This window comes from Anolis carolinensis, chromosome 5 (assembly GCF_035594765.1).
Source record: "Anolis carolinensis isolate JA03-04 chromosome 5, rAnoCar3.1.pri, whole genome shotgun sequence".
In the NCBI taxonomy this organism is placed as follows: domain Eukaryota; kingdom Metazoa; phylum Chordata; class Lepidosauria; order Squamata; family Dactyloidae; genus Anolis; species Anolis carolinensis.
Window position 1 is genome coordinate 81,482,998 of NC_085845.1, and position 71,701 is coordinate 81,554,698.

At 41.0% G+C, this 71,701-nt stretch overlaps 2 protein-coding genes across 2 annotated transcripts; one reads left to right on the plus strand and one right to left on the minus strand.

Moving 5' to 3' along the window:
- Positions 1-22,412: 22,412 nt before the first annotated feature.
- tprkb (TP53RK binding protein) lies at positions 22,413-29,730 on the minus strand. The gene is made up of 5 exons (XM_003221467.4): positions 29,587-29,730; positions 26,786-26,969; positions 25,454-25,576; positions 23,365-23,541; positions 22,413-22,735 (listed from the first exon to the last, which is right to left on the minus strand). The coding sequence occupies exons 2-5, from the start codon at positions 26,927-26,929 to the stop codon at positions 22,649-22,651; spliced, it is 531 nt and encodes a 176-aa protein (XP_003221515.2). The 5' UTR covers positions 26,930-26,969; positions 29,587-29,730; the 3' UTR covers positions 22,413-22,648.
- Positions 29,731-29,821: 91 nt separating this feature from the next.
- alg10 (ALG10 alpha-1,2-glucosyltransferase) lies at positions 29,822-47,152 on the plus strand. The gene is made up of 3 exons (XM_003221465.4): positions 29,822-29,986; positions 35,879-36,073; positions 38,013-47,152. Exons 1-3 carry the CDS (start codon positions 29,822-29,824, stop codon positions 39,066-39,068), a joined length of 1,416 nt encoding a protein of 471 aa, XP_003221513.1. The 3' UTR covers positions 39,069-47,152.
- Positions 47,153-71,701: the final 24,549 nt, after the last annotated feature.

Genomic DNA, 71,701 nt, shown 5'->3' on the forward strand with positions numbered 1-71,701 from the left:
ACCCGAGTATAAGTTGAGCGGGGCTTTTTCAATCTTAAAAAGGGCTGAAAAACTAGGCTTATACTTGAGTATATACAGTATGTTTTTCCATTATACCTTCATCAGATACACCCCCAGAATTTATTTTCCGCCAGTTGTCCTTAGATTGTGGAACGACTTGCCAGAAGAGATTCAACAGCTGAATATTCTCTTTGAATTTACAACTGAATTCAGTCATCTTATCTACATGATTTTTAATTATGCATCCCAAATTTAAAATATATACAGATATCTGTTGATTATATATAAAATTGATGTTTTAACTGGTTTATTGGGGGGGTTAACTGATGGTGTATGTTGTGCTTTAATTTATGGTTGTTCCTCATCTTGATCCATGAAGAAAGGTGAATATGATAAGAGGAGATGATGATATTTGGTGTTCTTCCAGCCTCCTTTGAAGCAGCTTGGAATTTTATCTCATTTTAGCCTCATAAAATCCTTTCCCCCCGGTGTTTTCATAAACACAGAAGATTAGTATTATTATCACCATCATCATCCCAAAATTACAAATGGTCTAAACTAATGAGTTTACAGCTCAGTGGAGATTTGAACCAGAGAACCAATCTGTATTTTAGCCACTAGGTTTATAAACCGCAATCACTATAATCCAGAATAAAAATTACAATATTTGTGGTGGGTCACTGATGCTGCAGTGTACTGTGTTTTATATTATACGTTGCCTTGAGGAGTAATATGTGCAGAGCAGCTTTCATGAATAGCACATTGGTTTCCTTTTGGGATTTCTCAGCTCCATTCCAAGTAATATTCTGTAGTTTCTTCATGCAATTAAAATGTCTCTTTTTGCACTCATGACTGTCAGGGAAGAGGCACAGAAGATGGATTGCTTTAATGAAAGTTTTCCATGGCTTCATCTATGTGGGGTTTAATATACTAGTGCTTTTATATCTTGTGTTATCAATTTATCATTTACCCCCGATTACAGTTCTCCTTTCTCAGATTTTGTATTATGCTGAGGTCTGCTTCTTCATTCTTAATATTGTACTGGCAGAACAATTTTCCCCTCCAAAGAATGAGAACTATATTGCTTTTTGGAATGCATCTGGCCTGCTGCTTCATATTTGTATGAGTAAAAAAGGATTGTTCCCAATGTAGGAGATTGTCAATTTTAACTCCCTATATTCCAGTTACAAACAGATCCATTCCTGGATTGCTATTTTCAGGTGTGAGAATATCCCAGTACTGGCTCAAAAATGCAGATCTTCAAATGTCTGTATGTCCCAGCATTAGGAAAATACAGGATTTTTTATCTGGGTTTGTTCCCAGGTTTTTGGTTCCTGATTGGCGATATGCTAAAAAGAAGGTGACAGTTGAGTAGAAGGCAAAAACTTTGTTCTGGGAAGAGGAACTTTGTCCTTCAGCCGTTTAATGAAGTTTGTGGCAGAAAAATGAAGTTCCTGGGTGCAACAAGTGCTTTCAGAGTAAGGACTATACAACGAAACACTTTAAAATCAGAAGCAGCATGTCATTATTACTATAATTATTCAGACCTTGTTGTATGGTGATCTGTCCAGACAGGTTTTTGCTGTAGTTGTGCAAGACAGCCTCTATAACCCAGAAACGTAATTTATACAATGATTCGGATATTTGCATATTCACATCTTAATTTTGTGACAGAATGAAAAATCAAAATGTGTAGTCTACGTTTGATCAGCCCACACTGCCTTGCCAGAGAAAGAAAATATGTGCCAAGCAGGTGAACTATAAAGAACAAGTGGTTTATTCTTCTTAAATCCAGAAGAACATATGTACAATGTGATCAGTTGCATCAACTCGCATAATGTCCTTTCACGAGTAGACTTCATATCAGGGGAAAACCTTAATGAGAGACGTTGTGTCACTATACATTTCCTTATTACCATTTGTGTATGTTTTCATAACTCTAATAAAAGGTTGGTTTAATCCCAGGTTTGCCAGTAAAACTGAATTACTCCCAATATGTCTGACCAAGAGTTTTGAAATGCTGCATGTCTAAATAATGTGTCACCAACACAAAATGTTTGGAAAGCTTTGCTCTAGGCATTGCCTCGGTCCTCTGGCATGACTCTGTGGCACCTTCTACACTGCCATATAAAATCCAGATTATCTGCTTTGAACTGGATTATATGGCTGTGTAGACTCATACAATCCAGTTCAAAGCAGACAATGTGGGTTATCTGATTTGATAATCTGGCATGCTCCTGCCGAAAGTCATTAGCTCATCACTAGAGGTTTTCCACGGTTTTGCATTTCCACACAAAGTCCTGGAATGTATCCCCTGCAGGTATAGAAGTCATATATACATTACTGCACTTCCAAGTATATTGTCTCCTGGCCTTCCAATGTGAAAGCAACCTTAACTACATCTTAGAGTAGATGGATAGCTCAGCAAGAACAGCATTGGCCACATGAAGTATATAGCCTTCTTGTTGCTGGACTGCAGTGTTTCCTTCCTTGCTCTGCCTAACAATAAGACCATACCCATCTCCCTCTTTCTGTCTGATACCTTCTAAGGCTGGATCGACACTGCCCTATATCCCAGGATTTGGTCCCAGATTATCTGCTTATCCCAGATGGCAGTGAAGACTCATATAATCCAGTTCAAAGCAGATAATCTAGTAGGAACAGATCCTGGGGCATAGGGCAGTGTAGATCCAGTCTAAAACCAAGCAATCAGATTTTTTTTCCTGTTCTCCTGTGTGGAATTGAAATAGAATGGGTTGTGTTGGCAATTGTATTTCGGATCCAAAACGATCCCCAGTCCTTGTGCTCCTCCTTTTTGTAAACATTCATGCTTCAAATGGGGAAGACTTCTTTTACCGCTCCACATTTGGCAAGGGCTTCGCTGCTTCTGTTTATAAAGGTCTGAGCAGCCCGCAAGGAAAGAAGAAACACAGTTTGTTCTGTTACTTCTGGAGCGTTTCCCAAGGTTCTAAATTGTCAATTTCTCTATTCTGCTAAGTAGGATTGTTGCCATCAAGCAGGAGTTTTCTGGTCGCCAACTGACAAGCCATTGGCTTTGGGTCAAAAGGTACAAGAGCAAATCACAAGAGAGAATGAATGTCTCCAGGAGGTAAGTAAAATATGAAAACATAACATCCGTAGGAGAGCACATTCTCTTACTATGCTTTCCATTTTTGTGGACAAATTTTATGCTAGATTGGTTATGCAGCTATGGCACTAGTGTACAGTATTGAGAGATTCAGCAGGGGATCTGGTATGTGAATAGTTATATTGTCGACACAGAAGTCTTCCCACACAGCTGTATAAAATCCACACTGAACTGGATTATATGGCAGATAACCCAGTTCAAAGCAGATATTGTGGATTATCTACTTTGTTATTCTGGGTTATATGACTGTGTGGAAGGACCCACAGTGCTAAGAAATCAGAAGTTAGAGAGAGCCTTCAACACATCTTCTGTCAATTTAAATCAGGCGCCCTACAATGTGTTTGAGTGTTGCTCCCATAATCCCTGGCTATTGGCTAGAGCTATTGGGAAATGTTTCTACATTTTAGTATACAGATGCAGGATGGTATTAAGTCCTAAAGTAGGGAAATTTGTTCTTTCCACCAATGCTAATTGTACATGTAGATCAGCACCTTTGAGGTTATATTGTACAGCAGTCTTGTTTATCCAACCTTCACTCATCCAACATTCTGTATTATCCAATGCAGTCTGCCTTTTAGAAGTCAATTTTTTTGTAGTCAATGTTTACAATACATTGTGATACTTTGGTGCTAAATTCGTAAATACAGTAATTACTACATAATGTTACCGTGCATTGAACTGCTTTTTCTGTCAATTTGTTGTAAAACATGATGTTTTGGTGCTTAATTTGTAAAATCATAACGTAATTTGACATTTAGCAAGCTTTACCTTAATCTCTCCTTATTACCCAACATTTTCACTTATCCAACATTGTGCCGGCCCATTTATGTTGGATAAGCGAGACTATACTGTAATATGTATAGATGCTGATAATGCAAGGTATAAAATAGGACAAAATGTCTTATAGCTGATTTTTATTTCCCCTGGAAAATGAAGGTAATAAAAATACAGGGTGTTTGAAAAAGAACTCCCTAATTTTAAGTATAATTACATTAAAACTAGTGAGTTCTTTTTCAAACACCCTGTAGTGCAACAAATACTCAGGTCTGATTCATGGCTACTTGTCAAAATGCCCTGTTCATCAGTTCTGAGTAACCGTCAACTATACACCCCATTCAGATTATTTTGGACCCTTCCACACAGCCATATAACCCAGAATATCAAGGCAGAAAATCCCACGTCTGCTTTGAACTGGGTTGTCTGAGTCCACACTGCCATATATTCCAGTTCAAAGCAGATAATGTGGGATTTTCTGCCCTGATATTCTGAGTTATACGGCTGTGTGGAATGTCCCTTTGATTTAAATGGCTAGAAGGTGAGAGAGTTCTAGCATCTCTTTACTCAGTGGTTTGTTTCATTGAGTTCAATGAGTCTTACTCCCAAGAGTCAGGATGATAGATACACGATTGTACCCTTGGATGGGTTCTCCAGATAAGATTAGCTCCCATTGTATGTCACTAACTCACTTTTAAACAAAAGGGTAGAAGAAGAGAACAATTGATTAAGATCTGCAAAGCCATCAACATGATTTGCCAATTGCATGAAAAAAGCAACTCAGCACTGTACATTGCTGGATTAGGTACAAGGCATATTTACGAGTCAAACATTTCACATTTTCACTAAGAAGATTCCCAGGCTATCCTGATGCAATTTGAGAAGAGCTTCACAAGTTTAGGGTGATGTATTCCAGATCCTCTTGAAAGCAATGTGCTAAACCTGTGTGTATTTTTTTCTTTTGGCAGAATACACTGTCTTCGAGCTCACAGGCCCAAACCTTTTGCAAGCACCGGAGAAAACGTACAGAATTTGTGCGGATATAAAGAATTGTGTGAGAGCGAGCGAACGACAATACAGACACTCTATACACTGATTGCCATGGTCATCTTTATTGCGATTTGGGGAGTATGGGCGAGGAAAGACACTTAAGCCTACATAAAATATTTTCTGCATTCATAGCTCAGATTCCAGGCCCTGAGGACAAAAGGACAAAGCTTTTGGCCTATAAACACTGGAGCCCTTCTTGAATTTGAGAATGGAATTATATTGATGGATTCAACCCATTTTTAAAAAATGCAAATCATGGAATACAACGAGAATGTAAAATATAGATGTTTTATATCATTTTGTATTATAATATCACAGCATTCTAAAGTCAAATGTAAAATATTTAAAATATAAGTATAATAAAGATACATGTTTCAAAAAGTCTGCGTCAAAAGCAGCAGCTGATCGCGATTTACTTTTGAGTGCAATACTTGTTGTGGATTTTAGGTTCCATAGCTCACAACTATAGATTGGAAATCAATTAAAAAAAGCGGAGGTGGTGTGGTTGGTCACACAGCTGGGTCTCAAAAGATTTGGTTAAATATCACTTGCACTGCTTAGGCTGCAATCTCTCTTAGGGTGCATCTACACTGTAGAATAAATGCAGTTTGACACTTTTTTCATGTCAAGAGCGACTTGAGAAACTGCAAGTCGCTTCTGGTGTGAGAGAATTGGCTGTCTGCAAGGACGTTGCCCAGAGGACGTCCAGATGTTTTGATGTTTTTGTGGGAGGCTTCTCTCATGTCCCCGCATGGAGCTAGAGCTGATAGAGGGAGCTCATCCACGCTCTCCCCAGATTGGATTCAAACCGGCAACCTTCAGGTCAGCAACCCAACCTTCAAGTCATCAGTCCGACCGCCAAAAGAGGTAAACAACTGCGCCATCAAGGGCTCCATAGTTTGAACTAACTGCTATAGCTCAATGCCATGGAATTTTGGGAGTTATAGTGAGACATCAACACTCTTTGGAAAAGAAACCTACAAATCTTCTAGAAATTACAACTACCATAATTCCATAGCAAAGCTAAGTGCAAATGTCAGGAGGGACAGTGTTAGTTTCTTCAATGTTGTCAAATGTTTCAAGGGATTCTGGTGCACAGTGCAAGTGAACATGCTATGCATAATGTCATACCCTGCCAGAGCTTGGGAACATTACATTTGACATACAGCAAATCATTCAGATGCCTACAAGTAGACCCAAATCTACCTCCAGGCCCATACATGAAGTACAGAATGCGTTATCTTATAATATCCATAAAGCAACAAAGGACTTCAGCAATACCCTGAGCTGTTGTAAACTTGTGTGTTGCAGGCTATTGCTAGTCCTATAAAATAATAATATGTTCAGATTAGTCAGCCAATCTGCAACATAATCTTAGTTTTAGAAAGTTAGTTTTTAGATTGGAATTGTCAGAACTCTTCACCAAATTTAGCCAGTACCGATTCTCCTAGCTAAGGAATTTCTGGGAGTTGTATAATATAAACTCATTTTATAAGCAAAACAACCTCCTGGCTATGCAGCAATTTTTATGTTGCCAAACAGTGTGTGTGTGAGGGAAATCAATAAGGATGGGTCCAGCTACTTTCCTGCCATTGACATCATCAGGGGCCCTTCCAGACATGGAAGAAACCGGGAAGAAGCGGGTTAAAATAACCCGCTTACTCCCAGGTTTCTGTCCCCAGCCCCAACCCAAACCATGGGTTTTCCCTTGAGGAGTGACCAGGGGCCCTTCCACAGAGCCATATAACCCAGAATATCAAGGCAGATAAGCCACAATATCTGTTTTGAACTGGATTATCTGAGTCCACACTGCCACACTGCCATGTAATCCAGTTCAATGTGGATTTTATACAGCTTTGGAAGGGACCTAGAAGGACCAAGAGACATCTGTTTCTGGCCATAGGTATGATAGAGCTCTGCTTGACATTCCTAGGTATGATGGAGCTATGCTACTTCTTCTTGTCTATTTCCATGGCCAGGGCAATGTCAGATGGGATGGAGGGAGGGCAGAACATCTGCTTCTGTCCCCCCTGGCTCGACAGCAACTTGTGTGAAATTGATCTTGGAGTCCTTGTGGACAACAAGTTAAACATGAGCCTACAATGGGATTTTGGCCTGCATAAATAGGAGTATAGTGTCTAGACCCAGGGAAGTCATGCTACCCCTCTATTCTGCTTTGGTCAGGCCACACCTGGAATACTGTGTCCAATTCTGGGCACCGCAATTTAAGGGAGATGTTGACAAGCTAGAAAGTGTCCAGAGGAGGGCAAATAAAATGATCAAGGGTCTGAAGAACAAGCCCTATGAGGAGCAGCTTAAAGAGATGGGCATGTTTAGCCTGCAGAAGAGAAGGCTGAGAGGAGACATGATAGCCATGTACAAATATGTGAGGGGAAATCATACTGGGGAGGGAGCAAGCTTGTTTTCTGCTGCCCTGGAGACTAGGACGCGGAACAATGGCTTCGAACTGCAGGAAAGGAGATTCCACCTGAACATGAGGAAGAACTTCCTCACTGTGAGGGCTGTTTGGCAGTGGAACTCTCTCCCCTGGACTGTGGTGGAGGCTCCTTCTTTGGAGGCTTTTAAGCAGAGGCTGGATGGCTATCTGTCGGGGGTGCTTTGAATGTGATTTTCCTGCTTCTTGGCAGGGTGTTGGGCTAGATGGCCCATGAGGTCTCTTCCAACTCTATGATTCTATGATTCTTGACCTAGGCATGATGGAGCTATCCTACTTCTTCTTGTCTACCTCCATGGCCAGGGCAGTTTCACTTGGGATTCAGGGATGATCCTTTCATCTGCTTTTGAACTTAGTTATGATACAGTGTTCCTCCATCTTCCTCCCTCTCACCAAGGTCAGGCCAGCAGCAGTTGCGATGGATGGAGAATCTTTAATTTGCATCACAGGAGTTGACGTCTATTAAGACTTTAACATTATCTTTAAAACAAAGTTGTTTGAAGAACAGTTTGTACCCATCTCTGCCTACTTGAACTTTGAGTTCTGCTACAGTTGCCTTGCTGATTTCATCACTACTAAAAGCAGATAGGAGACTTGTGGGAAGTGGCCTCATATTTGAAGACCTTTCCTTCCTGTGCTTATCCAAGCAAGCTCTTGTGACCACTTTTTTCTGTGCATTTAGAGGTTAACTCACCGCTTCCTCTTGTTATCTGACTTTGACATTTGTATCTGTATAGATTTCTTTCAAATGTCAGTAATTTTTGCTGCAACTATACTATGTTAGTATTTTTAGTTTGACTGTATCTGCAGATAAGAACATTGCAGAGTGCTGCTTTTCAAGAATTAATTTTGAAATGATGTTCAATTATTTTGAATAATGTCCTACAAACTTGAGTTTAAATCAAGTGAAGTAATTATCTAAGGGTCCTTCCACACAGCTGTATAAAATCCACATTGAACTGGATTATATGGCAGTGTGGACTCAGATATTCCAGTTCAAAGCAGATATTGTGGATGATCTGCCTTGATATTCTGGATTATATGGCTGTGTGGAAGGGCCCTTTGTGTTGATGACATCATTTTTCAAATGACAAACACCAGGCCACATGAAACACATTTAAGATGTGTTTCAGGAAATCTTACATTCCTTAGAGATTCTTGCACATATATGTCTGTGCAATTTGTAAGCATCTGGAAACATTTGTCATGGGCTACAAGAAGGCTGGCCCAAGACATTTTGTTGCCTGGGGCAAAGGACAAGATAGCACACCTACACAATTCATGCAGTGGAGTAAATTGTGTTTCAAATTGAATATTATTTTAACATTACATCTTGGAACAGATGACATGTTATAGGACAGGCCAGGATTCTCAAGATTCCATATCATTGAGCCAACATAGTTAAAGTCGTATCAAACTGCATTAATTTTATGCTGTAGGTGTACCCTAAGGGCCCATCCAGACAGTACCTTTATCCCAGGAGCTCCCGCAGCAATCAAGACGGTGGCCAGATGCCGTTCCCTGTAAACCCAGAAGCAATTGCTACAAAAGGCAAAAAAAGCGAGATTTCTAGGTGCGGGAATATCCAGATGTCTGTATGTCCCTGCAATTGGAAATCACAGAATTTTTTATCTGGGTTTCTTTCTGGGTTTTAGATGTTTGTCGCTGATTGGTCAGTTCCTAAAAAGAAGGTGACACTTCAGTAGAAGGCAAAAACTTTGTCCTGGGAAGAGGAACTTTGTCCTTTATGTGTTTAATGTAATGTGTGGCAGAAAAATGAAGTTCCTGGGGTGCAATAACTACTTTCACAGTAAGTAGTACACAATGAAACAGGAACAGACACTTTCAAACCAGGAACAGAATACCATCATTACTATAATTACTTAGACCTTGTTGTATGACCATCTGTGCAGACAGGTTTCGTGGTGTACTTGTGCCAGGGAACAACAGGATGATGTTGCCGGGTTATACATGTTGGTTTCTCATTATGTGTATGCTGAAAACATGGGTACAGTTTAGTAAATGGCAAAAACTTACTACTGGTTGTTGGGACATGGACGTGCTGGAGAGGAATGTGATTACTGGGAGCCAAGGTCATGCAGGTGGCTAATAGGAAATGCCATGTATAACCCAAGAACAGCACCTTGTTGTTCTATTCCTGGCTTGAAAGTGTGTGTTCCTGTTTCATTGTGTACTACTGACTTGGGCAGAAGTGACCCTATCCCATTAGATCTGTTTTTGTGGCAGATACGTCATGAAATGTCTGGAGGCCACAGCTTCTCTGGCCAGGACAAAGAACGGAACTTTTGCAGAGACTGCATATCCAAATCTCCGCATATTCGCATATCTGCATCTTGCAATTTTTTTAAAAAAAAAACTGCCAAGGTTTCCAGTGGAAGTCCTATGGCAGCCATCTTGGGAGCCTCTAAATCTCAGAACAAAGCAGCAAGTCTGGAGAATGGAAGCAGAAATCCCAGGACTAACAGGTCTGTATGTGGACCTCTTCTGAAATCCTGGGATTTTTGCCCCTGTTTAAAACCCGTGATTTAGTGCTGTCTGGAAGAGCCCTTAGTGCTGATTTACGGCCCTACCACACAGCCATATAATCCATAATATCAAAGCAGATAATCCACAATATCTGCTTTTAACTTGGTTATCTGAGTCCACACTGCCATATAATCCAGCTCAATGTGGATTTTATACAGATGTGTGGAAGGGGCCTTAGGGCCCTTCCACACTGCCATATAAAATCCAGATTATCTGCTTTGGACTGGATATATGGAAGTATAGACTCGTATAATCCAGTTCAAAGCAGATAATGTGAATTATCTGCCTTGATAATCTGGATTATATGGGAATGTAGAAGGGGCCCCAGATTCTATGTTGCTTATACATAGGCTGTCATTGAAAGCTTAAGTTGTGAAAGCTATCATAACAGATGCTACTGTGTCAGCTTTCTTTCTTTTTCTCTCTCCTTCTCTCTCCCTCCAGCTCAAAGGAAACACTATGTACCTCCTAATCTAGGAGGCATATGAGAAAGGATAGCTAGAACATTAGTCGGAGGGCTAATTTGTACAAAAACATTCACACAAATCCTGCAATGTTGTTTATGCATGTTACCTCTAGAGGCTCAAGTGACGAAAGTGGGGAAGCGCAAGCTGAACTTGTGCGTATCGCTGTTGGGGCAGTGATGATTTTATGAGCCCCACTGTTTATGTTAGTTGGACTCCAGTGATTTTTCACACATGTTCAAAAAAGGATATGACTTCAACGTACCTGCTTGCCTTTAGTCCAAACTACCAAAAATAGCCCCTGCATCTCAGCCAGCTAGTTGGATGATATACTCCATGTGCCATTTGCTTTGTCAGGCAATGAAAACAAGCTTTTAATTTTCCATGATTATACTGCTAGGGCTGTTCTGTTTCAGAAACGTTTGACCCGTCCATATAGCGGCTCAAGATATTATCTTATTGCTCTATTTAAACTTACTTTTAAAAAGACATATTGTACTTTTTTGGGGGGAGGGCGGGGGGGACAACAGCAACAATCCAAGTATTGGGATTTCCCTTTTTTCCTATTTTGTTTCACAGAAAACCTTGGGTATACCACAACTTTGGGCACATGGTTCTAGTTGCAAGAATACTTTTTCTTATTATGTACGAGCAGCAGAGTAGCAAAGCGCAAGGTCAAATGTCTTCAGTGTATCTGGTTATGATCTCCAGGTTGTACCAGTCAGCTTTCGTATGATATTATTTCTAGCGCCCACCTTTTGCTTGGTAGTAAATCAGTGCTTATTGTAAGTCAGAGCACGGTCCAGAATAACTCCCAGGTATTTTGGTGTGCTGCAATGCTCCAGTGGTTTTCCTTCCCAGAGCTTGAGATGCTTGAAGGAATGAATGAAGCTTTATTTATATCCCGCCCCATCTTCCAAAGGGACTCAGAGTGGCTTACAACAAAACAATACCATAAATAATAATAAAGCACATAACAAGACAAACAATTTAAATCACCAGAAATAAAACGAGTCAGAATAAATAAGACATAATATAACTTAAGAATTTCACAAATTAATATAAAACTATGTGAAAATTAATCATATAAAACATAAAACATGTAGACATTAAAACTAATAAAATCAGGTGACCTGCTCTTGCTAGTTTGAGAATTAGGGTGGATTAAAATTCAGTTTAATATTTATAATATCATGTTTGTCTGTTCTTAAGATGAAAAGCACATGTCTGCATTTTAGATGGATTAGGAATCAGGTGGTTTTCCCTGTAATAGGCAGTAAGAGCACCTAAAGCTTCAGAGAGCTTCTGTTCAACCATTTCAAAACTCCCTGCTTGAGTGGTGACGGCACGATTATCAACATAGATGAAACTCTCTGTCCCTTCTGGCAGTGGCTGATCAATTGTGTAAATGGTAAACATTGATAATAATAATAATAATAAAACTTTATTTATACCCTGCCACTATCTCCCCAATGGGGACTCGGGGCGGCTTACATGGGGCCATGCCCGGGAAAAATACAATATAACACAATATAAAAACAACATATCATAATACAATTACAACAATACAATAAATAATCATATACAGTACAACACAAAATCCAAAGAGCAATATAACAGGGCAGGCCGCACGAATACTCAGTTAAAACTCGGGGTGAGAAAAGGATAAGAATAAAGGATAAGAATAAAACCACAGGGAACTAAGGAAAAGATAGCAGACAGTCTAGAGGATAAATAATGGGGGGCGTAACAAAAAGCATGTAACAGTTACTCTCCGAAAGCACATCGGAAGAGCCATGTTTTTAGATCTTTCCTAAAGTCTGAAAGAGTGGAGGCTTGCCTGATTTCAATGGGCAATGAGTTCCATAAACGGGGGGCCACAGCAGAAAAGGCCCTCTCTTGTTCCTACAAGGCGGGTCTGGGATAAAGGCAGTGGCAACAGGAGAGCCTCCCCTGACGATCGCAGAGATCGGGCAGGTTTATGGTAGGAGATACGGTCACGAAGGTAGGTGGGTCCCAAACCATTTAGGGCTTTATATATGATGGTCTGCACCTTGAATTGGGATCGGAAAATGAACGGAAGCCAGTGGAGCTCCTTAAACAGGGGAGTAGATCTCTCCCTGTAATTCGCCCCAGTTATTAATCTGGCAGCCGAGCGTTGGACCAGTTGTAATTTCCGAGCCGTCTTCAAGGGAAGCCCCACATAGAGCGCATTACAGTAGTCCAGTCTAGAGGTAACTAAGGCATGCACCACCGTGGTCAAGTCAGACTTCACGAGGTATGGTCGCAGTTGGCGCACAAGTTTGAGTTGTGCAAAAGCCCTCCCGGCCACCGCCGACACCTGAGCCTCAAGCGTCAACGCTGAATCCAGGAGGACCCCCAAACTGCGGACCTGTGACTTCAGGGGGAGTGCGACCCCGTCCAGCACAGGTTGCCACCCAATGCCCCGATCCGACGAGCGACTGACCAGGAGGGCCTCTGTCTTGTCAGGATTGATCCTCAGCTTGTTCCTCCTCATCCAGTCCGCCACAGCGGCCAGGCACTGGTTCAGCATCCGAGGGGCTTCCTTGGAATCAGATGGGAACGAGTAGTGGATTTGCGTGTCATCTGCGTAGAGATGGCAACACCCTCCAAAACTCCGGATGACCTCTCCCAGTGGTTTCATGTAGATGTTAAATAGCATGGGGGATAGAATAGACCCTTGCGGGACCCCACAGGTCAATGGCCAGGGGTCCGAGCAGGTTTCCCCCAGCTTCACCATCTGGGAACAGCCCTCCAGGAAGGACCGAAGCCACAGCAGAACTGTGCCACCGATTCCCATCCCGGCGAGCCTCCCCAGAAGGATACCATGGTCGATGGTATCGAAAGCCGCTGAGATGTCCAAGAGAACCAGCAGGGTCACACTCCCCCTGTCCAGCTCCCTGCGGAGGTCATCCACCAGGGCGACCAAAGCCGTCTCGGTGCTGTGTCCAGGCCTGAAGCCAGACTGCGAGCGGTCCAGAAAATCGGTGTCATCGAGGAACTCCTGGAGCTGCGTAGCAACCACCCGCTCCAGAACCTTGCCCAGAAATGGGAGGTTGGAAATTGGCCTGTAGTTGTTACATACAGATGGGTCTAACGAGGTCTTTTTTAATAATGGTTTTACTACCGCCTGCTTAAAGCAGGATGGAACTGACCCTTGAACCAGGGAGGCATTTATAATAGCCACAAACCAATCCAACAACCCATCTTTGGCCAGCTTCACCAGCCAAGAAGGACAAGGATCCAGAGCGCAGGTGGTCGCCCTCACAGACCCAAGAATCCCCTCCACGTCATCAGGAAGGACAAGCCGGAAAGAATCCCATAAGATCGCACAGACAGGTACCTCGGTTACCTCCGCTGGGACCACAGTTAAGCTGGAGTCCAACTCACGGCGTATCGGAGCAACTTTGCCTGCAAAATGGTGCGCGAAATCGCTGCACCGAGTTGCCAAGTCATCAGGAAACCCCTGGGCCTCGGGAGGCCGCAGGAGCTCCCCAACAACTCGGAACAACTCCGATGGCCTGTTGGCTGCAGACGCTATGCGGGCAGTCGTGAAAACTTTCCTGGCTGCTCGCAGAGCCACGGAGTAAGCCTTAATAGCGGCTTTAGCCCGTGCTTGGTCGGACACGTCCTGAGATTTCCTCCAGATGCACTCTAGTCCCCTCCTCCTACGTTTCATCACAGCCAGCTCCTCGGTGAACCAAGGAGTCGACGCGATTCTACGCAGTGAGAGGGGACGTTCGGGAGCGATCGTGTCCAATGCCCTTGATAGCTCACTGTTATAGCGATCAGCCAGGACATCGACAGGATCGCCAGTCTCCAGGACAGGAAGATCCCCAAGAGACCTCAGAAGTCCATCCGGATCCATCAGTCTCCTGGGGCGGACCATCTTAATGGGTCCACCACCCCTGCGGAGGTTAGAAGGCACGGCGATACTTAAACAGATCAGATGATGGTCAGACCATGACAATGGAAGAATGTTTTGCTCTTCCACTCTGACTGTCCCACCGTCCACAATAAAAACAAGGTCCAAGGTGTGTCCTGCCTGATGTGTGGAGCAAGCACGCTCCCCCAAGGGAGGCCGTTCTTCTGTTTTCACCATCTGCTTCTCTGAACCTGGAACTCAACAAAAAAGCTCCTGTTTTGTAGCAGATTTCCTATGAAACAGGGAAGGTGGTAATCCTTTGTGATATTATAAATTTTTCTCAGGAGAAGATGAAGATTTATAGTATCACTAACTGTGCCCGGCCACGCGTTGCTGTGGTGAGGTATGGTGGTATGGGAAATAAAGTATTGAGGAATTGTTGGTAGTTAAGGTAAAGGGTAGTCCAGTCGTGTCTCACTCTGGGGGTTGGTGCGTATCTCCATTTCTAAGCCGAAGAGCTGGCATTGTCCATAGACTCCTCCAAGGTCATGTGGCATGACTGCATGGAGTGCCGTTACCTTCCTGCCATAGCAGTACCTATTGATCTACTCCCCTGCCCCATCAGGGGATATTATTTCCTAAAGCTTGTGAATATTCAATATTTCTGATTGTTGAAGTGTGAATGATGTTGTATGTTTGTTGGTTTGGGGAATTGGTTTTTCTGCGGATATCTTGGCTGGGTGTCTGCTTTTTGTGTATTTGGTGTTGTTGTTGTGCATGTGTTTGTGTTCTTTTGCCCTGTGGTCATGGTTGTTTTTGTAGCTATGCATGTGTCCTGGCTATAGTGGTCATGGGAGGTAGGGATTGCATCGGTGTGTGGATAGTGTGTTGTGTGCAGTTGTGTTGTGTCTGGTTTTAAGTGGTGAGGCAACACTGGGTGTCGGAGTTTAGCAATGTTGAAGTTTGTTGTGGTGAGGCTGGATGGGTTTCTGTAACGTATGGTTTGGAGGTGTAGTGAATGGTTGAGGGGTGGGACTGCATGGTGATCTGTCCACTGTATGATGTTATTGGTGTGATATTGGTATTATTTTCTTCTTCCTGGTCAATGTTGTGGTTGGTGGGTATGTGTATGTGTAGTTGTGGAAATGCGTGGTTGGTAACTGGTGGTTGGGCTGTGGTATTGAATGGGGGTGTTTTATTGTTAGTATAGCTGCTGTTGTTACAGTTTGTCGAGAAGTTATAGCCCTCTTTGTCATTTAGCCGTTGGCCTCCCCTTGGCCTTGGAGCTTTGAGGCCTTGGGCTGAGTGGGTTGCTAGGAGAACAAGTGGGCGGAACTTAGCCTTCTAGCTGGCAGCAATTGGATAAAAACAATTATTCATCTCCCTCTAATTAGGACTTTATTTTTATTTTCTTTTTGTTGTCGGAACCTAGAGGCAAGGATGGTGGGTTGTGTTGCCAAGTTTCATGGTTCTGGGATGTGTAGTTTTGTTGCTTACTTCACAGCCCCCAGTTTTTTACTCTTTTATATATATAGACTAGCTGTGCCCGGCCACGCGTTGCTGTGGCTTAGTCTGGTGGTGTTGGTCAGTCTACATTAGGTTGTATTTATGCTGTGACCTCCACCCTTCTTTATACTCACATTAGTAGTAGTATTTGAAGTCTGTTACCTTCTTCAGTTTTTGTGTTGATTGATAATTGCTTGAGATCCCTGTTGTCTTTGGTTTGTTGTTAGTTGTAATGTCTGATTCTGCTGAGTGCGGTTTATATTTTTATTGTGGTACAATCGTCTTTTTTTTTGTTTTGCCTGTGTAGCTGTTTATTATTATTGTTGTTGTAGTGGTCATGAAGGTTGGATAAGTTAGATGCTACTGTATTGTTTTTTGGAGGCCCAGTGTAGAACTGACTGGCCTCTCAGCCTCAGTGCCTGGCTGTTTCTTGCCTGTGATGGTGTTGATTCTTATTGTTGTTGTTGTTGTCATTGTTATTATTGTAATTGTTTTTTTGGAGGCCAAGTGTGAATGTAGGGATTGGGGAGGTGGATGAGTTGTGTTGTCAAATTTTGTATTTGTTATAGTCACAATGCGTTGTTGTGAGTTTTGTGGGTCCGGATTGTGGTTTTGTGGTGTGGTTGTGTTGTTACAACTGGGAGGCAAGGCTTTTGCATTGTTTTGCCAAGTTTTGTATTTCTGGGGCGTTTAGTTGTGTTGTTATAGTCATGATGCGTTGTTGTGAGTTTTGTGGGTCCGGATTGTGGTTTTGTGTTGTGGTTGTGTTCTTACAACTGGGAGGCAAGGCTTTTGCGTTGTTTTGTCAAATTTTGTATTTCTGGGGCGTTTAGTTGTGTTATAGTCACGATGCGTTGTTGCGAGTTTTGTGGGTCCGGATTGTGGTTTTGTGGTGTAGTTGTGTTGTTACAACCGGGAGAAAAGGCTTTTGTGTTGTGTTGTCAAGTTTTGTATTTCTAGGGCGTTTAGTTGTGTTGTTATAGTCACGATGCATTGTTGTGAGTTTTGTGGGTCCAGATTGTGGTTTTGTGGTGTGGTTGTATTGTTACAACTGGGAGGCAAAGTTTTTACATTGTGTTGTCAAGTTTTATATTTCTGGGGTGTTTAGTTGTGTGCCAAGTTTCGTATTTCTGGGGCAATTAGTTGTGTTGTTATAGTCACGATGTGTTGTTGTGAGTTTTATGGGTCCGGATTGTGGTTTTGTGGTGTGGTTGTGTTGTTACAACCTGGAGTGAAGGCTTTTGCGTTGTGTTGCCAAGTTTCGTATTTCTGGGGCGTTTAGTTGTGTTGTTATAGTCACAATGCGTTGTTGTGAGTTTTGTGGGTCCTGTGTGGTTTTGTGGTGTGGTTGTGTTGTTACAACTGGGAGGCAAGGCTTTTGCATTGTGTTGCCAAGTTTTGTATTTCTGGGGCGTTTAGTTGTGTTGTTATCGCATGATGCGCTGTTGTGAGTTTTGTGGGTCTGGATTGTGGTTTTGTGGTGTGGTTGTGTTGTTGTAACCTGGAGGCAAGCCTTTTGCATTGTGTTGCCAAATTTCGTATTTCTGGGATGTTTAGTTTTGTTGTTATAGTCACTGCGCAAACAACTTTATCATTTTATATATATAGATAAGCTGCTGACAGGTCTATGTAGACAGTTTCTGTAATCTGCTGCCTTTCAAAACCACCTTCTTTGGGCTGAATCATGTTCAATACTTGTGCTGTGCAGCTTTTCCCTTTCTTGAAACCAGCTTGCTGTGGAATCATACATAGGTCTATTTTTCTATAATTCTATGTAGAATAAGTCTCTCTGGTCAAAATATAAACTGGAAACATATAAACCAATGGTTCCCAAACTTATTTGGCCTACCGCCTCCTTTCCAGAACAAGTATTAGTCAGCGCCACCTGGAAATTATATTTTTTAAAATTTTAATAGCAATTAAACAGAAAGATATATGTATTAATGCATATGGCAAATGCACCTGTGGCCATCACCGCCCCCCTGGATCACTGCAGCACCCACCAGGGGGCAGTAGCACCCACTTTGGGAATCACTGATATAAACAATACTTCTTTGTCTTCTGCCTTTCATCTACAATTAGAAAATGTATTCCAAATTTATAGCACAGCCCAAGAAAAGAACAATTATACTGACCTTTTATGAAAAGAACTTTTAAAATATCAGAGAACAGTTTGCTTTACATATAATATGACTTTAATATGACATATAGTATGTGTAATCTATGGAATGTTTTTAAATCATTGTGTTTTGATTATGTGTTTTAGTAATGTTGTAACCCACCTCGAGCAGTGAGGAGAGGTGGGTAAAAATATTATTATTATTATTATTATTATTATTATTATTATTATTATTATTATTATTATTATTGAAGCATCTGACTTTGCACTATGGATGGGAGTGCGATTGTTTGACCTCTGTGCGTGCCAAGGCTTATTACATGCAGGGTGTTCTTATATAATGACTTTCACGAATGGAAACTGCTGTTTTTTTTTCTATCCCTAGGTTTTTTTTTCTGGATATCTCTAGTTTTCCTCAATACCGCAAAACAATTACATTGCCATTAAAGGTTTAGCTTGAATTTAACATTGCCTTTTTGTAGGCAATATGGAGCATGTTTGTGGGTTTCCCTACAGCATTTAGCTTGGTATATTTTTTACATGCCTTCCTCAGAAATTATTTTGCATTACACATTTTTCCTCCTCCTTTCATATCAGACAGTATGTTCTGAAATTCATGTTTCGATCAGGAAAGAATCAGGCTTGAAGGATAGCACGGTTTTGGCTCGGAGCATATGGGTTTTAACCAGGAGGCCCTTTTCTAGCTTTTTGACATTTTCAGAGAAAAAGCATCTGGAGTTCTGATTTTGCCAGGATTTGTGTGAGCATGTGACTTTTGTTGCCCACATGGGTGCCTTTCAGAGTGCAAAAGAATAATGCTTCCCAGGAATACGATATGTGTATCTTTTCTCTCTTAGCCAAACCACAAGTAATGTATACATTATGCAGTTCAGGATTTACTTTATAGGTCTCTGGGTCATGTTGTTGATGTCAGTGTGAAGTAGCTGTCCACTATCTTTAATCACCTTTTAATTTGATTTTGAGGCAAATTTGACAGGAGGACAAAACAGCAGCATGAGAGACTCCTTCTGTTGAAAGCACGTGTACAGATCTGCTTACTTTCTCAAGCAGCCACAGGATATGAAGTCAAATCTATGCACTTACTAATTCACAGACTGAGTTGCATGTTTGAGCCATGCTCCATCTCTATAAACCTTTAAAGTTGAAATATCATAGAATCATAGAATAATAGAGTTGGAAGAGCCCATGTAATGGATTAGACTACCTTACAAAGTCGGTATACAGGTAGCTTAATGCCTTGCTTGCAAAAGCTAAGCAGATTGCGGGGGAGGAGCGATCAGGCAGCCATTGCTAGAAGTGCTGTCTGATTGGCTGATGTAAATGGGGAGAGTTGCTTAGCAACTGGAGATGGGTGGAGCCAAAGTGACAGTTGGAGCTATGCAGCCAAAGAATTATTATTTTTTAGTTAGGGGTTTTTTTTGGATGATGTCATGGAGATAGTTTTGGAAACTGTTATTAGAGAGAGATCTCTTTGAAGAATATAGTTAAGAGCCTTCAGGGAAGAAGGGCTGAGAACTATATTGAGACTCTATAGAGTGCTGGTGTTAAATCCCAAGAGAAGTGGATTTAAAGATTTAAATTGTCCTGTTTGTATTTCCTGTGTGAAGGAACATACTTGCACAGAATTCAAGTTATTAAACCATCCTTTGTAAGAGAAAAGCCTAACTTGTTATTGAAACTGCTATACATCTTTACTGTTTAAGAACAAATAAACAACTTGTTTTTCATCACATAAAGCGTCTTGTGTGACTCTCTAAATATCCTAACATAGAGGAGGCTCTTGAATATAACATTGGTGGCAGTGTTAGTAGTGGTAATGAATTCGTTATATATATCCTCCATATATTGGTGTCAGTGGGTGGCGATCTGTCTAACACACGAGTCCTCCATATTTTTGGTGGCAGCTGAAAGCAAACCTCTGCAGACCACATGGGACATCTAGTCTAACTCCCTGCCATACAGGAAAAGCACAAAGTAGCCCTGACAGATGGCCTTTGCTTAGAACACGACAGTATATCTTTGTATTATTTATGTTCAAGGATCAAGCCTTCTAAAATCACAAATACTAAGGGAAATTTAGTTGACATGGTACTTTGGGGGTAAAATCTTGGTTCTTTTCTTTTAGAGGTCAGCCTGATCTCAGTCCAGTCCAGAGAAGTATGGTATTTTCTTGTTATTAGTTGCCTTCATATCAGTTTTGTTTAACGTTAATGAGAGATCTCCAAGTCATCTTATTCTTAACAGCCCTGCTCAGGTCTTGTAGAAGAACATTTTATTGATTAGCCCTTAGACCATATCAAAGTACCAAGCCAAACATCCAGGCTTGAAAAGACTGATTACATTCTATACTAAAATTAGATAAAACACTTGTATCAATACAATAAACAAATATGATAAAACTGAATGTATACATCATATTTCATTGTCACCCCTACAATTTACCCCAGGTTTTGTAGATTCAGGGCCATGGCTTCTTAGGCGTAGTCTATCTGTAATGTTGGCTTCTCTTTTTCTTACTGACGTTTACCTTACCAAGCGTGATCATTTTTTTAATGAGTCGTGTATTCTCATGACATGGTCAACGTGCGACAGCCTCCATTTAGTCATCTTACCTAATGCTAATCCACATGCTAATCCACCTGACATCCGCTGGGAAGTAGCAGCCTGCAATGAAAGGGCCAAGGCATCCTCTGTTCGGATATCAGCCAGAAAATCAACGCCTTAAATCAAGAAATAGCTTCTTAAGATCTACAGAGATACTCGCAGAAACACCTCAGCAAACGAGAGTCCAAAAGTGGCAGGCCAAAACCTGGAACCTCAATCAGTGGCTGATACTAGATGAGAAACTCCCCCCTGGGCACACAGAAGACTGGAAGGCGCTGAATGGATTGTGCTCTGGGACCACAAGATGCAGAGCCAACCTTAAGAAATGGGGCTACAAAGTGGAGTCCACAAAATGCGAGCATGGAGAAGAGCAAACCACAGACCACTTACTACAATGCAGTCTGAGCCCCGCCACATGCACAATAGAAGACCTCCTTACAGTGACACCAGAGACACTCAAAGTGGCCAGCTTCTGGTCAAAGGAAATTTAGTATAATGCTAAGTTTTTAACTTTCTTTGTGGTTGTTCTATACATAATAACTGTATTCTCAATTTGCTTCTGACACGATGAATAAATAAATAAAATATGCTAATCAAAATATGAGAAGGCCAAGGGTAGATATTGCCCAAAACATTTAGGGTAAAGATGAAGGTGTTTAAGATCAATTCAGTGGGTGAAGTGGTTTTAAACTTGGAATTTGTTCTAATGGGTTCAAACTAGGATTTTTGAAATGCTGTTTATATTTAATCCTGTTTTAATGTTCGTATATTTGTATATTTTGAATGGTTATTATGATGCTTTTATGTTAAGCTGCTTTGAGTCCCCTTTGCGGGAGATAAAGCTGAGTATAAATGAATATAATAATAATAAATGATGGACAAAACATAACTCATATTTATGCACACAAACATCTTTCACATTTTGGTTGTGCACAGAGTATCCAACTAGTTCCCTTTAATACAAAGACGACACAAAGCATGCACTTCTTTTTTAAAGCAGAATACAAACTAAAGCATGACTGAACTTGAAAACAAAATCTGCATTCCCTTTGTTCCTTATTTTTTAAAGTAAACTGAAGGCATGTTTTTGGGTTTTTTTTCTGCAGATCATAGAATCATAGAATTGAAAGAGACCTCATGAGTCATGTAGTCCAAGCCCCTGCCATACAGGGAAAGTACAATCAAAGCGCTCCTGAAAGATGGCCATCCAACATTTGTTTAAAAGCCTCCAAAGGAGCTTCCACCACACTTTGAGGCAGTGGGTTCCACTGTTGAACACCTCTTATGGCCAGACATAGCAACAACTTTAGGAGCAGGGTATGGCAGGCTGGCACTGATCACTCCACAGAGCTGTCCATTGTAACTTAGAATGTCTTTATAAGGGACTCAAAACTGAAATGGGAGACAAGCTGGAGGATTTCCAGGAACTAAAGGGTTTTTATAGAAAGTGAGTATAAAGCTTTCACGGGAAGGAGACTTGGGGGATGTGGAGCTCATGCTCTCTCTAGTTAACTCTATGCTCTCCCCATTCCTCTCTATGAGAAGCCTTTCCCCCTCTCCATATACATTTTGATTTTGATTTTAAATATGTGCATGTTACAATATTGTACATAAGGCCCCTAGAACCATAAGAAACGCAAAAAAAAAAAAATCACTAACAACTGGTTTGCTGTGTGTTTTCAGGGCTGCACTGCCATGTTCCAGAAGCATTATCTCCTGATGTTTCACCCACATCTATGGCAGGCATCCTCTGTTGTGAAATATTATGGAACAACTACTCTATCATGTGATCTGAAAGCTTGTGTGCGTACACAGGGGAGAATCAACATATCAAGCGATTAAAGAGTAACAAAGGAATTATGAATTTTATTATTATGTTGGCAGTATTTTAAAATGTGGGCCAGTTTGTATACAATTAGTATACAAATAAAATGAATAAAAACATTATTTAAAATATCATGCCACCCCTACAATAATGTCGAATTTCAGAGCACTGCCCCAAGCAAACAGACATATGAAAAGAAACATTTGTTCATAAATAGTCTCTATTTTTTTCTGATGTTCTTGTATTTGTTCATGAAACATCTTTGGTTGCCATTCTACAAATAATACCATCTAGTAGCGTCCCGGTTTTTTCTTCTTGTTGAGTAAGCTTGAACATCTGCAAGGATAATGCAATAGTGACTTTGAGGATAATATCATTCTGAGATTTAAAAAATGACCACAATGCCTTATATTTACTCCCTTACCAGGTATATTTTAACAAGTTAATTGTGTTCAATATTGATTAAGAAAGAATTAGAAGACAGAAAAAGGTTAAGCTAATTCATGTTTATGGGTGCAATTCTAAGTACACTTGCCTGGGAATAAATCACACTGAATTTCACACTGAAGTGTGTTTAGGATTGTGCTTGTTCATCTACATAAGTAAAGGTTTTGCCCTGACATTAAGTCTAGTCGTGTCCGACTCTGGGGGTTGGTGTTCATCTCCATTTCTAAGTCGAAGAACCGGTGTCAATAGACACTTCCAAGGTCATGTGGTCGGTATGACTGCATGGAGCAGTGTTACCTTCCCACCGGAGCGGTATCTATTGATCTACTTACATTTGCATGTTTTCGAACTGCTAGGTTGGCAGAAGTTGGGGTTAACAGCGGGAACTCACCCTGCTCCCCGGATTCGACTCACTGACTTTTCAGTCAGCAAGTTCAACAGCTCAGCGGTCATTAAAAATAATCAAAATGTTCCCTCTTACCTCATTTCCACCCTCTCCCAGGAAAGCACAGACAAACCTTTTTAACCTTTTGTAGATCGGTTATTTTGGGGAGATCTGCTAAAGAAACCTGTCGACCTTCCACCTGACATGTTAGATCTTCCAGGTTCACCATTTTCTTTTCATCTTCAACCAGGACAATGAGGACTGCAGTGTCACTGTCTGAAATGCCAAATCTTTTGAAGGCATCTGAAATCTAACATAAAAGTACAAAATAAAATCCTATCAATCACACCTTAACAATACGGAACCATTTACCAGAAGTATTTCTCCCTTTCAGAAGAAACACTAAAAAATGAGCTGACTTATAAGCGAGAGCAAAGTATTCAAAATTTTGAATGCTACCTGATTTTCTACATCATTTCCCCCCAGAAAATAGTGGCATCGGAAGTTTAATGTTTTCACGAAATTTTAAGCAAACAGATTAGGAATGAGTAGAACATTTATTCCATATTTAAACATTGATCTTTAATAAACAGTTGTGCCAAAGAAACAGGGGAAAATGTCACACAACAAGCAACCTCCAAGATGCTCAATCAGCACAGATTGCAGATCCTGGTAATTATTTCTGTTGAACTAATGTACATTTTTGAAATGATAGAAGAAATGAAGCAAGCAATCTAAGAGCAGAAGGTTCTACATTAACTTCTCTGTCTGTTTTTGTCCTAACAATACAGCAAGGGGTTTAGAAGAAGGTATGGATATATTAAACCCCAGCTAATTAACCAAACCAGACAATGGAATAGGGGCTTAATTTTCAAGTTCGTTTGCTTGGCTGCCTGTCTGAGAATGCAATAGCACGGGGATGGAGCTGTCAGGTATTTGCAGTTCCCAATGTGTCTAGTTTGATGGGACAAATAAGCTGTGCAGGCTGTACAAGAGAATATGTTTCATTACAGGCTTGACTGCTGTGCTGATCTTAGAACTGACAGCCAAGGGACCCAGCTATTTTCTCTACTTTGCTTATTTACTGGCGCAGGGCCACAGCAGAGTAGTTAGAGAAAATTCATAAGAAGGAAGATTCATAATTCATAATAATTGGGTTTGGAACTAAAATAAAAACCCCAGTTATAATCACACATGTATTAGATATTCAGAAGTGGGTTGGAATAAGACCTAATAGGCAGCTTTTACCTATCTTCAATTTTGTGGGTTTGAAGGCAGTTTAGTAACCAAGGTGGGGTTTGAAGCAAACCTCAAAATGATGCAGGGAAAATATGTATTGTGTTGAGCAGTATATCCGTCGTCTCTTTCAGGGGAAATGATATCCTAGGCCCCTTCTACACTGCCATATAATCCAGATTATCAAAGCAAATAACTCAAATTATCTGCTTTGAACTGGATTATATGAGTTTACACTGCCATATAATCCGGTTCAAAGCACATATTTTGGATTTTATATGGCAGTGTAGATGGGGACTCTGATAAATCTGGTTTTCATGAAAAAACTAATCTAAGGTGTGTAGTAAACAAAGTGACTGTAGAGTCAATGGAAAAGTAAATTGGGGGCATCATAGGTAAACCTTAGAGCACTGCAAGATGGCATAACTTCCTCCTTCTGTCACGCCATTCTTTGAAAACTCTCTCACACAAGCATGAACCAAAAGAAAGCCGAAGTATTTCCTAGTATGGTGATTCAGGCTCCATTTACACTCCCATATAATGCAGATTGAACTGGATTATATGAATCTACACCACCATATAATCCAGTTCAATTAAATGTATATAGGGCCTCAAGAGAGCAAAAGCAATTCTGCAGTATTTGTAGAGCTGCATGATTTCAAGGGCTAAATTACACTAGGCTGAGGCCCCATCTACACTGCCATACAAAATTCAGATTATCTCCTTTGAATTTGATTATATGGCAGTGTAAACAATCCAGTTCAAAGCAGATAATGTGGAATATCTGTTTTGATAATCTGGATTATCTAGCAGGGTCCTGAGGCTGGATCTACACCACCCTATATCCCAAGACCTGATCCCAGATCATCTGCTTTAACTGGACTATATGAGTCTAAACTGCCAGGTAATCTGGGATCAATTCCTGAGATAAAAGGTGGTGTAGATCCAGCCTGAGTGTACAAGTTCAATTACAAACAGAAGCTTACATTATTGTTTGGTGAAAGGTTGAATATAATTTCTGCATTAAGCGTCCTGGTCTTCATTTTGCCAATCTTGTGAAGATGAACAGCTTTATTGGTTGCCACAAGTACCTGAAATGGGTCAACAATCTGCCACAGAAAAGAAAAGAAAGTTTAGTTCTACACAGTAAGCCTCAAAAGAGACCTCTTCTCTTCAGCCTAATCATGAGATATTGTTATCATGTTTTAGAAATAGCCAAGCATCAATGCTTTACCTGTAAGATGTTAGAATATGAGGATAAGGATGTGGACGGACTCTACTATCCTAGTAAGTCTATTCCACAGTGATTGATTTTATTAAGAAAATAAGTTCCTGGGCCTAAAGCTAGAATTAGAATAATACCAAAAGATGTTTATTCTAATAAAATACAAGGTCAAACGACGAAGTCCCTATTCCTTTTAAGGGCTTCTATCTCTCTCTTCTTTCCTCATGTCTCCCATCCATTTTGGGAAATTTTAAAGTGTGCCAGAGGCCTTTATGACCTGCATTTCTTTCTTTCTTACTCACCTACTTGAACCAAGCCCTAGAAATATTTATTTTTAATATATGCACAGTTCCTCTCTTATGATTTTCAGAGAACATAACCATACTTTTCCTGAGAAATCTGTACCATTACCCAGTTAATTTTTTTATTCCATTCTGCTTTCGTTTGGAGCACAAGCCATTGCCTTTGCCTCGAAAGACAGAAATTTACTGCTGAATCAAAGGCATGAAGAAAGAGAGAAATAACCTCCATCCAAAGAAATAATAATAATAACAACAACAACAACAACTTTATTTTTGTACCCTGCCTCCATCTCCCCGAAGGGATTCGGAGCGGCTTACATATGGTACAAGGCGCCTAAAACAACTAATAAAATAAACACACAGTACAATACAAAATAAAACCACTAGTCTATAAAACAACAATTTGAACTCAGAACAGCGCCCAATAACCTATAATGTCATCTGTTGTAAAAACATGGCCAACTGTAAACAAGAAGAAAGGAAAGGGATAGTGTAAGTTGTAGCTAAGGAACAAGGGAATGGGATGAAAGTGCTGTGCTGTATCATAATAACAGACCATTGGGTTAGACATTCTCAAAGGCTTGTCTAAGCATCCAGGACTTCATGACTTAGATTTACACCTTGTTACTATAGATATCTATTGGCCATTTCCTAACTGAAGTTTGTAGACTCTAAGAGTTTATGTTCATTACAGAATATCAATTTAGTGACCTTAAAATGCCACTGCAAGTCAAATACGTCTCTTGCTACTGTTAGTCAATCCATTTGCAGAAACTAGAATGTTTGCTCACCATTGCAGGGTTAATTAATGCTGCATCAAAAGCACCTTCCATGGCTTTTTTTCTTAATGTGGCAGCATTTTTCACATCATTAAATAGGATGAGGGTAACACGGCAGTCAGGAAACAGTTCCAATTGGTGGGTTAAACACTGCATCTCGTAACAGAACAGTAAACGGCTTTCGAATCAGACAAACCTGAAACATTTATAAACATTTATAAGTTAGTGATGGGCATGGTTGATATTTTATGTTTTCCACTTAAGACAACAGTTTTACTTAGTGAAGCTTAGAGGTACCTTCCACTGAAATGTTTCGAAAACAATCAAACTTTAAAGTCTGGTGTGGTGAATTTAGTCCATGTCAACAAATGGGGAAAAAATGAAGTGGTTCAGGGCATTTTATGTTCCAGATTTATTCTGGCACAAGCAGAATGGTCTTGTAAACATTTGATATTTTCTGAAAAGGCATAGTGTGAAAGTGTGAAGCATGCAACAACTTTGAAAATCCCCCACATGTAGGTTCACAGCTATAATTCTGGTAGTTATAATGAACTTAAAAAGAAAAATATTACATGTCTCTTGTGTTTTACAGTTGAGCAAAAATGACAGAGCTATTACATTAATCTCACATGGAAGCAAATACGAATAGCAGTTTCACATCACTTTAATCAAGGGACAACTTTGGTTTGTTATAGCATCAGGGCTCTCTGACAGAGAAAGCTACATACATAACAAAACTACAGATCCCAGAATTGGATAGCATCATGCCTTGGCAGTTAAAGAGGGACTAAACTGTGGCAACTGTGCAGTGTGGCAGGTCTGTGAATGTGGAAAAGGATTTCTGGATTCCCAGAGGGCACCTACACTGTTGACTCCATACATTTTAACTGCCCTGCTGTGGAGTTCTGGGAGCTGCACTTTTAGGCTGGATCTACACTGCCCTATATCCCAGAATCTTATCCCAAATTACACTATGTAACGAAATTTTTAAAAAATTATGTTCCTGGTTTGAAAGTATTATTTCCTGTTTAACTGTGAAGTCCTTACACAGTCACAAGAGTAAAGACAAAGATCCACCTAGATGAAAAGTATTCTTATTACTGCCTCATCACACTAGAGCATGAATCCACTTTAAATCCGGTTTCTGCCTCCTGTAGAATTCTGGGGTTTGTAGTTTGGTGAGGCCCAGGACCTGTCTGGCTGAGATGTTTAAAGCCCCCTCCCTGAAGTGGATTTAAAGCAGATCCAAGCTCTAGTGTGACGAGGTCCTTATACTATACATCAGGTGAACCACTGACTGCAAAGGGAAGCTGATAAAGAAACACAACCTCCAAACAATCTACAGACCCACCAAGAAAATTCAACAAATGCTACATTCAGCAAAGAACAAGAGAGCTCCTCTAACCACTGAAAGCAACCACTGTATACCATGCAGCTGTGGACAAGTCTACACAAGGATCACCAAATGCAGTGCCCAGATACAAATCAAAGAACATGAAAGCCACTGCAGACTAATTCAAACAGCTATAGCAGAACACTTGATGATCCAACCTGAGCACAGAATATTATTTGAGAACACTGTAATGCTGGGCCACTCTGACAACCATCATGTCAGACTATACAGAGAAGCCATTGAAATCCACAAGCACATGCACACTTTTCAACAGAAAGGAGGAAACTATTAAAATGAGCAAAATTTGGTGGTGACCAGTATTAAAAACCACCAGAATTAAAAAACACCAGAAACACAAGACAGCAAAAAAAGAAGAAAAAAAAGAACACTACTTAGAAACAGGGGAATTCCAGACAGCACACAACCAAGTGCCAATTAACACCTCCCAAACAAAGGATGCCTCCAGGCAGCAACAATCAGGCTTTACAGTTGCAAGGCTGCTCAATGCTAAACAAGCTGGCTAACTGCAACATTCACACTTGCTTCAAACAGACATGAGTTTTCTCCCACCCTAGTCATTCCACAGATATATAAAACCCACTTGTCTAGGGCCCTTCCACATAGTCCTATATCCCAGAGTATTAAGGCAGAAAACCTGACAATATCCGCTTTAAACTGGGTTATCTGTGTCCACGCTCTGATAATGTGAGATTTTCTGCCTTGATATTCTGGGATATAGGGTTGTGTGGAAGGGTCCCTAGTTTGCAATAGACCTCACAAACCTCCGAGGATGCCTACCATAGATGTAGGCAAAATGTCAGGAGAAAATGCTACTGGAACAAGGCCATACAGCCCAAAAAGCTCAGGCCCCTTCCACACAGCAGAGTAGAATCCCATATTTTCTGTTTTGAATTGGAATATATGGCATTGTGGACTCAGGGCCCTTCCACACAGCCTTATATCCCAGGATATCAAGGCAGAAAATCCCATAATATCTGCTTTGAGCTGGGTTATCTAAGTCCACACTCAGATAATGTGGGATTTTGTGCCTTGATATTCTGGGATATAGGGCTGTGTGGAAGCGCCCTAGATCCAGCCTTGGGCTCTTCCACACAGCTTTATAACCCAGAATATCAAGGCAGATAATTCACAACATCTGCATTGAACTGGGGCCCCTTCCACAGAGCTGAATAAAATCCCACATTTTCTGCTTATATGACATATAACCCAGTTCAAAGCAGAAAATGTGGAATTTTGTGCCTTGATATTCTGGGCTATATGGCTGTGTGGAAGGACCCTGGATGATCGGAGTCCACACTGCCATATGTGGATTTGATACAGCTGTGTGGAAGAGGGCCAAAGAGGGCAGGCGCCTCCCCAAACTACAACTCCCAGGATCCCAGGGCAGTCTCCAACTTACCTCAGTCTCTCTCCACCAAACCAGTTTATATTTGGGGGGGGGGGGAGGGGGAGGCCTTCCTGGGCCCCAATTCCGCAGGCCTGGGAGGGCGGGAAGGAAGGGGTGGGGAGCCGAGCGGCGCCGGGCTCCACCTTCCGGCAAAGAGCGCCTCGCCTTTCGAGAGCGACCCGCCAGGCCGCATGAGAGAAGCACGGGCCTTTTTCGCCTGGAAGGCCGCCGCCTCTGCTGCTGGAGGATGGAGCGCTCGGAGGCCTACTTCTTCTCGGCGGCCTTCAGCGGCGCCTTCCTGGCCTCCTGCCTGCTCTTCTCGGGCCTCAGCCGCCAGCAGCGCGCGCCCTACATGGACGAGGCCTTCCACGTCGCTCAGGCCCAGGCCTACTGCGAGGGACGCTTCCAGCAGGTAGGAAGGAAAAGGGAGGGAGGAAAGAGGCCTAGCTCATCCTCAGCCGCCTCCTCGGGTACCCACCCACGTCTGAATGGGAGTTGTCGTTTCCTGAAGGCCTCGAGCAGACATGGGCAAACTTGAGCCCTCTAGGTATTTTGTACTTGTGGGAATTGTGGGAATTGAAGCCCAAAATAACAGGAGGGCCTAAATTTGCCCATGCCTGGCTTTTACCAACAGGACACGTTCTGCAGGTTTGTTCCTCAGTTGAATTTGTATCTAAGGGCCCTTCCACACAGCCCTATATCCCAGAATATCAAGGCAGAACATCCCACAATATTGGCTTTGAACTGGGTTATCGGAGTCCACACTGCTATATATTCCAGATCAAAACAGATAATGTGGGATTTTATTCAGCTGTGTGGAAGAGGCCTGAATCCACACTGCCATATAATCCAATACAATGTGGATTTTATATAGCTGTTTGGAAGGGGTCTAAGGTTCATATTATAATAAGTAATTAAATGATGATGATGATGATATTGCAGATATATTTCATTTATTTATTTATTTACAGTATTTATATTCCCCCTTTCTCACCCCAAAGGGGACTCAGGGCGGATCACATTACACATACAGTAGAGTCTCACTTATCCAACACTCGCTTATCCAACGTTCTGGATTATCCAACGCATTTTTGTAGTCAATGTTTTCAATATATCATGATATTTTGGTGCTAAATTCGTAAATACAGTAATTACTACATAGCATTACTGTGTATTGAACTACTTTTTCTGACAAATTTGTTGTATAACATGATGTTTTGGTGCTTAATTTGTAAAATCATAACCTATTTTGATGTTTAATAGGCTTTTCCTTAATCTCTCCTTATTATCCAACATATTTGCTTATCCAACATTCTGCGGGCCGTTTATGTTGGATAAGTGAGACTCTACTGTATAAGACAAACATTCAATACCTTTAACATAGAACAAAGACAAGACAAACATAGGCTCCGAGCTGGCCTCGAACTCATGACCTCTTGGTCAGAGTAATTTGTTGCAGCCGGCTGCAGCTGGCTGGCTGCTCACCAGCCTGCGCCACAGCCCGGGCTATATATGTAGGATAATGATGTTTGTATCTTTCCAGGTTGGGCATTTCACCAGAATTGCAAAATGTTCCAAATTGTCCACAAGGTCATCTTCAGTGTACATGCACTAAAATATCAATTATGTGTGTACAATTACATTTAGGATATAATAATAATAATAATAATAATAATAATAATAATAATAATAATAATGGGGGCCCCTGGTGGCACAGTGTGTTAAAGCGCTGAGCTGCTGATCTTGTGGACCAAAAGGTCCCAGGTTCAAATCCCGGGAGCGGAATGAGCGCCCGCTGTTAGCCCCAGCTCCTGCCAACCTAGCAGTTCGCAAACATGCAAATGTGAGTAGATCAATAGTTACCTCTCCGGCGGGAAGGTAATGGCGCTCCATGCAGTCATGCCGGCCACATGACCTTGGAGGTGTCTATGGACAACGCCGGCTCTTTGGCTTAGAAATGGAGATGAGCACCAACCCCCAGAGTCGGTCACGACTGGACATAACGTCAGGGGAAAACCTTTACCTTACCTAATAATAATAATAACAACACTATGTAGTATGATTTTTGTTCCAGGTTTATAAATCTCATTTCCTAATTGGTTCTTTCATACAAACATGGGGAAAGTATATCAAACTGCAAAAACTTCAATTTTGCGGGACATCCAGCAGCACATTTTGCTATAGTTTTTCAATGAATATTTCTTCCAGTCTCAACCCAATTCAACATACCTTGTGGTAGCCGCAAAAATGAACTTTCTGGAGTAGAACAACTACTTGCAAAGAAAGTACAGCACAATTAAACAGGAAATAACACTTTCAAACCAGGAACAGATTTTTTTTTTCAAATTTTGTTACGTAGTGTAATTAATTTATTAACCCTCTCTGCAGCTCAACACCATTAAAACAAGAGATTAAGCACTGTTAAAGATACAGAGTTAAAATGCAAGTTAAAACCCACTGATGAAATGCACAGTGTATATGTGATATATGTGTGAGGTGTATGTGAAACATAAATTAATTTTGTTTTTAAACTTGTGTCCCATCTCTAAGATATCTCATTATGTGCGTAGATGCAAAAACATGTGTCTCAAAATCTAGTTGAGTATTATTTATCAAAATGCCCCAAAGCATTTTGGATTTTTTAGATTTTGGAATACCTGCATTTGCATATATGTACATTATGAGATATCAAGTCTGATATTTTCTTATTGTTGTATTTATTCATATCCTGTTTTCATCCCTTAGAAGAGATTTAAAGTGGCTTTTTAGATCTGGCCCAACAATGGAATTTACTTGTATTTCACACACACCTTATGTACACAGCTTAAAAGCTATTTTATACATGAAAATATTTAATATTTTTGTGCATGAAACAAAGTTTGTGTACAACCATTTTGTCTCAACCATTCACGTGTACAATTTTGTGTTTTGCTCCCTTTTGAAACCTGCAAAATGGAAGGTCATAAACACTTGTTTTGAGTATGCTAGTTGTATAGGAATTAGGTTTTCTAAATTTCCAAATTACTATATTTATTTTTTTTGCTCCACCACGTATAGTTTATTTTCTACAACTTGCTTTGATGCTTTCATGTTGTAAAATATGAATGAATGAGATTAGTATTCAAATTAGCAATGACATTTGTGAAATAACCCTTTTCTTGTGTTTTTTGAATTTAGCACCCAAAAATACATTAAAAACATCTGTAATATTGAAACAAGTTCTCACGTGTAAAAAAAAAACATTCTATAAATATTTAGGTGTAAACAGTTCCCCCCCCCCACCTCACCAGTTTACATAGTTTTAGAAAAGTTTCATATCAAATCTGATAAGATTTTAGGAATCCAAAATTACATTGTCTTTTTTGCAATTAAACTTTTAAATTGGCCAAACGGGGAAATGATTTTATATGAACTATAGTGCTAAATGGTATTACTGTATAGTTGACTCTCCATATTCCAAATTTTGTATCTTTGGATCCAACCACCTACAATTTACAATCCCCACCCCCCCAAAATCAAACAACCCCCAAACAAACCTTTATTTTTGCCATTTTACATAAGGGACACCTTTTTACTACTAGAGCATTCATGAATATTGGTATCCATTGGAGTTGTGGAACCAAACCCACATGGATACCAATATTTTGGGGTGGCCTTCCTCATATTGTTAGACTGCAACTTCCAGCAACCCTAGCCAGCATAGCTAATGATGAGAGTTACTGAGACTTGGTACAATGGTTGAAGAGCTACATAATTTTCATTCTTAGATTACTCAATGTTACAGATAAGGTAACATTTTTCAGTCTGAAAATCTTACATGTGCTTGCTACCACTGCGAGGTAGATTTCACATTTTGTCAAGCAAGAGTGAGCTGAACGTCCAGTTATTCTTGTTTCTTGAAGAAGTTCTGGACCTCGGCTTGTTCTGAAACCCAACCCCATAATTCTCCCATATCATTTGTGAATACATTATCTTCCTCACAGGTGTAGTTATGTTTTTTTCTTTTATAATCTTACATGTCCCCTATGTAATATAACTTCAAGCTCAATCCACAGTAAAATTGTTTGCCCTGTATTGCAGTGTTTTTATTAGTTTAACTCAAAGGATTACCATTCTAATCTCTTTAAACCAGTGATTCTCAACCTGTGGGCTGTGGGCCGCGAGGACAAAAATCTGGTCTGTGAATCTCTTTTCTCTTTATTTATTTTATTAATTTTATTTCCACTCCTTTCTGCAGAGCTGACCATTGCATTGGATAGACTAGATCAGATCTAAATTATTAAATATGGTTTTCTGTGGGTGAGCAGATAGCGACTACTGGATGGCATATGTTCTGTATCAGAAACTAGAACTGATGTGGCCTATCCAGTGCATTTTTCTGAATCAGCACCCCAAATAACCAAACCGAATCTGAAGTTGCCCAAAAATTGATTCGTAACCCTTTTGGTACTAATGTTGGAGAGTGGTGCCTGGTCAAAGTGAGTCCTAGTCAAAAAAAGGTTGGGAACCACTGTGCTGTCCTACTTGGCTTTCCCTCCCTTGCTTATTTCCTGGTTGCTGTTCTTGGGAGGAATGTTCCATTGGCTCCTGTTTTGGGGGTGGAGCTTGGGACTCCCCTTTAAGTTTGGATGAGATGGTTCAGCCTGGGAGCTAATCTCTAGAGGCTTTTTTCCCTCCTATTGCCATTCCAGAGAAAAACCTTAGAGATAGGTCTTAGAATTGGTCTGGGTTCTTTGACCTGGCAAATTCAAACAGGCAACATAAATCACGTACTTACCTTACAGTTTACCTCATAGCCTTGTACTTACCTTACAGTTTACCTCATAGCCTTGTACTTACCTTACAGTTTACCTCATAGCCTTATACTTATCTTACAGTTTACCTCATAGCCTTGTACTTACCTTATAGTCACATCATAGCTTTAGGTATTTACCTCATAGCCTCATACTTACCATTACAGATAGAGCTCATCATAGCCACGTACTTACCTTACAGTTTACCTCATAGCCTTGTACTTACCTGTAGCTTAGATAGTATACCTCATAGTAAAGTACTTACCTTATGTACTTACCTTATAGCTTATCACCTTATAGTTTACCTCAGAGTTATTATAGATAGTTCACTATAGCTGGTATTTACCACATAGTTATAGCTGATAGTTTACCTCAGAGTCATTATAGTCATTATAGATAGTGCTTATCACAGCCTAGTACCTACCTTTCCTCATAGCTTATGTGTTTATCCTTTATAGTCTCTATAGCTTTCATTCTCAATCAATATAGTTTTATTTCTGTATAATTTCAGTGATTTTACCTCATATTATTTCTAATACATTAAAAGGACTGTTTCCTGTTTTCAATAAACATATTTTTGGTTATCTTTAATCAGCTTCTAGAGTATTTACTTTGGGGTTTGAGGTATAATTATAAGGTAAACCGAAGCCGCTTGGGTAGCCAGACCTAGAGATAGCCATTTTCCCCCAGCGTGCCTTCACAACCACTGCTTTAAACCAACAGCTCTCAACCTTTGGTCCTCCAGATGTTTTGGACTTCACCTTCCAGAAACTGTGTACTCATTGTCCATGTTGGTGGAGGCTTCTGAGAATTAAAGTACAAAAATAGCTGGAGGATTAATGGTTGAGGATTCCTGTTCTAAACTTTGCCCATTTCCCTGCTTCCTTATCTAACCTATTTATTTGCTGTCATGTGGCAGGGTCTGGACACATCCAAGGAAAAGCGCATTAACAGTATGGTCCTTTGCATTTTTTTCTGTAGTAAACCTCAATGAGTACAGTGGGACTTATTCTCAAATAAATGATCAAGAGATTGTAATGCAAGATTAGAATCTTCTTCACTCAGAGTAAGTCCTTCTGAAACAGTACAACACACATCGGATCAAGCATGAGTCATTTAGAAAAAAAGTCCTTATATCAGCAAAGAAGCATATGTATCTCCAAATGTCAAAGAGAATGTGGGCTATATACCATACTTCTTTTAAAAGGAACATGACATTTCACAGAAAACTTGGTTCGAACTTGGTTCCCATCCCAAAAGGGTATGCAGCCCTTTTAACTGAGTAAGAGTGGCAACTGCCCTAACTTCCCTTCTGTCTTGATAGCAGGTTGTTGGATGAACTCTTGCGTATTTCATCGGATGTATGAATCTACATTTTTCATGATAGACAGAATTCTGAAAGAGGGGTTTAATTAAATTCATTGATTTTGCCTTCTGTTTTTTTTTAAAAAATATTTCCTTAAGAATTTGAAGTCATTGTTTTCTAATGTCATCTTTTCCTATTTTTCTAGTGGGACCCAATGATAACAACACTACCCGGTTTATATCTGGTGTCAGTGGGAATTGTGAAGCCTGCCGCATGGCTCTTTGGGTGGTCTGGAAGCATCATCTGCTCGACAGGAATGCTCAGATTCATTAATCTTCTCTTCAGCATTGGGAACTTCTATCTGCTATATTTGCTTTTTTGCAGGATGCACCATAAAAAGGTACGGTACAAATGTACTATGCTTAAATAGTATTCCAGATCAACGTGACAAGATTTCAACAACCTCCTGAAGTTCCCCTTACTGTTGTATTCTGTTCTTATTCTGCATTAACATATGACTTCCCAGCAGCCCAGATTATGCTGTTTTCCAATCCTTCTAAAATTAGAAGGAAGTCTTTTGGAGGCAAGCTTAATTCAGCACCTGTGACTCCTTGACTAAATGAGATGATTTTTATTACTGTTTCAGCCATAAAGATATCAATTGCTTTAGTATTCTGGGAGGAGCTAAACTACTTTTAGCATTCCTAAAGTAACAAACTAGTTTCGGGCATAAAGTCATTTAATCTGTTGCCTTTTTGATCAGAAGAGCTGTTTTCTAATAAGACTACAGTCCTTGATGCAAGCAGATGGGGCAGTTTAAAGTCACAGACTGATGGGAAAGTAGTTTTAGTACTGTAGTGGTTGGAGCTTAAGGCTGGGAATGTATAAACTAATATCAAAAGTTGCTAGGGAACTCCTATTTCTGCTTGGCCACATCTTACGATTTGTGTTTCTTTCATGTATGCATACACTTAATGGCCTTATTCCCATCATTCTTATCATATTTCTCTTTTCTTTTTGCCACTTGCTTTTCTCGCTCCCTCACACATGAATGCACACATTTATCTTCTCTTTACACCATTTTCATTCTCTTCCTTCTGCTGTTATCACCTTCATCCTTGATTTTAACACCATAATTCTCTCTAACACAGAGCCATCCATCTGCCCACATATATCCATTCTTCCATTCTGACTTTTGAAAATAAAATCCTCTATCTTTGCCCAGCACAGGAATGCAGTGAAGGAAATTTGGTACTATAATTTGGTACAAAGTCGCAAAATTGAGGAGGAAAGAGGGCGGGGCTGAGCCTCTCCCCTAATCCAAGATGCAGGGCTGCAAGGGGAGGTGGGCGGGGTCACATATGGGCGGCCAGGACTGGGATGGGCGGAGTTACGAGCTCTGAGGCAGGGTTGAGCTTCTATCCCTGTCCTGCGGCACCTGCCAGGATACAGGAGGTGGGGCTAGAGGAGCGGCGGGGCCTCTTCCCAAGTGCCTGACAGGGCTGAACCTCCATACCTTGCCCCCGTGTTCTAACTAGCGCCTCAGGGGAGGTAGACAGAGGCTCAGCCCTGTCTCAGGCTCTTGGGAAGAGACCCCGCCCCCACCCCTAGCCCCGCCCTTTAGTCCTAAAAGGCCTCTCAGGAAAGGTATAGAGGCTCAGCCCTGTCTCGGGCTCTTGGAAGGAGGCCCCACCCCCTTCCGTAGCTCCACCCTCTGTGTCCAAACAAGCGCCTCAGGAGAGGTATAGATTCTCAGCCCTGTCTTGGGCTCTTGGGAAGAAGCCATGCCCACTCCTCTAGTTCCGCCTCCTGTGTGTCCTAACAGGCACCTCAGGTGCTCAGCCCTGTCTCCAGCACTTGGGAAGAGGCCCTGCCCCTCCTCTGGCCCCGCCCCATGTCCTAATAGGTGCCATCACCGCCCCCCTGGATCACTCCAGTGCCCACCGGCGCTTAAGGTTCTAAATATTAAAAATGGGGGGAAACACTTTTATCAGGTTTCCCCTCATTTTTAATATTTAATATTTAGAACCTTAAGCTATATTTCAGAGGAAGGCAATGGCAAACCATCTCTTGAGTATTCTTTGCCTAAGACAGCAGTATGAAATTTACAGGCAGCTTGAAGGCATAGATAACTCACCCATCCAGATTTGACCTTTTAATTAAAATGCTTTCTCACAGAATGCTGGAAATGATTTTTTAAATGTTAAGGTAACGATAAAGGTTATTGACATTTGCATAGAAAACAAGTTTCTTGGTGGAGCACAAAAATTTGCCTCTTGTTTTTAATTTATGGAAGTAATAGTCCTGATCTGTTTTCTTCTTTTTTGTGCCCTCTGCAGGCTGCCTCTGGCTTCCAAAGAATCTTATCGACCTTGACATTAGCCATTTTTCCAACTCTTTATTTTTTTACATTCCTTTATTATACTGATACAGGATCTACATTTTTTACTCTTTTTGCATACTTAATGTGCCTGTATGGCAATCACAAAACCTCCGCCCTGCTTGGATTTTGTGGCTTCATGTTTCGTCAGACGAACATTGTATGGACTGCGTTCTGTGCTGGAAGTCTTGTGGCACAAAAACTTAGTGAAGCCTGGAAGGCAGAACAATCAAAAAGCAAAGACCAAAAGAACTTTGCCCCAAAGGGGTCCTTCGGAGAACTAATGAAGGCCATCAGGTTTCTCCTTGAATACCTCACTTCATTTAAAAACCTGAGCACACTTATTCGTCTGACTTGGCCATACATTGTTTTAGTGATGGTGTTTTTAATTTTTGTGGTCCTCAATGGTGGCATTGTGGTAGGTGACAGGAGTAGCCATGAAGCCTGTCTTCATTTCCCCCAGCTCTTCTACTTTCTTTCTTTTACTCTCTTTTTTTCCTTTCCTCACTTGCTTACCCCAAGCAAAATTGTGAATTTTTGTCATTCTGTGAAGTCACATTTATTGCAATATACCATCCTCATCGTTGTCTCTTTGTTCTTTGTGTGGAAGTTTACATTTGCCCATAAATATCTGCTTGCAGATAACAGACATTACACATTTTATGTGTGGAGAAAAATATTTCAGCGACATGAACTTGTGAAGTACTTATTAGTTCCAGTCTATATATTCGCTGGCTGGAGTTTCACAGATGCACTCAAGTCGAAATCCATCTTCTGGAATTTAGTGTATTTTGTATGTTTGTTTGCAGCTACAATTCCCCAGAAGCTGCTAGAATTTCGTTATTTCATTTTGCCATATATGATATTTAGACTGAACATTCCTATGCCATCAACTTTGAAACTTTTCCTCGAGTTCATATTGTATCTTTTGGTGAATGCAGTAACATTCCATTTATTTTTGAACAAACCATTTCAGTGGCCAGGTAGTGAGGAAATACAGAGATTCATGTGGTAAAGTTTTCAAGAAGACCAAATTCTAGGACTTCTTTTAGAAAACGAGGCTGTAAACTTAGAAAACAAAATATCTCTCTGTGTGGGTTTTTTGTGATTGGGATTGATTGAAAAATCTGATGCACTATCTTTGCAACTGAACTATTATTATTTTTTAATAAATGTAACTTGTTGAGAATCAGTGAACATTACATCAGGGAGATTTCATTCATATATCCGAACCACTGTGAATGAAGGGATTTGTTTACATTATAGTCATTTTAAATGTCTTACCGTGGAAATGTATGCAATGTATCCCTATGTGTTTTAGTTGTATGTAACATACAACTGGAAGCAGTATAAATAAGGCCAAGAGGTTTTGATTTTCATATTGTTTTGGTGTTGTTTTATCCACTTTTTTGTTTTGTGACAATCACCTGTGACAATGCCCATTGAATAATCCCTAAATTGTATGACCAGACTGAAAGGTTAATTTTTCTAGGCTCCATTGTGAGTCAAGACACTAAAAAATAAATTTATTTACCATATTTTTACCCCGCCCTTCTCAACCCCAAGGGGGATATGAGCAGGAACTCATGAAGTGCTCATCATAAGAAAAATGACAGATGAAAGTAGCACAAAGATTATAGCTTTTACCTACTCACCTGGTAGTTACAGCCAATCTTTCACCAATTGAAATCAGTGGGACTTTCTTCTAGATAGACGTGGATAAGATTGCTTTATAAAATAGTCTGTTATACTGGATGGTTATAGTTAATCTAATAAATGCTGGATTCTAGTAGATTTGCATATGGGGCACTCTAAATAGAAAGTTGTTTTGCAAAACATAAAATATAGAATGTGTTAAAATGCATTGTTAACTATTTAAGATAACAGTTTTATGTACACCTTTTCAGGATTATGACTCATTAGATACAATGAGTCCTAAACGACTTCTGAGGCGACAGGGTAGGGTTTTCAGCAGTGCTGCATTCCTACATATTCTATTTTTACTTGAAATTATTCCACTGAACACAGTAGGAATTCAGCAGAAACAGGTTTAGGATTGGGCATTTAAATCCTTATTTCACTTTCTTGGCTAACTCTTATAGAGTTGTATTCATTACACCACTTCTCCATTAGGAGCAAACAATTGGAACAATGCTTAGAAATAGATGAAGAATTTTTCAAGGGGTTCCACTTCACTTTTTATGGGCTGCCAGTCTCTATAAAGTGCTAGAATTATGATTTTCATTTTTTACTTGCTTAGCTTGCTGTTGGCAACTCAACTTGGCCAGCTAGACATGTATGGTTTCTTTTTGAAAGAATAAAGTAGGAGAAATGAAGAATTCCAAAAGAAACAGGTAATGTTGTATACTGAACTGTTTCTTGCAATTGTTGGGTATAACCCATGGAATTAAGTATGCTTGAAAACCTATTGATTTCAGTGAGATTATGTGCTTCCAAATCTGTGTTGGATTGTGGTCATTCATAGAATAGAAAGAATATTTTTAATTAAAGGGAACAAAGTTGAATTGAAACTGTATTTTAAAATCAGTGCAGTAATTCTTTTTTAGTGTTGGGGAGTGCACTGAATTTAGCGAATATTCCTGTTTTTCTTCTCTGGGAAATCTCTCAAAGAATTACAGTGAAGAAAGTAGGATTGGAATGCTCACTGGAATGCATTTCTAGCATCCCTTGGCTTCTGCGTGTTGTTTGTGTGACTACAAAGACAAAAGTGGCAGTGGATCTATCATGCGTTAAAAATTCATAGAGTATATTGACTCTGGCATGCATTTCTGCGTATCTGGTGAGTACATTTGTTTCACAAAGTTGGAATACATATGATGTAGAAGGTGGATTGATTCATTTCCTGGAACATGATCTCTGTCATTTTCCTCCCATAGATGAACATCATGCAAACCAGAGGGTTTTTTTGGTGAGGAGATCAGATTGCTTTTTGGTTAAAATATGATCTGTTGGTGGCATTCAGGTCTTGTGTAAGTGTGTATTGAATCCGGTCTCTTTAGGTGGCGATGTTCTTTTGACTGTGCTCTGACTCAGCATCCTCCTCTCTGATTTCCCTCCTCTTTCTCCATATCATTCCTGCCATAAAATTAATGGAATGGTTATTTTACCGCATGAGACAGCTTGGAAATGCTTCTTCTGTTTATTTAGAAATCAGTTGCTCTGGCTGTCAGCAAAATCCCATGCATCCTCAAGATAGAGAGGAGACAGTGTGACAATAGATATCCCTACTATTCGTTGGATTCCAGCCTTGAATAATTACTGGGCAGCTAGTGAGGCTGATTTTGGAATGAGGATACATCCATTTCTCCTATATCTTGAACTCCCTGCCTGCTGTCCACTTAAGAAGATGTCTTAGTTTTTCTTGTAATGCTGTGGAACTATGATGTTTTGGTATTTCAGATTCAAAAGAAATATGGACCTTAAAACCCACAGCGTAACTATTTTGGGTGTGCTGTCCTTCTGCTTCAAAGGAGAACAAGCATATGGTAGAAAACCCCTAAAGACAGTACAGGGTACGCATCTTCCACGTCATTTGGCAAGAATTCTAGCTTGTCTTGTTACAGTCAAATGAGCTTTAGATTTTTATGGAATCACAGTTGCATATTACAATCTAAGGCCTTGATCTCCAACCCACGTTGGTGTAACCCGCTAGTTTTTAAAAAATAAATGTACAAAATCCCCAAATATGGTGATTTTGATCGAATAATAAAGATTTTAAAATAATGTATGTTAAAGAATCCTGCTAAATTTCAAGACTGATGTCCAGAGTATGGAGTTTCGGTAAACAGACAAAATATTGTACCTATTCTGTGCTAGGTATCAACATTTTGAAATAAAAAACATGGGTACTTACTGCATTGTTAAAGTAAAAAGCAGGTACATTTCAATTCTGTTCAAGCCTGGAATGTAGTTGTTGAAAGCTGAGCCAGGAGACATGCTGGGATAATGGATACTGTTTCATTTTTCTAAAGAAGTTCATTTTAGTGGTGTATATCTGAAAATATTATTGGAAAGACTTTGATAATTTCACATTCCACAGTTACTTTGTGCTAAGCCAAAATAAAAAGAATACAAATAGCTGGTTTAGGCAGCAGAAGCTTGTCTGCTTATGGCGATTCCTAAATGAAAGCTGTGTCATGCAAGATACTGGTGTTTGACACTACATTGTAATGTGGACATTAACGCACAAGAAGATTTCAAAGAGATGGTTATTTTGGACACAGAGACCTTTTAGCAGTGTGATGTTTCACTAAAGTTTGATCTGAAGCCTATCAGAGATAGGGCTTCCTCAGGTTCAATTAAATCGTTGCTGGAGCTGTGTTTTTGCAAAATGTGAATTTATTTATCATGTGAGAAGCAAATTGAGAAGATAGCAATAATGTATAAAAAACCACAAAGTTAAAAACTTGGCATTGTGCTAAATTTCCTTTGACCAGAAGCTGGCCGCTTTGAGTGCCTCTGATGTCGCTGTAAGAAGGTCCTCCATTGTGCATGTGGCAGGGCTCAGACTTCATTGTAGTAAGTGGTCTGCAATATGCTCTTCTCCACACTTGCATGTTGGGGACTCCACTTTATAGCCCCATTTAAGATTGCTTCTGCATCTCATGCTGCCAGAGCGTAGTCTGATCAGCGCCTTCCAAATCACCCAGTCTTCTGTGTGCCCAGGAGGGATTTTCTCAACCAGTATCGGCCACTGATTGAGGTTCTGGATTTTTATCTGCCACTTTTGGACTCTCACTTGCTGAGGTGTTCCTACAAGTATCTCTGTAGCTCTTAGGAAGCTGTTTCTTGATTTAAGTAGTTGGAATGTTGGCGGATATCCCAACAGGATGGGCTGGAGATGTCAATGCCTTGGTCCTTTCATTGCTGCCTGCTACTTTCCAGCGGATATCATGTGGTGCAATACTGGCTAAACAGTATAATTTCTCTAGCAGTGTTGAGCATAGACATCCTGTGATAATGTGGCATGTCTTATTAAGAGCCACAACTGGGCAGATTCTTCACTGTAGTGGATGAGTTTTTATTAATATCTATTTATATCATTGCCTATAATGAGACGAGTGGGTGACGTTTCTATGAGCTGCAAAGAGCTTATACTGTATAGGGAAAGCCGGATCCTCCCTTTTCACTACTTTTTATCTTCACCTAGTTTTTATTCCTTAAGAAAATCCTTTGACGGGTGCTGATAAATGAAATCTTTGCTAATTATGGATTCCCCCATCTAAATGACTGATAATAGAAAATTTAAAGATGTTCTTGCATTTAAAAAAATCCCAAATACTAGTTGATTTACTATAATTTCACATGGTGGTGCTATTGAGCTATATTTCCATACATAGGGGTTTTTTAAAATAAAAAATATTTTATGCTACTTAGAGGGTTATTGGGGTTAAAACATTTGATGTCTATCACATATAATTATTTTCAATAATTCATGTTCATCCTTTAAATATGTTTTTCAAAATAAGCTTTTTGAATATCAATTTTTAATAATTTTGAGAACAATGTTCAAAACTTGTCATGTTTCAAATGCTAGTTTAGTAGGAAGCTGATTTAATTTTTCAAAAACTCTTTTGCTTCATATCTACTGTAGTCACCCCACCACTGAGACAGAAAATATCTAGTTCTTTTCCCCCCATATGTTTTTTTTTTGCAGATATGAGGAATGGGGAAGGGTATAAGAGTGGATATAGAACGGGCATTTTTAACATCTTACATCTTTGTCTTCTTCCATTGTTATCTAATACAAAAAGGTTTCTATGATGTTAAAAAAAGAACACAAAAAAGAGAATATTTCTTTTCTAATCTAAAACAGAAGGAATGAATTGCGGGTTTACAGTATTTTGAGACGAAGATAGAAAAGTTGAGAAATGGAAAATAGAAAGCCCCAACTAACGCTTCCTACCCCTTTCTTGCTATCTTCTTCATAATAAAAATATCTATCCCTTTTGTCATAAATCATATTATCTCTGGTAGATTAACTTTCCAGGATATCATTGGGGATCCTGTTACTCTTGTGACTAACTTCTCTTTTTTCTTGTTATTCCTACATCTCTGTACTACTAATTTTATCATAATGTTGTAAAAAAAACCCAATATTTTCATTTTCATTTCTTATTTTAAAAGTCAATAAAGGGCTGCCATTCTTCAAATTTGGAAGGATCTGGCGATTGCATAAACCTAGTCAGTTTGTCCATCTCTGCCATGTCCAACTTTTTGTAATCCCTAAATCTTGGTGGGAATTTTTTCTTGCTTCCAATAGTAAAAATGCTGCAATTACCATATATAAAAAGAGTATCAGATTTTTTTTGGTAGTGTTGAATTTGTTAGTCCCAACAGAAGGGCTTCTGGCTTCTAGTAGTATTTTAATTTTTAAGATGTTTTCAATGTTCTTATGAATTATATTTGATTTTTCCTTATTTAGGACATGTCCACCACATGGTAAAAAGTTCCTTCTTTTTGATGACATTTCCAACAAACATTTTTTTAAATTTTAGTTCCATCTTTGCTAATCTTTCCAGCATCATGTACCACCTATATTGTCTTGTCAAAATTTTCTTTTCATCCATAACATCTTGTGAAGTCAATCTTTTTTCCCACTTTTGTTCCCTTTTGTCTAGGTGGATATTATGACCCACATTCTTTGACCACTGAATCATACAATATGTATCCAACTTAATATTTTATCGACTCTTGCAGTTCGTTTTTTCTTAAACTGGAAAAAATATTATCCTTTACATTACCTTTCCAATTGATACTCATCTTATCCATTTGATATCATTCTTGTAGTTGTCTATACTGGAACCATGTTGTAATTGACTTGGCTTTTTTAGATGAGCTTCATTTTGTTGTCCAACTAATACCTGTTTATAGATGGGCCACTAGTCTCCCCCCATCTCTTTGGGGCTTCTTCGGTAGATGTCCACAAAGGTATTTTTGAGTAGAGTCTTGAGTTGTCCTTTTTCCTTACTCTAAATGGTGTATTTCTCAGCATGTAGCTCTTAAAATTACAGTCAAATAATGTTTTTTCCAAATAAGTATCCATACAATCCCTATCTTAAATCATGCCCATTTGATGTCAGTAATCTTTTATTATTTAGAGTTACCCATTCTTTCATCCAAACTAGAGCTATTGCTTGTAGTATAGCTGTCTTTGACACCTTGCAATTATTTCATTTTAATTCTTGGTTTTTTGCCTTTTCAAATAAATTTGCTAATATTATTTGAAGTAGGTATCATTTAATAAGATCAGTATTGTCTGCAAAAGAAACATAACTTTAGAGAGAACATTAATTTTAATTGTAGATATTCTTCACAGCAAAGAAAGTCTATCTAGGACCATCATTTTAGATCTTTTTATATTCCATTTCATGCTTTTTCATAGTTGTTTTTATATAGGTCTGCATTTTTCATAGTCACATAGATTCCTAAATACGTGCCTTTGTTGGCAGTCTCAATATCTTTTTTCCCCCTTCAAGATCCTCTGGTCTTACTGCTGGACATTCATAATCATTATGTTTGTTAATTGTAAGTTCAGCCACTTTTCCAAAGTCCTCAATAATTTCCAATATTTTAGGTATTGTCCCTATGAGCTCTTCTGTTGCTATCACTACATCATCTGCACAGAGCCTCAACTTGATGGGAGTACAGTGTTCCCTCACTACTTCGCAGTTCACTTTTCGCAGATTTGATGTTTCGTGGTTTTTCAATAAACTCTAAAAGACTATTATAAATCATAAAAAATTACAATTTACAGCCTTAGGAAGAGAGGAAGGAGAAGCCAAAGGGAGAGAAAAGGAGCCCAAGCGGCAACAGGAGGAAAAGGAGGCGATTTATCAACACACAATTGGTTGATAAAGACTTAAAATAGTGTATAACTACTAAAATAATATATAAATATTAAAATAAATATAGTGTCCCTACTTCACGGATTTTCACTTACTGCGGGTTATCCTGGAACCTAACCCCCGCAATAAGTGAGGGAACATTGTATCTAGTTCTGTTAAGAAAAGGATGTCACTGTATTGTTCAACTAGGACAGAAAATCTCTTTGAAATATTAAGTATTCTTTAAAGCCACATTAGTTGGGCTTTTTAAAATGTATCCTTAAAGGGCTTGGAGCCATCTGCCTGTTTTGCTTTTTATGTTAAATGTCACCTATTTTGTGGTGAAATTTAGATTTAAGGAGTTATCTTCAGGAAAAGTATGACCATGTGACATCCTTTTGAACCTTGTGCCTAGAGAGCCATCACAACCTCCTTTCTCATGTTTTATCTTTCCAACATACTACACTAGTTATAGATACCCATTATGATGAAGCAGATTGTCTTTGTTAAGATTTTTAAAAAACAAAATATCTAAGCGAAGATTTAGTTCTGTCGATTTCTAGGTTTCTAGAAAAAAGCTTGACAAGTAGAGTACAATTAATTTCTTTAGCTCTGTTATGCTGGTATTTCAGCTGGATAAAATGAAAGCAGTTCTTTACTTGTGCCAGTTCATAATGGCTGGAAGTCCCACTTCACTGTGGTTTGCAAGCCTTCCTTAACAGAAATACTTGGGGCCAGAAGTATTTGGGATTTTGGAAAACCTGTACATAATGAGCTATTTTGGAGATGAAACATAAGCTTAAGCACAAAATTCATTACTTATGTTTCATATATACCTTATATACACAAAGCCTGCTGATAATTTTATGCACAATGGGTTACTGTAGTATTTGCAGAATCACTGGTTCAGAATAGGACTGTAATATGATTTCCATGCCATTGAAGATGGCTATCCTGAAAGAAACTTGGTGTCTCCAGGATTAGAAGGCTGAGTTGTGAGAACTATAAAAATATGAATAACGTATAAAGCATAAAGGAATTCCTTTCTTATTAACCCTGCTTATTTCTGATGTTATTTATGAGTGCATAAAATGAAGCACTTGATTCTTTGTTTTCAGAAAATATGGGTTTTTATATTCTAATGCCAGGTTTTTGCTACTATGTATTTGTTACATTGTTTATATGTTTTCCTTTAATAATGTGTAACACTTAAGATACTGTGGGTCTGATATAAAGAATTTCCCCAAAACAACTTGCTGTAAGCATTTTTATTGGTATATGTCTGATGTCTGAATGGGCGTCGTATTCTCCATCATTTTTCACATGATGTCTGATTGATCGCATGGAATAGTTTTCAGAATATTACAGTTTGTATTTAGTTCATATTTCTACAGCTGCAACTATAACTCTGGGCTTTATGTAGCCAACTATAATTGAATATTGCAAACAGAAATGCATTTTTCAAACAAGTGGCTATGTTAGTCTCTTGCAGTATAAAAAGTAGGTAGGAAAGGGAAGAAAAAAGAAATGTGGCAGCACGTTTGACACTTAACGGGCTATTATTTTAGTATGAGTTTTCAGGGATATATACCTATTAAGGCCTCAAGTATAAACCATATTTATACACTTGTGGTAGTAGAATAGAATATAGCAGAAGAATAAGAAAGAAGCAAATTGTGTCCCTTATCTTACATTTTCAAAGGGGTGATGAGGTCTTTCAAGTCTTTAGAGTAGCCAGTGTTGGTATGAGAAATCAATAAATCTGCTTATCAAAGTCTGTTTCCCTGGGTTCAAAACTCAGATTATTTTTATTATTATGTGCAGTAATGGGGACTCTTGTTTTAATATATTTATAGTGTGCCATGAGGCTATTGCCTATATTCATATCTCTACTAATGGATTAGAATTTGTGAATATAATTCATTTGAGCAGTTTCTTTTTTTTTAGTTTTCTTTTGTAATTTCCTTGGTCAGGGATTTTTCTTTAAAAACATATATACCATGGATGGATGGAGCACTATCTCATTAAAGCTGAACCTGGATACAGGATTATTGTTTTATGTTAGGCAAACCGTTGGTTTGCTATCTGGCTAGCAATATATTGAATAAGTAACTAATCAAATATAAAAACCGTGGAACTGCATATTAAAAAAGAGCTATTAAGGTACCGAATGGTGGTGTACCTAATGGTGATGTAACCTCTATGATTCGCAGCAAGAATTTACAGGACCAGATGCAGGCAGTTGGTCTGGTCTCAGTTCTGTCTAATGCCCATGAGGATCCACTCAACCACATTTTAGGTGTTTTCTTAGTGGGTGTGGATATTAATGTTATCTCCTCCCATTGTGGATAGCTCATTAGGTTTTGTTGCTTGCAGTTCTATCAGTTTAGGGAACACCTTTGTACCTTCAACAAAGACTATGTTTCGCTAAGGCCAGATCCTTCTTTTTCACCAAGGCTTTCGACCTTTCACATTGTCGTAACCCTGCATAGCATCTCTCAGTATAAACAGCCTCTCACTATGCTCATCATCAGTATGGGATCCAAGCCAAAGTAGATTCAAACAACAAACTATGCAGGGATAATCCAAAAGTATTCAATAGTCCATTCCAAAGGTCCTCACCAAAACATCTAAGACTATACATAATCCAAAGTCCAAAGCCAAAGTTTAACACGATGAGGCACACAAAGTCATCTGACAGAGTTCCAAGCTGTAGCAAGTTCCAAACATTACTCCCAGCAAAGATCAAATCTAAACTGCCACTCTTTATGCTCTATAACACAAGTGCTCTCACCTGATGGCTCTTCTCAGTGCCAACTAGGCAGATCTATGCAGCTGAATAGCATGAGTCCTCAGTTGCGATCTTTCTGGAATTCTCTCTCATTGCTCTCCTGATCCTGAGTTAACTTAGGACTCCCATTTGCCTGAGGCACTTGGTCCTGCACTACAGTGGTAGCTTCTTCAGTGTCCGGCTGCAGCGGTTGTTTCCTGCTTTCTACTGATTCAGATGCTGGGCCTGGCAGCCTTTCATCTTCATCTGTATTGCAGACCCTGACATACATGTTCCAGGAACAACTCCTTCCTTCTTTCTATCCATTGCACACACTAGAGGTTGCAACACAGTCTGGATGTGTGAGGAGCACTAAAAATATATATTGATAATTTCTTTTGTCATTGTGATTTACAGCCACATGGATCCTGATGGCATACAGTTTGGCTAAAACGCCTTACCCAGCCAACTGCACACTCAACTAAAGCAGCTGCTATGGCAGCAATGTTTTCCACCAATGCTCTAGTCATTGACATTTATAGGGCAGCCACCTGGAGTACTTTTTCATTTGGCATTACAAGTTTGACAATTTCAGATTGGTGGATGCTATTTTTGGAAGGAGGATACTGCAGGAGGTACTAGTTAGCAATTAGGTTGCAATATCTCCCCCCATTTTTGCTTGGCTATGTCCCAAGTTGTGTGGATTCTTCCTCTCACCAGTCCAGAGGATGCCGTATTAGTACTTATCATGAAGGTGCACTCTGGGTTATTGAGAGGAGGGGGCCACTTATACCCAGTATGACTGCTCAGCTGGTTTCATCTAGAACAGTGGTTCTCAGCCTGTGGATCGCGGCCCAGCAGAGGGCTACGAGAACGAAAATCTGATCTGTGAACCTCCTTCCTCTTTATTTATTTTATTTCCGCTCCTTTCCGCAGAGCTGACCATTGCATTGGTGGATGGTGACTGCTTGATGGCATATGTTCTGTATCAGAAATGAGCTGATGTGGTCGATCCAATGCAATTTTCTGAATCAGCACCCCAAATAACTAAAGTTGACCAAAAACTGATTCCTAACCCTTTTGGTACTCATGTTGGAGACTAGTCCTTGGCCAAGTGGGCCCTGGTCAAAAGAAGGTTGGGAACCACTGATCTAGAATGTGATGACTTCCTTCTCTTTTGTTATTTTTTCTAAGTTATCCATATTCAAGCTTGGCTACTAAGACAACTAGTTACTTAAGGTGGCTGAAGGTGGTGGTGGTGGTGGTGAATCAACAAAGTTAAGGGGCCATGGCGGTGCAATGGGTTAAACCCTTGTGCTGCTGAATTGACCTGAAGGTTGGCTAAAATGCTGACTTGAAGGTTGGCAGTTTGAATCCATGAGACGGGGTGAGTTTCTGTCTGTCAGCTCCTTGCCAACCTAGCAATTCAAAAACATGCAAATGTGAGTATATAAATAGGTAACTGCATGGGTAGGAAAAGGTAAAGAGATGCTCCAAGCAGTCTTGCCGGCCACATGACCAAGAGGTGACAACGCAGGCTTCTCACCTTAAAAATTGAGAATAAGTACCTCCCCGGAGCCAGAGATGAGCATTGCCTCCAGAAGCCGGAAAGGAAAGGAGGAGCCTTTGCCTTGATTGTGTTTGTATATCTCTTTATATTTGACTGTAAAGGCATTGAATGTTTGCAAATGTAAATGTTGTAATCCTGAATCTTTATCCTTTTCTTCCTGCTTGTCTCTGGGCAGTGATGGGACAAAACCAAGTTATGTGGCTTCCTTCTCTAAACTATCCAGAATGTACACACCTTCATGATAAGAATCTAATGTGACATTTCCTATAATTCACTCAATGTAGGTTTAAAAAACAAACAGATTCCTGGGAGTTAAAATGCCCAGCTGTTTGCAGCAATTTAAAAAACAAACAAGCAGCAAGCCCTTTCATTCTAAATTTAAAAGATAAAATATATTAGGGAGGTAAAACGGTCAGTCAACTGCAAAAGGCCAGACAGAATAGATGTGCCTTGTTTGGGAGATTATCTCATTTGGCGATAATGAATGTTAATTTTTCTATTTAATTTTGAGCACATAGTCAGCTATGTTTGCAAAATAGAGTGTGAGCAACAATGATGTAAGATGGTGATGTGCTGAATATCTGGTTTTAAAACAGCCAAGGAATAAAATTTCTTGGCACCAGCAATGCAGTAATAACCAGACAAGGAAGATAGGACATTGTCTCATCAAAGTGCACTAACTGGCAAAATTACAGGGCATCACCTTAATGGAAAAGCAGAGACATCACAATCAAGTTGCACAAGGTGATTGAAAAAAGATGAGTTTTTTTGGAACGATGTCTTTCTTGGCTGACCTATGCTGAAAAATGGACAGAAACCAAAGTCCTTATAAGTGTTTGTTCATGTCCTCAATCTGGGGAGAAGCTTTGGCATTGCAGTAATAAGAAAATAAGAGGAAAAGATTGAACATTGGTGGTACATTCGGGAGATGGTATCCTTCTCTCACCCCTTGGTTCCAAAACAGCATTGTTGCAGTGAAAAGTATTTTGATTGTAGTCCTGATTTGACCACTTTACAAAATACTTTGAACTGTAAAGGTGAGAGAGATGTGATCAAATATGAGAGGAAAGATCTATAGGAGCAATCTCTGGGTGTGTGTGAATGAGCCTGTGCGCCTGTGGTTTGAGAGCAGCATATGGGCATTGTGGTTTTGGACTACAGCTCCCATAATCTTCAACCAGCAGAAGTTGTAGGACTATGTAGAATGGAGGATTATAATAGTTGCCTCCAAACATCATATTCACAAGTTGTGTTATGGGAGAGGTCCTATTCTCCTGGATAGGTAAAAATGAAAAAGTTCCAACCCACACTCCGTAATGACCACCATATTAAGAAAATATCCAGTGCAAATTTGATTTCACTGTTTTTTACAACAGTCTTGTTTACAGGTTAGAATTTCCACAGTGTTTGCTAAATATCAACAGTGGAAAGGCTCCATTGTAGCAAGAAAATTCTGTCAGATGTTAATTTTAAAGCATAGTGTAAGGCCAGAATGAAAACTTATGCTATCCTCCAGATCTTATTGGACTGAAAGTCCCAGTAGCCCTAGACAGCATAGTTAAATGGTAAGAAGGTTAGTTGTTACAGTCCGACAACTTATGGAGAGCTGTTACGATTCTGTGAATTATACCTGCGTCTGTAGTTATCCTGCTGAAGCTAAGCAGGTCTGGGACTTGTGAATGGGAACTTTATTGCATGAGGGAAACAAACCAATATTGAAGCAGAAGTGTTCTTTGGTTACACTCCTTATTACACAACTCTATGTGCATCCAATTGTTGATCTGCTTCCTCCCTGTGATTACCCCCCCCCTCCCAGATTACAAGGATATGTGAAAGTACAACCATAGGACCATGGATCAGTGGATCAGCTTTATTACAGGAATAAAGTATGGATATTAGAGGCAAAAATGAAGTATTTTGGCCACATCATGAGAAGACAGGAAAGCTTGGAAAAGATCATGATGCTGGGGAAAATGGAAGGAAAAAGGAAGAGACTAAGGGCAAGATGGATGGATGGTATCCTTGAAGTGACTGGCTTGACCTTGAAGGAACTGGGAATGGCGACGGCCGACAGGGAGCTCTGGTGTGGACTGGTCCATGAGGTCACGAAGAGTCGGAAACGACTGAGTGAATGAAGAAGAAGAAGAAAGTATGGTGTGATAACGAGGATGGTTCATGCCAGTATGTATTTGGTATCACTGCATGTTGTGATTGCCATCCCTGGGAACTTTATACATGCTGCCTAGAGGTACGTTATTCAAGACACACTTTGTATAACTTCACTTTTTAAAAAATATTCCTACTTGTATTGAAAAACTCAGCTTATACTCATTGAATGGGCTGGTAGTGATCTCCAAATGTGGATATTACTTTTCAGGTAGATCCAGACATTCATATTTAGAGTAAACCCATTGGAATCAGTTGGGCTGAAATTTGTCGTGACTAACCTGTCTGTAACAGGATTGCACTTGGAGACCAAATAAAGTGAATGGAGCCTGGATTAGCCGAATGTTATGGAAAGAGTTAATGGAAGCTTTGATGGGGTGGAGGGCTTGATAAGGCTGCAATTAGCTCTGGGTCCTTCTGTGCAACAACAAAAAAGAGGCAATAATGTATTCAATAGAAAGCTATTATATTAAAGGAAGACTCATCACCAAATAATATCTGCCTAGAGACTTCATCTCAGTGAACCTGTCAAGTGTTTGGAGAGTAGATTACCATACTGCTCAGACATTCTCTGTTTTGAAATTAAATGGATGATTTTCCACGCTCAATCACACACTAGCAAACCATCAGTTTTCTTCAGGAGTTCTCAGTTGATTTGCCATCACATTGTAGAGAGTTATTTCCACCCATTGTCCCTCCCCTGTTTTCTTTGCAAAAAGAAACACTTCCTTTCCTGGACTATGATTTTTTGTTCCTGGATTATAAATGTCATTTCCTAGTTGGTTCTGTCATAAACATATGGGAAATGTTTATTAAACTGCAAAAACTTTGTCTTTATCGGAGGGACATCCTGCTATAGCACATTTTGCTTTAATTTCTCGATGACTGAATATCTTGTAGAGCCTTCACCAATTTAACATCATTTGTGGGCACAAATATGAAATTTCTGGAGCACAACAACTACTTTCAAAGTAAGGACTACACAATTAAACAGGCAATAACACTGTTAGAGATTCCTCTTCTGAAGAGCAGGAAAGTGTTCATGAATCTAAGGGTGAGTTGGAATCTGAGGAGGAGATTTTGCAAGTACCCACATTTCAGGAGAGGCGAAAGGAAACAGAGCAGAGACGTCATTCAGCTAGAATAGCTGCCAGAAATTCAGCTGAGTAATTAGGAACTGCCCTAATCAGCTGTGAGGGGACTCGGGGCTATAAAGCAGGAGCAGGTGCAGCCAGCTCTTGCTGGTAACCAACTGACTCTTTGCTCCCCTTGTGCCTGCTTCAAGTCTGCATCTGGGAAACTCCTAAGGATTTATTGCTGTTTCTTTATCTGAAGTAAGATTGCTATTTGATATGGGAATTTAACAGAGACTAAGAACTGTGTTTACCCTAAGACTTCCTTGCCTTCTTTTGCATTCTTCCACTGAGTGTGCCGTGCTTTATGTTTTGCTGAAGTAAAGCAGTTTTAATTTACTTACCACAGTGTTTTAAGGCTGTTCTTGAAAGACAAAACAGGACAAACATTTACAAACTAGGAATATATTTTCTTTATTATTGTTATTATTCAGATGCAGGATGGTCATCTGTAAGGGGTGCTTTGACTGTGCTTTTGCTACAGCTTTTGCTTTTGCAGAAAGAAGGGGGTTGGACTAGATAGCCCTTGGGGTCAACCGGAGGAGGAGGAGGGAAAGAGGCATTTGGGAGCCTTCCCTTTGCCTGCGATCTTCTCCTCTTTCTCTCCTTCCCCATGTTGGAAGAAGGAGGGAAAGGAGAGGAGGAGATAACACATGGCACACACAACACAGGAAGGAAGGAAGGAAGGAAGGAAGGAAGGAAGGAAGGAAGGAAGGAAGGAAGGAAGGAAGGAAGGAAGGAATCCACCCAGCCAACCAGCCAGCCCCCTTGAAAGTGCATGAGACAGAAAGGAACACAACATACAACCAATCTTCTCTCCTCTGTGAGCAAAAGGTAATGGGTGGAAAAGGGACATTTCGGTTCCTCCAGCAAATTGCCTAACTGTATCATTTAAAAGCTGAGAATGACGAATATCATCACATGACAGAATTGGCCATTTCCCCCATCTTTACCCAGGTAATTTGCAAAAAAGTCACTTGCCAACCAGCTTTGAAAGCGTCTGAAAAGATAACTCTTTGCTACACTTTTTAAACCTCCAGATATACTTAACCTATACTTGAAGCCTACATCATGCAATGAACACAGTAAGGTAGTAAGGGTTTTGCCTGATATTAAGTCTAGCTGTGTCAGACTTTGGGGGTTAGTGCTCATCTCCATTTCTAAGCCAAAGAGCCGGCATTGTCCGTAGACACATCCTAGGTCATGTGGCCAGCATGACTACATGGAGTGCTGCTACCTTCCTGCAGAAGCGGTACCTATTGATCTACTCACATTTGCATGTTTTCAAACTGCTAGGTTGGCAGAAGCTGGGGCTATCAGCGGAAGCTCACTCTGCTCCCCGGATTTGAACCACCAACCTTTTGGTCAGCAAGTTCATCAGCTCAGCAGTTTAACCCGCTGCACCACCAGGGGCTCCCAGTGAACACTGTAGGTTGCCATTTCTTGAGTGGCTCAGTAGCATTTAATGAACTTGATGAAGTGGTAGGTCTTCCAAGAAATACTGTTGTTGATCAGCTGGTGCTGCTGCTGTTTGCTATTTAAGTCCCCTACCAAACATTTCTGTATTATGTTTTGCCTCCAAGGAGACAGGAATTATGGCCAGTTATTTTTTAAGCAAAACAATCTATCTTCTATATCTATCTATCTATCTATCTATCTATCTATCTATCTATCTATCTATCTATCTATCTATCTATCTATCTACCGTGTTTCCCCGAAAATAAGACAGTGTCTTATATTAATTTTTGCTCCCAAAGATGCTATAGGTCTTATTTTCAGGGGATGTCTTACTTTTCCATGAAGAAGAATTCACATTTATTGATGAACAAAAAAATGAACATTTATCCTGTACAGTAGTTGTCATCACAAACTAGCATAACCAGACAAACTGTGAATCCTATCAAGAATTTCTTGTTACTACCATTATTTCCATGTACAACACTCTATGTACATTTATTTCCATGTACATTTACCAAACCTGCATGCTCTGGTGTTCTGTTTGGCGGGCATGCTTCCAAAGAAAAACTTTGCTAGGTCTTACTTTCAGGGGAGGCCTTATATTTAGCAATTCAGCAAAACCTCTACTAGGTCTTATTTCTGGGGATGTCTTATTTTAGGGGAAACAGGGTATATAAAGAGTGATGGAATCACGGCAGCAGACAAAACAACAAAACTACAGACCCCCCAATCTCTAAATTTGACAACACAACCCCTCATCCACGCCTCTAGGTTGATACAACAAAAAGAAAAGCAAAATAAAGTCCTAATTAGAGGGAGAGGAATAATTGTTTTTATTCAATTGCTGCCAGTTAGAAGGCTAAGCTCCGCCCACTTGGTCTCCTAGCAACCCACTCAGCCCAGGGCACAGGCAGAGTTAGGTCTCACTTAGGCCTCTTCCACAGATTATCTAATTTGCACTGGATTATATGGCAGTGTAGACTCAAGGCCCTTCCACACAGCTATATAACCCATTTATTTGCACTGGATTATCTTGACTCCACATTGCCATATAATCCACTTCAGTGTGCATTTTATACAGCTGTGAAGAAGGGGCCTCATATAATCCAGTTCTAAGCAGATAATATAAGATTATCAATATACAGTAGAGTCTCACTTATCCAACATAAACAGGCCAGCAAAACGTTGGATAAGTGAATATGTTGGATAATAAGAAGGGATTCAGGAAAAGCCAATTAAACATCAAATTAGGTAATCATTATACAAATTAAGCACCAAAACATCATGTTATACAATAAATTTGACAGAAAAAGTAGTTCCATGTGCAGTAATGCTATGTACTAATTACTGTATTTACAAATTTACCACCAAAATATCACAATGAATTTAAAACACTGACTACAAAAACATTGACTACTAAAAGGCAGACTGCATTGGATAATCCAGAACATTGGATAAGCGAATGTTGGATAAGTGACATTCTACTTTAATATGAAATAATTACTGTGATAGAATAATACAGAACAATATAATCTCTAAAACCAGGATAGTAAATAAAGACCAACACTCTGAAAGCAGGGAAATTGGAAATTCCACAAAGGAAAGGAATCCCAAGAAAGGATTCTTCCAGAAAGGAAGCTGAGAAGGGAGTGAAGCAGTGTGTATTACCAAAGTCATTATTATTGTTACTACTACTACTACTACTACTACTATTATTATTATTATTATTATTATTCTGTTACTGTGAACCATGAAAATGAATATAATCTGCATCCAAGTATTCAAAAACACTAAAATCAGAATATATAAAAATTACTGTGGTATAATAAAACAGAACAGTACAATCTCTAAAATCAGAACACTAAATAAAGAACAACACTCTGTAAACAGGGGAATTCCACACAGGAAACCATCAGGGCCAGCTAATACCTCCCAACAAAGTATTCCCATCATCAAAGTCTGGCAAATGTTTTCTCAGGGCCACAGACAGTAGAAGCACATAAAATATCACAAACAACATCACTCTGAAAACAAGGGAATTTCAGACAGGAAACAATCAGGGCCAGCTAACACCTCCCAACAAAAAATTCACTCAGGGAGGAAAAAGCCAGGCTTTAAAGCTGCAAGGTCATTACATGCTAATCATTTCCCTAATTGCAGCATTCATACTTGCCTCCAACAGACAAAAAAAAAAAGTCAGAAATATTGTATATTCACAACCTTTAGGAAATAATATCTCCTGATGGCGCAGCGTGTTAAAGCGCTGAGCTGCTGAACTTCTGGACTGAAAGGCCGCAGGTTTGAATTGGGGGAGCGGAGAGAGCCCCCACTGTTAGCCCCAGTGCAAATGCAAATGTGAGTGCATCAATAGGTACTGCTCCGGCGGGAAGGTAATGGCGCTCCATGCAGTCATGCCACATGACCTTGGAGGAGTCTATGGACAACGCCAGCTCTTCGGCTTAGAAATGGAGATGAGCATCAACCCCCAGAGTCAGACACGACTGGACTTAATGTCAGTGGAAAACCTTTACCCTTTACCTTAACTACTACCAATTCCTCAATACTTTATTTCCCATACCACCAGACTTTACCACAGCAACGCGTGGCCGGGCACAGCTAGTAATACAATAAAGGGCTGTTAATGTTTAGAAAAGAACTCTGAAGATTTTTTAGAAAAACCTTCCTTTGCTGTCTTGAAAACAGAAGCAATTAGGGATCGTGCTTAACCCCAAGCACAGGGCAACTTGGATTGCTAGTTGCTTTTATTGTCAGAATTTATAAATTATTTTCTCACTTACTGAAGTGTCCAGGGCCATGTGAAAAGCAAGCTACGGGCAAGCTGTGCAACAAATGAAATTGTCTTTCTGTTGTTATGTGAAGGCAAGTGCATTAGTTCTAGTAGAGCACTATTCCTCCCAAAATGTTCCTACTCTTGGACAACCTAACTCTGTTCGACCACCTACTGATCCCTATTTTCTTTTTTGCCTCTTTCAAAAAGTACTTTCTCCTCTCTTAGGTATAAACTGATAGTATCAACAAAGAGAAAAATGTTCTTGCTCTTGAATCCTTATTCCCCATTCCCACTGATGATGATGTTGTTTCCTTCAAGTCATTTCTGTCTTATGGTGACACTAAAACTAATCTATCATGGGACTTTATTTCTAACATTGATTTAGAGGGGATTTGCTTTTGCAACCTCTGAGGCATCACCCAGTGGGTTTCCATGTCTGTGCTCTCCCTCCCACTAGCTTATAACTGCAGGATGTAGGGCCAGCAATAATATTTAGGGCTTTATCACTTGAGTTTGATACAGAGCTGTTAGGTAAAGGTTTGCCCTGACATTAAGTCTAGTTGTGTCCGACTCTGGGGGTTGGTGCTCATCTCAATTTCTAAGCCGAAGAGCCGGCGTTGTCCGTAGAAACCTCCAAGGTCATGTGGCCGGCATGACTGCATGGAGCAACATTACCTTCCTGCCGGAGCAGTATCTATTGATCTACTCACATTTGCATGTTTTTGAACTGCTAGGTTGGCAGAAGCTGGGGCTAACAGCAGGAGCTCACCCTGCTCCCCAAATTCGAACAGCCAACATTTCAATCAGCAAGTTTAGCAGCTCAGCAGTTTAACCCATTGCCCCAAGCTGTTATGACAGGATAAAAGCACCTTTTCATGGGGCTTACTGTATGATGTCATGTCTCCCCCATAGTTGCATTGCACTATGATTTAAGAATTTCTTTTCATTGCCAAGAAAAATGCCTTAGGGTCACCATAAATTGGAAACAACTTGAAGGTACCCAATAAAAAGACCCATGATATAAATGAAATTTAATCAATTTCAGTATATCTATTGTGATTAAAATTGGAGTCAACATATTTTCTCCAGGATCATTTTCAATTTTCAAACAGTTGGACTCACTCGACCTGAAGTAGTATCTGAAAGATGATTGATTAAAAAATGGTATGGTGTGTTTCCTCTATATAGCACAGACTGTACTGTCTAAAAGGCATATAAAATGGAAGCCCGGTGTAGTAAATAGAATGCATCAGTAGTAATATTTCCAGCCAAACTTCTATCTACCAGTACGTGAAACCTTTATAGCCATATCTATGATGACTGCAGCTGTCTCTGAAAATAGGATATCAAAAGCTGCTTCCCGTAGCCAACATTCTTCTTTTCACAAATAGGTTTAAAAGATTTCTGACTTCCTCTGGTGTGATGGCTTTCTTGTGATGGATTCTCTTTGATGGCCCAGCTTGCTTTCTTTAGGAGTGACTGAAGTTATGTGAATGTTTTTCTTCAGATGTGCTGCTTTTCCTTCTATAGCCCTCAGAACAAATCTGAGCAGTAAATGTGTGTATACATATAAAATAGCAAGGGTTTTCTCTTGTGTGCAGAAATATTTGGGCAATGAATGGCAGTCTTTTCATTGTTCTTAATGCAGTGGCAACTGGTGCCTCTCGTGTCAGTCTGTCCATTAATTCAGACTTTAACAAAGCTGAATCTCAGCCCTGAAACAGGTTTAGTATTTTGGGTAAATCAAACCTGAATAATCTAGAAGCCAAGATTACTAAACTGGGTTCTTCATACTTCGCCATATCGTGAGAAAATAAGACTCAATGGAAATGACAATGATGCTTGGGTTTTTAAAATGGTGTCAGAAGCGACTTGAGAACATACTGCAAGTCGCGTCTGGTGTTGCCCAGGAGATGCCTGGATGTGGTACCATCCTGCTGGGAGGCTTCTCTTATGTCTCTGCAAGCTAGAGCTGACAGATCGGAGCTCACCCTGTCTTGCAGATTCAAACCAGCAACCTTCAAGTGAGCAACCCAATCTTCAGGTCAGGAATTCAGCGGGCACAAGGGTTTAACCCATTGCGCCACCATCGCCCCTTATGATGCTTGGTAAGAAAAAGGCAGTAGTAAAAGAGGAAGATTGCTTTACTGATGAATAGACTAAATCAACGGAGCCATGACCTTGAATCTCCAAGATTTGAGCAGTTCTGCTGATGACAGAGTGAACTGGAGGTCTCACTATCAGTCGAAATTGGCTTGATGGCAGTTAACAACAAGAAATGTCTTTTAAAGTTCAGACTAAAAACAGTCACCAGTTATAAACTGTCTTCTGCAGGAGAAGACAGACACCCACAACCTGTCCTGGCTCAGCAAAATGGGATAGAGCAATACTCAAAGATGACCATTGAGAATTCTACAATGTATTTGGATTACTGTAACAAGCTCTAGATGGGGCTGCTTGTTAGGGATTCCTCTTCTTCAGAAGAGGAAGGGGAGCAGGAAAGTGTTCATGAATCTGAGGGTGAGTTGGAATCTGAGGAGGAGATTTTGCAAGTACCCACATTTCAGGAGAGGCGAAAAGAAACAGAGCAGAGACGTTCAGCTAGAATAGCAGCCAGAAATGCAGCTGAATAATTAGGAACTGCCCTAGCAGCTGTGAGGGGACTCAGGGCTATAAAGCAAAAGCAGGTGCAGCCAGGTCTTGCTGGTAACAAACTGATTCTAAACCTAGGCTTTTGCTCCCCTTGTGCCTGCTTCGAGTCTGCATCTGGGAAACTGCTCCTAAGGATTTCTTGTTTTTTTTGTCTGAAGTAAGACTGCTATTTGATATGGAAATTCAACAGAGACTAAGAACTGTGTTTGCCCTAAGACTTCATTGCTTCCTTTTGCATTATTCTACTGAGTGTGCTGTACTTTATGTTTTGCTGAAGTAAAGCAGTTTTCATTTACTTACCACAGTGTTTTAAGGCTGTTCTTGAAAGACAAAACAGGACACTGCTTTCTATAGAAAACTGACAGGGAGCCCTTTCACACTATATCAGTGGTTCTCAACCTGGGGTCTCCAGATGTTTTTGGATTACAACTCCCAGATATCCCAGCCAGTTTACCAGCTGTTAGGATCTCTAGGAGTTCAAGGCCAAAAACATCTGGGGACCCCAGGTTGAGAACCACTGGCATCCAGGGAGAACCTTTTTGCAACAACTTCACTGACTACCAGTCTGTTTCGGGGCACAATTCAGTCTTGATTATGACCCATAAAAACCAACATTGGGTCCAGATATAAGGAAGACCACATCCCCTCCTCTGGATCTGCCCAAATTATGAAATCTGTGGGGAAAGGGCTGGGCTGTAACACAAGTTGGATTGAGCTTTCGATTTTTAGCCTAGCTTACTGTCCACCTAAGCAGTTTGAAAACAGCTGAGCTGTGAGTAGAAAAATTAGGCACTGCTTAAAGCAGGGAAGTCTTTTATGACACCATAAAAATGCCGATCAAAGAACAAAGGCGGAAAAACTGTGATCAAAAGTGCTTGTCATCATAGCGGATGGAGCGACAGCACACCCCTGTGGCTGGACTTGAGCATAACCTCCAGGCGCCCATGTTGGAAAATGCCAAAATACCTCTATCTGTCTGTCTGTCTTATATGTCTAAAAACGGCATTGAATGTTTGCTGTGTATGTGTACATTGTGATCCGCCGTGAGTCCCCTTCGGGATGAGAAGGGTGGAATATAAATACTTTAAAATAAATAAATAAATAAATAAATAAATAAATAAATAAATAAATATATATTTTGGCCCCATTGCCATTCGTTGTCTCACTTGTTCAGTCATTTTTGACTCTTCGTGACCTCATGGACCAGTCCACGCCAGAGCTCCCTGTCGGCCGTGACCACCCCCAGTTCCTTCAAGGTCAAGCCAGTCACTTCAAGGATATCGTCCATCCATCTCGCCCTTGGTCGTCCTCTCTTCCTTTTTCCTTCCATTTCCCCCAGCATCATGATCTTCTCCAAGCTTTCCTGTCTTCTCATGATGTGACCAAAATACTTCAACTTTGCCTCTACTATCCTTCCCTCCAGTGAGCAGTCAGGCATTATTTCCTGGAGGATGGACTGGTTGAATCTTCTTGCGGTCCAAGGCACTCTCAGGATTTTCCTGCAGCACCAGAGTTCAAAAGCATCTATCTTCCTTTGCTCAGCCTTCCTTATGGTCCAGCTCTCGCATCAATAGGTTACTATGGGGAATACCATTGCTTTGACTATGCGGACCTTCGTTGCCAGTGTGATGTCTCTGCTTTTCAGTATTTTATTGAGGTTGGCCATTGCTCTCCTCCCAAGAAGTACCCATTGCCATTACTGGGGTGCAATGTCTGTATTATGTTAGAGGCACTACATGGTACACCATTTTTCCAGTGGCAAAAGCAGGCTCATGCCTTATAGAACTGGCATTCCAATGAGGTTCTGTTGTCTTTTTACAGAAACAAGCTCTTTTGAAGCCATTCCTTTTTTGGCTGATTAATAATTTGCCTTGGGTACTGCCTTGGCCATGTAGCATAGATACTTGTAGAAGAGCTATGTCTTCTCGCTGCACATGCCACATTTAATGAAAATATTGGTCTGTTATTTCTTTGCCGCAAGAAGGAAAGTGAACATCAGGTTTTTCAAGAAAATAACAAGCAGGCAGCTTGTTTAAAGGAAAACAGCCTGTGTAGCAAATTATTATTATCTTACAGGGATCAAGAATATCTGTTTTGTAAAGGGCACTTTTATCTTCATTCTCTCCCCTCTCTCCTTTCCAACTAATATTTTGGTGGGGATACTTCCTTCCCCTATCATAAATGACTGGGTGTTTTAATTAGTAACAGAATATATATTAGATTCGTCTTTATTCTGAAAGGGTTCATATAACTATTTACAAGGCGTTGAACAGCTCTGTTGACATTGTAAAGATCTTGATTGGTCCCTTATCATTACACTTGCCCTGATGTGAAGTAATGGCAGGTGAGGGGGAGAGAATTTCTAACCCTGAGAGCCAGCATGACAGTAGGTTTTTGTCCGCTTCTCCCATGCCCAGCTTTTAACTGCCAATAATTATTTTAAATTATACCTTAGTCCAAGCATCCTGTCAGCTAGAGTGCTGGGATACTCAGCAGTTAACTACTTACAAGTGGTACAGGTTTCATTATCATGGGTTCATGGCAGCCCGGTAATAGATGAGAACAAAAGGGCACTTCATCCAATCTCTACAACACAGTAGGGCAGAATCCACCAAAACTGTGACTTGGAACTCAATGTTTGTGATGACCCATGGGCCTTGTAGTCCTGCTCATGACATTGTGATGCCTGATGAAGAAGAAAACTTGGGTTTTTTACCTTCCCAGTCAGAACTGGATTCTTCCCAGACAGATTCTTCCCAGCCAGATCTGGGAACCTTGCACCTGCAAGAGGGTTATGTTCCAGAAGTATGTCAAACAAACACTGAGGCTACTTCTCCTGTGTTTTCTCGCCATGAGTTTTGTAAACAACAGAGAGGTTTGGAAGCGGCCTCGCGCAGGAGTGCTAGAATAATTGCTAAGAATTTAGCCAATTAAGCCTGCTTTCCATGAGAATCTTTAAGGAGTCAAACATCTGGTCTCAGAGATTAGCTTTCGTTTCTGGTTCCCAGAGAACTGCTCTCGGCGGGAAAGTTAGACTCTATATAGGTGTTTTACCCGCGGAGTAACTTTGCGGAGTCAATTCGTCAGCCTCCGGAGCGAGTTGTGTCTGGACAGCGCGCTCCGTTTCAAGCCTCGTTCCTGCTCAAGCCTTGTCCTTGTTTCCAGCCTTCGCTCCTGTTTCCCAGCCTTTGTTTACCTACGGACCTTGCCTTGTTACCCAGGACTAAACCTTGCCTTGTTTCACGGATTTTACCAAGTTATTCCACGGACCTTGTTCTTGTTCCTCGTTACCTTGTTCCACGATTCAAGCCTTGTTTCAAGTATCAAGTTATTTCCTAGCCTTGCTCAAGTTCATGGACTAAAGGACCTTGTCATCTCCCCTCACTTTGCCTGGCAAAGTGAGTGTTTCGGTTATTGGATTACAACTTTGGACCTTAATATTTCATATTGGACATTGTTTCCTTGGACTAATTTTGACCTTTCCCGAAAGGTCTGCTTCTGGACTAACTTTTACATTTGCTTTTATTAACTTTATATATTTCCTTAATAAAGATATTAGATAGAATCTGGCCTCTGCGTATGGTTATTGGTGCCCTGTAGCCTGGGTCGTGACAGTTTGACTCCGCCACCCATAAGCACCAATTAACCAAGGCCAGAATGTCTACCGGAACCGTGCCGGGCGGCCAGCCGATTACCTACACCATCGACAAGGATGAGGTGGACCGAATCCGTGATAAGCTCAATGCACAGGATGGGGAAATAAAGGGTTTGAAGGAACGCGGAATCCGTCTTCCGGCCATGGCGTTACCAACCAAGTTTACTGGAGAAGCTTCTAAGGTTCATGTTTTCCGTCGCCAATGTCAAGCTTATCTAGAGGCCCGTGATGCCGAGTTTCCCCAGGAAGACATCAAGGTGGCGTGGATTTACAGTCTCCTAGACGGGCCAGCGGCTAACTGGGCGACGGCTCTGTTCGACCAAGCCTCCCCACATCTAAGGTCAGCGCAACATTTCTTGGACCACCTTAAGGCGACCTGGGGAATCGAGGACAATTTGGAGGCAGCCGGGCACAAACTCCGCCGCCTCTTCCAAGGAGACAGACCCATGTCTCAGTACATAGCCGAGTTCCGAGTGCTGGCCCACAACACCGGCTGGAACGATGTTGCCCTCAGAGGACAATTTCGGGAGGGTCTCAACATTGAAATGCTGGAGGAAATCTCCAAGGTGGATCCTCCCCAAACGCTGGAAGCACTCATCGATCAATGTTTACGGGCTGAAGTCATGATTGCCAACAGGAAACAGTGGGTACGAGGCCAGAGCGGTAGAGCTGGGGCAAAACCCCCCGCTCCCGCCAGCGTTCAGCCGCGCCCAGTGTGGAGACCCCCACCACCATCCCCATACCCCAGAGGGAGCGAGGAGGTGCCGATGCAGTTGGGCAATGTGCGTCCCAGATTAGATGCCGCCGAGAAGGCCCGCCGCCAACGCCTAAATCTCTGTTGGTATTGCGGGAATGGGGGCCACTTCGCCAGAGAGTGCCCAGCCAAAGGGAAGCCCGCCGCCCGTCTTGCGGCGGCGTCCTCCACGGAGACGAAGGCGTCTGAGGCGGCTGGCACACAGCCGGCGGGGAAAGCCAACGACCGGGCGTAGAGAGGCTCGCCAACCCGGTCAAGAAACCCATTCAAGAGCCGCCAACCGGGGTCCTGTTTCTTCTAGTGGTCACCTTATGGTCAGCAAAAAAGGGACCCGTCATGATCCACGCCATGATAGACTCAGGAGCTACCAACAATTTCATTGATAGAGAGTATGCCGACTCTCTGGGATTACAATATCATGACTTCAAGAATGCCCGTGTGGTGCAAGCCATCGATGGCCGTCCTCTCAAGACGGGCCCCGTAAGCCAGTGGTCGGAACCCACCAGGATGTGGATAAGGGAACATATGGAAGAGATTTCCTTCTTTGTTACTGAGGTTCCCCATTTCCCTGTGATTTTGGGGATTCCATGGCTGACACTTCACGACCCAAGCATCTCCTGGTCCAACAGAGAACTGCAGTTTGCTTCAAGGTACTGCCAAAACCATTGCCTCGTAGCCAAGGTCTGCCATGCCACAGACACCGAGCCCATTATCACCTTGCCAAAGAAGTACTCCGAGTATTGGGATGTATTCAATGAAAAAGAAGCCGAGAAATTACCCCCACATAGACCTTATGACTGTGCCATTGACTTGGTGGAGGGGGCCCCGATCCCGCGAGGGCATCTCTACTCCCTGACTGAACCAGAGCAAGAAGCTCTCAGGGAATTCATAGAGACAAACCTTCGCAAGGGATTCATCAGACCCTCTCAATCCCCAGCCGCCTCCCCAGTGATGTTTGTGAAGAAGAAGTCAGGGGAATTACGCTTGGTGGTGGACTACAGAGCATTGAACAATATCACTAAGCGGAACAGCTATCCCCTGCCCTTAATCTCGGATCTATTAGACCGACTTCGAGGAGCCAAGGTCTACACCAAGCTGGACCTACGGGGGGCTTATAATCTAGTTCGCATCAGAGAAGGGGACGAGTGGAAGACCGCCTTCCAGACTAAATTCGGATTATTCGAGTCCCGAGTTATGAATTATGGATTATGCGGAGCTCCCGCAACGTTTCAGCATTTTGTCAATGACATTTTTCAGGACTATCTAGATCGGTTCTTGATCATCTACCTGGACGATTTTTTGGTGTTTTCTAGATCACAATCAGAACATGAGAACCACGTTAAAATGGTGTTACAACGATTGCGGGATCATGGACTTTATGCCAAGCTGGAAAAATGCGCTTTTGATCTACAAGAGGTAGATTTCCTGGGGTACCGCATCTCGCCTCTAGGGCTCTCCATGGACCCGGCAAAAGTTTCAGCAGTATTGGAATGGCGGGCGCCAACCAACAAGAAAGAGGTGCAGCGATTCTTGGGGTTCGCGAACTACTACCGCAAGTTCATTCCAGATTTTGCCCGCTGGTCTGACCCAATCACCAGCTGCATCCGTGGGAAACAGCCCTTCCGCTGGACTGATCAAGCAGAGAAAGGGTTCCAGCAACTAAAGAAATTATTCACATCCCAGCCAATCCTTCAGCATCCAGATCCTGAAACCCTTTTTGTGGTGCAAGCGGACGCCTCTGATGTGGCAATTGGGGCTGTGCTCCTACAACCGGTGGGAGATCACCTTCATCCTTGTGCCTATTATTCTCGTCAACTAACCGCACCAGAGAGGAACTATACCATTTGGGAAAAAGAACTATTAGCCATAAAGGCAGCTTTTGAAACTTGGAGACATTGGCTAGAAGGGGCCAAATTTCCCATTGAAGTCCACACTGATCATCGGAATCTAGAACATCTAAGAACTGCCCGCAAGCTAAATCAGAGGCAGCAACGTTGGGCTTTATTCTTTGAACGTTTCAACTTCCAGATTCATTATGTGACCCCAGCCCAAACCAAGCAAGCAGACGCCCTGTCACGTAAACCGGAATACGCTGCAGGACGCAAGGAGACCTTTGAATCCCAACTACTACAACCCGAGAACTTTGCCACGCTCACAGTGGGGAACACCAAATCCACTCCCATTGATTCAACTCCCTCTACTCCAGGACCCATCTGTGCTCAAGAAATCAGGGCTAGTCAGCAAGCAGATGCCTGGGCGCAGGACCAACTTCGTCAAGGTCTGCATTTTCCCTTTTCGCTTAAAGATGGACTGCTTTGCTATAGAAATCATGTTTATATCCCACCCGGACCGGGCAGGGAAAAAGCACTTCGTCTGTGTCATGACTGCAAACCAGCAGGGCATTTCGGACTATTTAAAACCATGCATTTGATCCTAAGAGATTTCTGGTGGCCCAAGATCCGCAAAGATGTGGAAAAATATGTCAACACCTGCCCAGTATGCCAGCGCTCCAAGATAAGAAGGGAGAAGCCCTCAGGGCTTCTACACCCCCTTCCTACCCCATCACGCCCATGGGAAATAATTTCTGCGGATTTTATCACTGACTTACCACCTTCCTGTGGATTCACCACGATCCTAGTGGTGGTGGACCTTTTCACCAAGTTAGCCCATTTCATTCCCTGTGAAGGCCTTCCCACGGCCCAAGAGACTGCAGATTTATTCCTCCAACATGTTTTCAGACTACATGGATTGCCCAAGAGTTTGGTCACAGACCGTGGATCCCAATTCACCTCTCGTTTCTGGAAGGCACTACAAAAACTATTGGGCATAGACTCTCGTTTATCTTCAGCTCATCATCCCCAAACGGATGGGCAAACGGAGCGCACCAATGCCACTTTGGAACAGTACCTTCGCTGTTATGTAAACTACCAACAGGACAATTAGGCTTCTCTGTTACCACTGTCGGAGTTTGCCTACAACAATGGGGTCCAGGCTTCTACAAAAGAAACGCCGTTCTTTGCAAACTACGGCTTCCATCCACGTTTCTTTCCCCCTGTCATTGAAACTTCAGAAGTTCCCGCAGCAGAAGAATGGCTGCAGGAACTCACAGCGGTACAACAACTTTTGCTCCAGCAACTGGAACAAGCCAAGGAGGACTATAAACGTCACGCGGACAAACATCGCCAGCCGGGCCCCGAAATCAAGGTAGGAGATCGGGTTTTTCTGTCCACTCGCTTTTTGCCCTCCCATCGCCCTTGCCGGAAGTTAGATGCCCGTTTCATTGGTCCCTATCCAGTGGTGGCACAATTAAACCCCGTGACTTTCAAACTCCAACTTCCGCGTTCAATGCGCATTCACCCAGTGTTTCACCGCTCCCTGCTCCTTCCGGCGGATGGTGTGCGGCCAGATGTAGACCGGCCGGCCCCCGTCCCTATTTTGGTGGATGGGGAGGACGAGTTCGAGGTTCAGGACATTTTGGATTCTCGCTTTCGCCGCCGCCGCCTGCAATATCTCATTGACTGGGAGGGTTTTGGCCCTGAGGAACGCTCTTGGGAAGACGCCTCCACAGTCCATGCTCCTGATCTAACCCGTCGCTTTCATCAGACCTATCCCGCCAAGCCACGACCTCGCGCCTCGGGGAGAGAGTCCCAGTTTGGGAGGGGGCTTGAGGAGGGGGATAGTGTGATGACCCATGGGCCTTGTAGTCCTGCTCATGACATTGTGATGCCTGATGAAGAAGAAAACTTGGGTTTTTTACCTTCCCAGTCAGAACTGGATTCTTCCCAGACAGATTCTTCCCAGCCAGATCTGGGAACCTTGCACCTGCAAGAGGGTTATGTTCCAGAAGTATGTCAAACAAACACTGAGGCTACTTCTCCTGTGTTTTCTCGCCATGAGTTTTGTAAACAACAGAGAGGTTTGGAAGCGGCCTCGCGCAGGAGTGCTAGAATAATTGCTAAGAATTTAGCCAATTAAGCCTGCTTTCCATGAGAATCTTTAAGGAGTCAAACATCTGGTCTCAGAGATTAGCTTTCGTTTCTGGTTCCCAGAGAACTGCTCTCGGCGGGAAAGTTAGACTCTATATAGGTGTTTTACCCGCGGAGTAACTTTGCGGAGTCAATTCGTCAGCCTCCGGAGCGAGTTGTGTCTGGACAGCGCGCTCCGTTTCAAGCCTCGTTCCTGCTCAAGCCTTGTCCTTGTTTCCAGCCTTCGCTCCTGTTTCCCAGCCTTTGTTTACCTACGGACCTTGCCTTGTTACCCAGGACTAAACCTTGCCTTGTTTCACGGATTTTACCAAGTTATTCCACGGACCTTGTTCTTGTTCCTCGTTACCTTGTTCCACGATTCAAGCCTTGTTTCAAGTATCAAGTTATTTCCTAGCCTTGCTCAAGTTCATGGACTAAAGGACCTTGTCATCTCCCCTCACTTTGCCTGGCAAAGTGAGTGTTTCGGTTATTGGATTACAACTTTGGACCTTAATATTTCATATTGGACATTGTTTCCTTGGACTAATTTTGACCTTTCCCGAAAGGTCTGCTTCTGGACTAACTTTTACATTTGCTTTTATTAACTTTATATATTTCCTTAATAAAGATATTAGATAGAATCTGGCCTCTGCGTATGGTTATTGGTGCCCTGTAGCCTGGGTCGTGACAATGTTGTTTAGTAAGGGATGCCCAGCATTTGAATGGGTTGTTGATATTTTCAACACTTCTTTCAGAATAAGCCTATTACAGTTTTGTGTTCTCACATTCCTGTTTCCAATAAGGCTTCTAGCCTGACTTTTCCAGTGAATAATATACAGGAAAAAAGTCAGCTAGCTAATATAGGTGGGCCAATAATTTGTTGTTGTGCATTCATTCAGTTGCTTCCAACTCTTCATGACCTCATGGACTAGCACACACCAGAGCTCCCTGTCGGCTGTCACCACCCCCAGTTCCTTCAAGGTGAACCCAGTCACTTCAAGGATATCATCCATCCATCTTGCCCTTAGTCGGCCCCTCTTCTTTTTTCCTTCTATTTTCCCCAGCATCATTATCTTCTCCAAGCTTTCCTGTCTTCTCATTATGTGGGCAAAGAACTTAATATTTACCTCTAATATCCTTCCCTCCAATGAGCAGCCGGGCATTATTTCCTGGAGTATGGACTGGTTGGATCTTCTTGCAGTCCAAGGCACTCTCACAAATTTCTTCCAACACCACAGTTCAAAAGCATCTGTCTTCCTTCGCTCAGCCTTCCTTATGGTCCAGCTCTCACATCCATAGTTTACTGCGGGGAATACTATTGCTTTAACTATGGGGGAATTGTCTCCCTAATGTCTATATTTTCTGCAATCTGGAAGTAATTTTGATGGACAATTATTCATATAAGGCAATGGTGGTATTTCATGAGTCACAGGTATACACACCCACATAGTGGTGTTCATGAACACAGAGGCAAACACACATGCTCACGCTTCACTTAGCTTGCTCTCAAACACAATTTCATTTTTTCATGAATGGATAGAGTAGGTGATGGCCTCTCAGCTTTAGCAGGTCCTGTCTAAAAAGGGTTGCACAGCACAGTCCAACAAAAACAAAGGTCTTGGTGTCTTCATTTTTAGACCGGTTCCTAGGGCTACTTGAGGTGCTTTTTAGAAAAGGACATTGGATAGAGTGCATCAGCTCTAGTTTCTTAGATATGCTTATGATTTTCTATGGGTGAGCAAATGAAAACTAGTATATGGCATGTATTCTTGATCTCCATAAGCTAAAAATATTTTGATACTCATGTAGTTTTACTTTAGACAATCTGCCTGTTTGTTATTTTCTTGAAAAATCTGATATTCTCTTTCCTTCTTGTGGTAAAGAAATAACAGACCAATATTTTCATTGAATGTGGCATGTGCTGTGATAAATCATAGCTCATTTACTTAAAGCAATAGTAATTAATGAATCCTAAAATTGACAAATGCCCCCATTCGCTGAAAAAAATAATGAACATGTACTGAAGTATGAATTTTTGTTTACAGATGATATGTTAAATTGTGTGTATTTGTTTTGCAAGGGTAAGTATTATAGTTATTGCATGAAGTCACATTTCGTTATGATTTTACAAATTAAGCACCAAAACATCATGTTTTGCAATAAATACACAGAAAAAGCAGTTCAATACACAGTAAAGTTATGTAGTAATTACTGTATTTATTAATTTAGCACAAAACATAATGTATTGCAACAAACCCACAGAAAAAGCAGTTCAATACACGGTAAAGTTATGTAGTAATTACTGTATTTATTAATTTAGCATCAAAACATTGCAATTTATTGAAAACATTAACTTTAAAAACATTGACTGAAGGGCTCTTTTGGAGCCCTCCTCGCTCACCCGCTCGCTCCTCCTCCATGCTGGACACTGGTGCTGCCGGCTCTAGCAAGCGAGGGAGCCGAGGCACGAGCGGGTGGGTGAGCGAGGAGGGCCCCAAAAGTCCTCCTCGCTCACCCTCCCGCCCGTGCCTTGGCTCCCTCGTATGCTGGAGCCGGCAGCACTGGCGCCCAGCATGGAGGAGGAGCCAGGCAGCGAGTGGGTGAGCCAGGAGGGCTCCAAAAGTCCTCCTCGCTCACCCACCTGCCCGTGCCTCGGCTCCCTCGCCATGCTGGAGCCGGCAGCACTGGCGCCCAGCATGGAGGAAGAGCGAGAGAACCAGCGGGTGAGCAAGGAGGACTTTTGGGGCCCTCCTCCTTCTCTCGCCCGCCCATGCCTCGGCTCCTACGCCATGCTGGGAGGGCCGGCAGCACCAATGCCCAGCATGGCGGAGGAGCGAGAGAGAGAGCCCACCCTCCATCCCTCGCTCACTCACTCACCCAGCTGGAT

What these genes read in the sequence shown, in the direction of transcription:
- tprkb (XM_003221467.4), bottom strand. Translation starts at nt 26,929, where the DNA reads ATGCAGTGTTTAACCCACCAATTGGAACTGTTTCCTGACTGCCGTGTT. An exon ending in CATTAATTAACCCTGCAATG is followed by an intron (nt 25,577 to 26,785) that starts GTGAGCAAACAT and finishes TTTCTGTGGCAG; the next exon opens with ATTGTTGACCCATTTCAGGT. An exon ending in ACCTTTCACCAAACAATAAT is followed by an intron (nt 23,542 to 25,453) that starts GTAAGCTTCTGT and finishes CTTTTATGTTAG; the next exon opens with ATTTCAGATGCCTTCAAAAG.
- alg10 (XM_003221465.4), top strand. Translation starts at nt 29,822, where the DNA reads ATGGAGCGCTCGGAGGCCTACTTCTTCTCGGCGGCCTTCAGCGGCGCC. An exon ending in GCGAGGGACGCTTCCAGCAG is followed by an intron (nt 29,987 to 35,878) that starts GTAGGAAGGAAA and finishes CTATTTTTCTAG; the next exon opens with TGGGACCCAATGATAACAAC. An exon ending in GCAGGATGCACCATAAAAAG is followed by an intron (nt 36,074 to 38,012) that starts GTACGGTACAAA and finishes TGCCCTCTGCAG; the next exon opens with GCTGCCTCTGGCTTCCAAAG.